A 56729-nucleotide genomic window follows, 5' to 3' on the forward strand; every position below is an offset into this window, starting at 1 on the left:
TGGAAAAACGAAAAAGTAAAAGATCGAGAAATCGAAAAACGAAAAGCCGAGAAATCGAAAGATTTAAATATCGAAACAACAAAAATTTTAAAATCCAAACCTCAAATATTTTAAAATCGAAAAATTCGAAAAACCGAGAAATTAAAATATTGAAAAAATGAAAAATTCCTAAAATTGATATTTTGAAAAATTGTGACATTCAAAAGTCGAAAAGATAAAAAATTTTGAAAATCCGATAAATAGAGAAATTGCGAAACAGGAAAAGTCCAAAATTCAAATGACGAAAAATTCGGGCATCGCGGAAATCCGAGAAATCGAAAATCGAAAAATTGAGAAATCGAAGTGGACAAATTCTAAAAATCGAAAAATTAAAGGAAAAATTGAAAAATTCAGAATTAAAAAATTGATAAATTCATGAATCTAAAAATTAAAAAATTGAAAATCCGGAAAGTCGAAAAAACGAGAGATTGAGAAACCGATTCATTAAGAATTTGAAAACTCTAATATTGAAATAATGAAAAATTTAAAAATGCAAGAAAAATTGCAAACCAACAATTGGAAAATCAAAAATCGGGAATATCAAAAAATTGAGAAATCAAAAATCGCAATTTTAAAAAATCGAAAACCGGAAAATTCGAAACATTGGAAAAGTCGAAAAATCGAGAAATGAGAAAATAAAAAAAATCTATTGATCGAGAAATTGAGAAATCGGTGAAAGTTTAGGCGCCAAAAATTGAAAAATTAAAAATTGAAGAGACTAATCACTGAAAAATTTTAAAATCAAGACATCTAATTGGAAAATCCCTACAGTGAAATGTGGAAAGATTGAAAAATACAGAAATTGAAAAATTTTCAAAATTGAAATATTGAAAAATTGGAAAATCGGGAAACAGGAAAGCTAAAAAGCCGAAAATTAAAAATTCGTAAAATGGAGACTTCGAAAAATTCAAAAGATTTTTGGAAAAATTATGAAATTTGATTTTGCGAATTTTATTTTTTAAAAGCGAAAAATTTGAAACATCGGAATGTCAAGAATCTAAACATGAAATATTAAAAACTTGAAAAATCCAGAAATTGAAAAATTGAGAAATCGGACAATTGAAAAAGAAGAAAAATTTTGAAAATCCTAGATGTCAAAGAATCGAAACACCAAGGACTGAAACAACGAAAAAGTGAAAAAGCAAAACATCGAAAAAAAGATCGAGAAATCAAGAAAAAGAAAAGTCGATAAGCCAAAAAGTCGAAAAATTTAAAAATTTTTAAAATGTAAAATTAAAAAAAAATTGATAAATCGAAAAATGGAGAAATTGAAACAACGAAACACCGAAAAATCTAAAACCGAGCAAAAACATTAGGAATCTGAAAAATGTAAAATTTAAAAAGTTTAAAAATTTACAATTTAGAAATTGGAAAAACGAAAAAGTAAAAGATCGAGAAATCGAAAAACGAAAAGCCGAGAAATTGAAAGATTGAAAAAATGAAAAATTCCTAAAATTGATATTTTGAAAAATTGTGATATTCAAAAGTCGAAAAGATAAAAAATTTTGAAAATCCGATAAATAGAGAAATTGCGAAATAGGAAAAGTCCAAAATTCAAATGACGAAAAATTCGGGCATCGCGGAAATCCGAGAAATCGAAAATCGAAAAATTGAGAAATCGAAGTGGACAAATTCTAAAAATCGAAAAATTAAAGGAAAAATTGAAAAATTCAGAATTAAAAAATTGATAAATTCATGAATCTAAAAATTAAAAAATTGAAAATCCGGAAAGTCGAAAAAACGAGAGATTGAGAAACCGATTCATTAAGAATTTGAAAACTCTAATATTGAAATAATGAAAAATTAAAAAATGCAAGAAAAATTGCAAACCAACAATTGGAAAATCAAAAATCGGGAATATCAAAAAATTGAGAAATCAAAAATCGCAATTTTAAAAAATCGAAAACCGGAAAATTCGAAACATTGGAAAAGTCGATAAATCGAGAAATGAGAAAATAAAAAAATTGATTGATCGAGAAATTGAGAAATCGGTGAAAGTTTAGGCGCCAAAAATTGAAAAATTAAAAAATTGAAGAGACTAATGACTGAAAAGTTTTAAAATCAAGACATCTAAAAATTGGGAAATCCCTACAGTGAAATGTGGAAAGATTGAAAAATACAGAAATTGAAAAATTTTCAAAATTGAAATATTGAAAAATTGGAAAATCGGGAAACAGGAAAGCTAAAAAGCCGAAAAATTAAAAATCCGAAAAATCGAGACATTGAAAAATTCAAAAGATTTTTGGAAAAATTATGAAATTTGATTTGCGAATTTTATTTTTTAAAACCGAAAAACTTGAAACATCGAAATGTCAAGAATCTAAAAATGAAATATTAAAAAATAGAAAAATTCAGAAATTGAAAAATTGAGAAATCGGAGAATTGAAAAAGAAGAAAAATTTTGAAAATACTAGTTGTCAAGAAATCGAAACATCAAGAACTAAAACGACGAAAATTCGAAAAATCAAAACATCGAAAAAAAGATCGAGACATCAAGAAATTGAAAAGTCGAGAAGTCAAAAAATCGAAAAATTGAAACAACGAAACACCGAAAAATCTAAATCCGAGCAAAAACATTAGGAATCTGAAAATTGTAAAATTTAAAAAGTTCAAAAATTTACAATGTAGAAATTGAAAAAACGAAAAGCCGAGAAATTGAAAAATTTAAAAATCAAAATATCAAAAATTTTGAAATCCAAAGCACAAGTATTTTAAAATCGAAAAATTCGAAAAACCGAGAAATTAAATATTGAAAAATTTAAAAATTCCTAAAATGGATATGTTGAAATATTGAGACATCGGAAACTTGAAAAATCGTGAAATCTAAAAGTCGAAAAGATAAAAAAATTTGAAAATTCGAGAAATAGAGAAACTGCGAAATTGAAAAATTCCAAATTCAAATGACGAAAAATTGGGACATCGAAAAATCGGAAATCCGAGAAATCGAAAATGGAAAAATTGAGAAATCGAAGTGGACAAATTCTAAAAATCGAAAAATGAAAGAAAAAATTGAAAAATTCAGAATTAAAAAAATCGATAAATTCATGAATCGAAAAATTAAAAAGTCGAAAAACCGGAAAGTCGAAAAAACGAGAGATTGAGAAACCGATTCATTAAGAATTTGAAAAATTTAATATTTAAAAATTGGAAAAATTGAAAAATAAATTACTGAAAACTTGAAAGTTCGAGAAATCGAAAGATCGAAGAATCGAAACCATGAAAAATTAAAAAAATGCTAGAAAAATTGACAAACCAACAACTGAAAAATCCCAAAACGTAAATATCAAAAATTGAGAAATCAAAAATCGCAATTTTAAAAAATCGAAAACTGAAAATTCGAGACATTGGAAAAGTCGAAAAATCGAGAAATGGGAAAATAAAAACAATCGATTCATCGAGAAATTGAGACATCGATGAAAATTTAGGCGCCAAAAATTGAAATATTAAAAAATCGAAGAAACTAATGATTGAAAAACTTTAAAATCAAGACATCTAAAAATTGGAAAATCCCAACAGTGAAATGTGGAAACATTGAAAAATACAGAAATTGAAAAATTTTCAAAATTGAAATATTGAAAAATTGGAAAATCGAGAAACAGGAAAGCTAAAAAGCCGAAAATTAAAAATCCGAAAAATCGAGACATTGAAAAATTCAAGATTTTTGGAAAAATTATGAAATTTGATTTTGCGAATTTTATTTTTTAAAACCGAAAAATTTGAAACATCGAAATGTCAAGAATCTAAAAATGAAATATTAAAAAAATGAAAAATCCAGAAATTGAAAAATTGAGAAATCGGACAATTGAAAAAGAAAAAAAATTTTGAAAATACTAGTTGTCAAGAAATCGAAACATCAAGAAATGAAACGACGAAAATTCGAAAAATCAAAACATCGAAAAAAAGATCGAGAAATCAAGAAATTGAAAAGTCGAGAAGTCAAAAAATCGAAAAATTGAAACAACGAAACACCGAAAAATTCGAAACATTGGAAGTCGAAAAATCGAGAAATGAGAAAATAAAAAAAATTATTGATCAATGAGTCGGAAAGTCGGAAAGTCGAAAAATTGAAAAATCGAAAAATTATGAATTGAAAAATTTGAAATTAAAAAAAATGGCCAAAATGAAGAACAAAAAAATTGAAAATGGAAAAATTTTCAATGAAAGAAAAATTGATAAAACGAAACGGCAGACAAACACAAAAAGTGTATTTGTTTTCAAATCTCCCGCCACGTCGAGGTCCGCTTCCTAGCGACAGTGAACACGATTCTCCAATTCGCAGGCTATTTCATTAGTCTGCTCCAAGTAGTACACACACACTTTAGTTCCACAATGTTATCTCAAGCTCTTTTTGTTGTTGGTTTTTTAACTTTAGTGTACGCAGTAAGTAGCACTTCCGAAAATATTAAACAGGTTTTGATTTGCTTTATCCCGTTAGGGCGAAAACATTACCAGAACTTCCCAAATTCCAGTAAATTGCAGGCACGCTCTACTTAAAGGCTACAAACACGGCATAGTCACAATTCTCCCCGGGTATGCTAATAAACCCTTCCCTGTTTTATGCGACATGAAAACTTTAGGAGGGGGTTGGACTCACATTTTGAGAAGATATAATGGATCAATCCGTTTTGACCGAAACTGGAATGACTACGTTAACGGATTCGGAGGTATCGAAGGAGAGCACTGGTTAGGATTAAAATATATTCACGAATTAACAGGTAAAAGACTTTGAATTATTTTTACATATATGATTCTTTAAACTTTTTTTTTTAATTTTTTAACTTAAACATAGAAATTGTCGCGTGCCAAGGTTACTTTTTCTACTTAATCAAGGCTATAGCAAGAATTAATTATCAAATTTAATTTTGAGGAGTTTATTTTTTTATGATGACCCCTATGAGCTAAAATTAATACTGGAAAAGTACAAGTAAAGAAGCATCGTATGCATATGTTTCTAGTGAGTGACGTTATCTCAAAATGTTGCCGGATAAATTCTTAAATGTACAAAATATGATGATTTTTTGGCTTGCTTGTACAAGCTGACACAAAAAAATGTATTTATTGAATCCTCGATATTTTTTCAGGCTATGAAATTAACGAACTCTTGGTCCAATTCATTTTTTCGAACAAAACCACGATAAGAAGTCTTTACAAAAGCTTCAGCATTGGCGACAGTGATACCGATTTTACTTTAAATCTGGTTGAGGAGGATCCCACGTGGCAATACTTCGTCAAGGAATGCATGATACCGGCGGGTGGTTTGAAATTTTCCACAAAGGACAGGGACAATGACCTGGAGGAAGGGCACAACATCGCCGAGTTTCGCCAAGGGGGCTGGTGGTTCTGGAACAACAACACATGTAGTAGCCCTACCGGACTGTACCCCCGTTCTAAAAAGCCAAGTCGTTGGAACCCGATGTTTTGGGCGGATGAACGCGGCTCACTTAAGACCATCAAAGCAGTGAGGATGATGGTCAGACCGCGAAATCAATCCAGCCCTAGAGTCAAAAATTTGGAAAGCTATTATCATTATTACTAATATGTATGTGTATGTTTTTTTTTTTTGTAATTTATCACTTAGATTTTAAATTTCCTTGTGAGTATACCAATGGTAAATAAACGGTGAATAAAGAAGAATTGGTTTTATCCGTTTTATGACTCGTGAAGTGTTTAAGTGTTAAATTAAAAATGACAAAAGTTAATTTAATTTTTTTAATTAAAGAACTTATAGAAGAAGAAACTGTGTGTACGCAAATGTTTTGAGCCTATGGGCGGATCATTTTTGCCGGTCGTCACCGAAGGAGGCGGTCCAAATCGTCCAAGGGCAGAATTTGTAGGTAGGCTCAAACTACAACGAATTTACGTGTTGACCAAATTCTTACCCTGAATTAGTTTTAATTTTATAAATACTTACTCTGAATTAGTTTTAATTTTATAAATACCCTATCTAAAATGTTCAGAATATGATGAGTCTATACCTGTGATTTATCATTGCAGTAATATTTTTTAGATTTACTTATACAGCCTGTCTCAAAAAAAGGTCACTTCGATTTTCAATTTTTCGTTTTTTCGACCAACAGTTTCATCGAATTAGATTTTTCAGTTTCCATTTTTCTATCAACTTTTCGATTTTATTACTTTCTAACTTTCTGACTTTTCAAATTTGAGGTATTTTGATTTTTCGAGTTTTCAGTTTTTTCGTTTTTCAATTTTTTAATTTTTCTGTTCGTCAGTTTTTACACTTTGCAATTTTTTGCATTTTTCGATTATATTTTACTTTCCGATTTTTTTGATTTTTAAATTCTCGATTTTACGTTTTTAATTCTTCGATTTCCGATTTTTCAATTTTCTCGTTTTTTAATTATTCTATTCTCGATTTTTCGATTTTCCATTAATCATAAAATTTTTCGATTTTTCGGTTTTTATTTTTCGACCTTCGATTTTTCAACTTTTTCCATTTTCTGATTTTACGATTTTTCGATTTGCGATTTTTCGATTTTGTGATTTTTCGATTTTTCTGTTTGTTTCAGTTTTTATAGTTCTGCAATTTGCAGCTTTTAGATTTCAATTTTGTTACTTTCCGATTTTCCACTTTTCGATTTTTTGATTTTTTTTCGATCGTCGTTTTTTCGATTTTCATTTCTTCGATTTTTTGATTTTTCAAATTTTAGGCTTTGCAATTTTTTTACTTTTCGATTTTTCGATTATTTTTTTCCAGTTTTTTGATTTTTGAATTGTCGACTTTTAGAGTTTTCAATATTATGAATTTTCGAATTTTCGGTTTTCCTATTTTTCGATTTTTGATTTTTCCATTTTTCGGTTTTTTGATTTTTCAATTCTCGGTTTTTCAATCTTGCAAATTTTCGATTTTTCAGATTTGTGAATTTCCAGTTTTTCGATCGACCTACGTATTAGATTCATTGAATTTTCGATTTTCGGTTTTTCCATTTTTAGATTTTTGATTTTCCAGTTTTGTATTTTCAGATTTTCTGTTTTTCGCATATCTGATTTATCAAATTTTCGATTTTTCGATATTTGATTTTCGAATTTTCGATTGTTCAGTTTTTCATTTTTCAGCTTTTGGACATCAATTTTTTTACTTTTCGATTTTCCAAATTTTCGAGTTTCAATTTTCAGATTTTTGATTTTTCGATTTTCTTTTTAAATCTTTGAATTTTTCGGTTTTGATTTTTCGAATTTTTGATTTTTAATTTTTCCATTCTTCGGTTTTTAGACTTCAATTTTCTTTCTTTTAAATTTTTCGTAATTCTATTTTCCACTTTTCAGAATTTTCGATTTTCAGTTTTCAGACTTTCGATGATTAGAATTTTGGATTTTTCAGTTTTATGATTTTTCGATTTTTAGAAAATTTGAGTAGTCGAATTTTCGATTTTTCAATTCATCGATTTTTCAATGTTCAATTTTTCAATTTAAATTTTGCGATTTTCAATTTGTCCATTGTCGACTTTTGGAATTTTCGGTTTTTCAATTTTTCCATTCTCAACTGTTAGACTTCAATTTAGTTACTTTCCGATTTTCCACTTTTCGATTTTTTGTTTTTTTCGATCGTCGTTTTTCCGATTTTCATTTTTTCGATTTTTTGATTTTTCAATTTTTAGGCCTTGCAATTTTTTTACTTTTCGCTTTTTCGAGTATTTGATTCATCGAATTTTCGAGTTTTCGACTTCCGATTTTTCGGTTTTTCCATTTTCCGATTTTCGATTTTTCGATTTTCCATGTTTAGATATTTTTTAATTTTTTTTAATTTTTCGATTGTTCTATTCGTCAGTTTTGAGACTTTGCAATTTTTACTTTTCCACTTTTCTATTATTTTAGTTTCGGATTATTCGAGTTTTGAATTTTCTTTTTTTTTCATTTTTCGATTTCCAATTTTTTAATTTTTCGATTTTTCGGTTTTTTAATTTGTCGATTCTCGATATTCCGATTTTACAATTTTTCGATTTTTCTGTTCGTCAGTTTTTAGGCTTTGCAATTTGTTTACTTTTCGATTTTCCGATTATTTTTTTCCACTTTTTTGATTTTTGAATTGTCGACTTTTAGAGTTTTCAATATTATGAATTTTCGAATTTTCGGTTTTCCTATTTTTCGATTTTTGATTTTTCCATTTTTCGGTTTTTTGATTTTTCAATTCTCGGTTTTTCAATCTTGCAAGTTTTCGATTTTTCAGATTTGTAAATTTCCAGTTTTTCGATCGACCTACGTATTAGCATTGTTTAAGTATATTATAGTTGGACAACCTATACGGACAATCACTTTCCCATGTAGAAAAGAATGAATATATATTTTACATCTCACTCGCTTCACTATGAAGTGGCGGTACCTTACGAAAGGGGGTAAAAATAGTCCGTAAGCACGTGATGTCGATAAGGTAGTAAACGGACGTATTAATCAGTACGTTGTACGGGGAGCAGTCACAAAATAAGCAAACGTACGTGTTGAAGACTTTACTGTAATATATGTATATGTAGTGCATACCTGTTTCAAGGTTAAGGTAACAAAAATTTAATATTATCGCGGTATACCTATTATCCATGAACTGCATGGCTAACAAATATGCGTCCCTTCGTCCACTTTAAAGGTATACGAAATTAAACGACCACTACTTTAATTAATAAGTAACAAGTCATCTAATTTGCCTCCAGAATAACATGGATTATCATCAAACTATGAACACCAAATTAATTCAATATGAACATCTTCTTACGTATTTTTTTTATTAACAGTAGTCAAATCATTAAATACATATTATTTTTGAAACTAAAATGCATTTTATCCTAAGATTGTATCACAAAATATTCATCACCATTTAAATATATACGATTTAGACATCAAGAAATAAATTTAGAATTGCAAAAATTATACTAAAACAGCCTTAAATGTGTCTTGTATGTACGTGCTTATCAGTATGTAGGCATTTTAACGCACAGCAATAATCGTTCTTGATGAGTAATGACTGATGACTACTGTAACACAGTAAATCCTCGAAATCGAAAATTTAAAACACTGAAAAATTCAAATATGGGAAAATTGTAAAATCGAGAAATCGAAACATGAAAAAATCAAAAAAATAAAAATTGGAAAATCTAAAATTTAAAAATCGAGAAATTGAACAATCGGTTAATTCAAAAATCGAAACATCGAAAAATTGGAAAATCGAAAAATAAAAAAAAATTGGACAATCGAAAATTTAAAAATTCCGAAAATTGAAAAATTGAAAATAGAGAACTGAAAACTCAAAAAATCGAAAAAAATTAATAATTTCAAAAATTGAAAAGTTAAAATTGAGAAATCGAAAAACTGAAAAATCACAAAATTGAACGAAATATCAAAAAATTAGGAAATTAAAAAATTGAGAAACAAAAAAGTCAAAAAATCAGAGTCTAAAAATCGCAAACTTAAAAAATCGAAAAATTGAAAAATCAAAAACCTGAATAATCGAAAAATTGAAGAACTGAAGAACTGAAAAATCGAAACATTACGAAGTGGAGAAATGGGAATATAAAAAAATAGATTAATTGAGAAATCCAAAAACTAAACATTCAGAAACGTCAAAATTTGAAAAATAAAAAAATATTGAAGAACTAAAAAATCGAAAAATCTAAAATTTAAAACACTGAAAAGTTAAAATATCCTAAAACTGAAAAATGGAGAAATCCAAACATCACAAAATCAAAAATAAAAATAAAAATAAAAATCTAAAATTTAATAATCGAAAAACTGAAAAATCAACGAATCGAGAAGTCGAGAATTTAAAAAATTGGACAATTGAAAAATCGGATAAATCAAAAATCGAAACATTGTAAAATTCAAAAATTGAGACATCGAGAAATCGAAAAATCAAAAGACAAAAAAAGATCGAGGAGTCGAAAAATCGAGAAGTCGAAAAATCAAAAAATTGAGAAACCGAAGTAGACCAAAATCGAAAAATCGAAAACTTAAATATGGAAAAAATTGATAAAGCGAGATTGAATAATCAAAACATCGAAACATCCGAATCTCAATGAATTGAGATCTCAAAAAATTTAAACATTCGTAAATTTAAAAAATTAAAATATAGAACTGGAAACTCGAGAAACTGAAAAATCTAGAAATTTAAAAATTAAAATATGAAAAAGTTGAAAAATTGAGAAATTAAAATAAAAAACAAAAAACTGAAAATCCAAAAATAAAAAATAGAAAAATCTAGAAGTCGAAAAATGAAAGAATCGAAGTATTGAAAAATATCAAAACTGAAATAAATATCCAAAAATTGAGAAATCGACAAACCAATAAAGCGAAGTCGAAAAATCGAAGAATTGAAGAACTGAAAAATCAAAACTTTGAGAAGTGAGAAAATCAAAAATAGATTAATTGAGAAATCAGAAAACTGAAAACTTAACGCAAAAATTTGAAAAATTCAAAAATTTAAATACTGAAGAACTGAAAAGTCAAAAAATCGAGAAATCGAAAAAACTAAAATTTAAAACAATGAATAATTAAAATATCGCAAAATTGAAGAATCGAGAGATCCAATTCAATTTGAAAAATTGAAAAATCGAGGCATTGAAAAATTGGAAAATTCAGAAATTGAAAAGCTCAAAAGAAAAAAATTGAAAAACCGAGAAATCCAAAAATCGAAACATCGAAAAATTCAAAAACTGAGACTTCGAGAAATCGAAAAATCGGAGGATCGAGAAATTGAGGAGTCGGAAGCCGAAAAGGAAAGTTAAAAATTGAAAAATTGAGAAATCGAACAATCAAAACAACGAAACATCTGAATTCGATAAATTGAGAAATTAAAAAATTGAATAATCGAAAAATTTTAAAAAAGAAAAACTGGAAAGTCAAAAATTAAAATTCAAAAAATCGAAAAATGAAAAATTGAAATATAGAAGAACTGAAAACTCGAGATATCGAAAAACCTAGAATTTTAAAAAATGGAATATTAAAACATCGAAAAGTTTAAAAATTGAGAAATCGAAGCATTAAACAGTCCCAGAATTGAAAAATCTAAAGTTTACAATAAATGAAAATCCAAAAAGGAAAAAAGCGAGAAATCAAAAAAAAATCCATCAATTCAAAAATCGAAAAGTCGAAAAATTGAAATATTGAAAAATTTCATAACTGAAAGAAATATTCAAAAAATTGAGAAATTAAAAAGTTGGAAAATTGAGAAATCGAAAATCTAAAAAAGTAAAATTGAAAAATCGTAATCTTAAAAAATCGAAAAATTGAGGAATTGAAGATGTGAAAAATCGAAACTTTAGGAAATCCAGAAATGGACAAATAAAAAAATACTTTAGAAATCGGCAAACTGAAAATTCAGAAACGTGAAAAATTGAAAAAACCGTAAAATTGAAGAGGACAAAAATTGAGAAATCGTATCATTGAAACATCGTAAGATTGAGAAATCGAAAAATAAAAAAAATCGAGAAATAGAAAATTTAAGGAATGGAGGAATCAGAAAAGCCCAAAATTGAAATATTGAAAAATTGAGACATTTAAAGTTGAAAAATCGAGAAATCGACAAGCCGAAAAATCCCAGTAGCGTATTTAGGTATAAATCACAAGATCAGGACTATTCTACTTTTTAAAATTTAAATACATAACATTATAAATTGGAAAATGTTGATTTTTTTTTTCAAAAAATCTTGACGTCTAAGGTGAAAACTCGACACGGATGCATAAACCGTAAACGGGGCCAAACTACAATTTTACTATTGTAAAATTTGGAGATTGCGTCATTTCATTGTTCGTGACAAATTTTGGAGAGTGTAATTTGATAATACAATTTGAAATGTAAATTTTGTCATTCGGGAACATTATGTATTAAATCGTTAAGATGTTCAAGAACTTTGTTCACTTATTCGTTGTAAAGTCCAATGGTCGAAATGGGTTAGTTCTTCGTAGTGGATGTATTGTATCACATCAACTCTAACGAATATCGGTTTATAGATAAATCGCTTAAAGCCGATATTGGCCTGAGTGAGCTTTGGTCTGTAGATCAAACAAGTTCTCAGGCGACGAAAAATTGCATGTGGAGGGAGACTTCGGATTACAAATCGTGCCAAGAAAGACATATTTGGGAGAGATGGATTTTCAGGTGCTTGACTAACGGTAATTTTAAATTGTTTGCTGTCGTTCGCGAAGTGAAGAACACAATTTCATTCAAATGATAATTATAAAATTATCATAATCACTATTGGTATTAACACAATATGGCGCGCAAGTTATCAGTTGATTTCGTTAATAAATTCATAGAAACCTATAAGGGATTTTTTCATGCCTTAGAAAATTAAAAAGTAAAAAATACAATAACAAAAATTTTAAAATGCGGTTTACGAAAAATTAGTTGACCTGTGTAAAGAAGAAAATTTTGGAAACGCTGACAAATATGACATCTTAAAAAAATAACACTTGAAGAAGTGCTTTCGGCGTAATGTTTTTGATGCTCGCGTGAACAAAATACTCTATGTCAGTCTGCAGTGCGCAAAGAGTTAACTGTGCAGATCTAGCCGAAAATCCGAAAACCAAATCGCTGTGTGTAGGGCCAGCATAACGGAAGTAATAAATCATCCCATCGGTTGAAGAACGTTGGGTCGGTGCACTGATGTCGGTGTTATGTCCCGAGAGGTGCCCAATACACCCAATAAAATGGAACAGACAAAATAAAGCTTCAAACATGATTATTTTTATACTAAAATTCTGAAGTTTATAAACTGCACATTTTATTTATTTATTTATTTATTTATTTTATCTTGTTTTCGAACTATAATAAAAATTTCAAACAATGTCTGTAACTTATTTTAATGTAAATTATACTCATGTGGTTAACAAAATCAGATGTAATATTAGTGTGATTTTGACCTTATTCTAGATTTTATTACAGCAGAACGGCGTATCCTTTTTAAATTTTAGAAGTTACGGAAACTAGTTCAAGAAACAATTAGTTATCTTGGATTTTTGGAACAAAATCTACCAAAATGTCCGATAACAGCAATTGTTTTTCATAGAAACAAACAGTCTTCAAAGCAGCCTTTAACAACTCGATATTACAAACATGCCGCTTAAGTTGTTTATGCGTTTTTTTCTCTCTTGTAATTATTTGTAATGTTAACGCCGAAAGTTTATGTCATTCTGTTATTTACTTCGAACATATATTTTCATTTTGTGTTAATATTTTTGTAACACCACGAATCTAAATTTTACTTAAAATCTTATTTTACTTTAATCTTGTAAAACTAAACAATTATACCAGTTTAAAAACCCTTGGAAAGTTTCTGTCAGTCTTCAGATATAGTCAAATAAAAATATGCGTCAAATTCAATTAAATTCAATTCTTTCTTATCACGTTACAACGCGTTGCTTCATATTTTTTATGTCAAGTATATTTTCATATTTTGTACATATATGTTTATATACATTACTGTTTACGGAACAATGTTAATTATGGATTTATGGATAACTCCTCGTATAAGAGTAGAGTAAAGGGTGTTTGCCTTTGCTAATGTTTGATGGCGCCATCTGATTTAGAGTAAAATAAACCTAATACGTTGGCTCACTGTAGTGAAAATGCGCGTTGACGAAAAATTTGTCCCACGCCCCCTGGATTCCTTGTCCTAAAGCTCACTATTTAGGCGAAGTAAAATTTGTATTAGGTTGTCCAACTATAATATACTTAAACAATGGTATTAGATTCATTGAATTTTCGATTTTCGGTTTTTCCATTTTTAGATTTTTGATTTTCCAGTTTTGTATTTTCAGATTTTCTGTTTTTCGCATATCTGATTTATCAAATTTTCGATTTTTCGGCTTTTCGATTTTTCGATATTTGATTTTCGAATTTTCGATTGTTCAGTTTTTCATTTTTCAGCTTTTGGACATCAATTTTTTTACTTTTCGATTTTCCAAATTTTCGAGTTTCAATTTTCAGATTTTTGATTTTTCGATTTTCTTTTTAAATCTTCGAATTTTTCGGTTTTGATTTTTCGAATTTTTGATTTTTAATTTTTCCATTCTTCGGTTTTTAGACTTCAATTTTCTTTCTTTTAAATTTTTCGATATTCTATTTTCCGCTTTTCATAATTTTCGATTTTCAGTTTTCAGACTTTCGATGATTAGAATTTTGGATTTTTCAGTTTTATGATTTTTCGATTTTTAGAAAATTTGAGTAGTCGAATTTTCGATTTTTCAATTCATCGATTTTTCTATGTTCAATTTTTCAATTTAAATTTTGCAATTTTCAATTTGTCCATTGTCGATTTTTAGAATTTTCGGTTTTTCAATTTTTCCATTCTCAACTGTTAGATTTCAATTTTGTTACTTTCCGATTTTTTGGTTTTCGATTTTCCAATTTTCAGAATTTCCAAGTTTCTTTATTATTCAGATTTTCCATTTTCCACTTTTTCGATATTAGATTTTTTGAATTTTTGTTTTTCCAATTTTTTGCTTTTTCGATTTTTCTGTTCGTTTCAGTTTTTAGGCTTTGCAATTTTTTTTACTTTATATATTTTGATTATTTTAATTTCCCATTATTTTTTATTTTTGTTTTTGATTTTTTTAATTTTCAATATTACAAATTTTTGACTTTTCGATTTTTTGGTTTTCCCTTTTTTCAATTTTCGATTTTTCGATTTTTGAGATTTGTGAATTTCCACTTTTCGATCGACCTAGGTATTTGATTCATTGAATTTTCGATTTTTTGATTAGTCATTTTTAGATTTTTGATTTTTACGATTTGTATTTTTCGATTTTCTGTTTTTTGACGAAAAATTGGGACATTGAAAAATCGAAAATTAAATCAGAGATATCGAAAATGGAAAAATTGAGAAACCGAAATGGCCAAAATGAAAAGTAAAAAAAAATTCAAAACTGAAATTTCGTAAAAACTCGGTAAATCATCAAAATTTCAGAAGTCGAAAAATCGAAAAATTGAGAAAGCGAAATGAACAAATTCGAAAAGTGGAAAAATTAATCGAAAACTTGATAAATTCAGAATTAAAAAAATCGATAATACATGAATCAAAAAATTTAAAATTTAAAAATTGGAAAAATTGAAAAATAAATTACTGAAAAATCGAAAAATCAAAAATTGAGAAATCAAAAATCGCAATTTTAAAAAATCGAACACTTGAAGAATCGAAGACCAAAAAATTCGAAACATTAGAAAGTCGAAAAATCGAGAAATGGGAAAATAAAAAAAATAGATTGATCCGGAAGTTGAGAGATCGATGCAAATTTAGACGCCAAAAATCGGAAATTAAAAAATTGAAGAGACTAAGGATTGAAAAACTTTAAAATTAAGACATCTAAAAATTGGGAAATCCCAACAGAAAAATATGGAAATATTGGAAAATTCTCAAAACTGAAATGTTGAAAAATTGATAAATCGGAAACCCGAAAAATCGAGAAATCCAAGAGTCGCAAACACGAAAAGTTTTGAAAACCTAAGATGTCAAGAAATGGAAATATCAAAAGCTCGTATTATCGAAAAATCGAAAAATTGAAAATCGAAAAGTCGAAAATCCAACATTCAAAAATTAGTAAAAACTGAAAAATCGAATAATAATCGAAAAACTGATGAAAAACCGAGAAATTGAAAAGTTGCAAAATTGAAATGTCGAAAAATTGGAAAATCGACAAACTGAAAAGCTAAAAAGCAGAAAAATCGAAAATCTGAAAAATCGAAAAATCGAAACATTGAAAAATTCCCAAAATTGATCTGTTGAAAAATTGAGACATCTGAAAATCGAAAATCCGATAAATCGAAATATTTTGAATTTGAAAAATCGGTAAATCAAAATTCCAGCAGTCGAAAAATGGAGAAATCGAAATATTAATCGAAAAATTGAAAAATTCAGAATTAAAAAAATCGACAAATTCATGAATCGAAAAATTAAAAAATCGAAAAACCGGAAAGTTGAAGAAACGAAAAATTAAAAAACAAATTACTGAAAAAATGAAAAATCGAGAAACCGAAACATCAAAAAATTGAGAAATTAAAAACCACAATTTTAAAAAATCGAACAAATGAAGAATCGAAAACCTCAAAATTCGGAACATTAGAAAGTCGAAAAATCGAGAAATGGGAAAATAAAAACATCGATTTACGGAAAAATTGAGAAATCCATGAAAATTTAGGCGCCAAAAATTGGAAAATTATAGAATTGAAGAGACTAATGATTGAAAAACTTTATAATCAATACATCTAAAGATTGGGAAATCCGAACAGTGAAATATGGAAAAATTGAAAAATACAAAAATTGAAAAATTCTCAAAATTGAAATATTGAAAAATTGAGAAATCGGAAACTCGTAAAATCGAGAAATCCAAAAGTCGCAAAGACAAAAATTTTGAAAACCTGTGATGTCAAGAAATCGAAACATCAATAGCTCGTAATAAATAAATAAATAAATAAATAAATAATTGGTTTATTGATCATCCAACGGGCAAATCGCCCACATAGGACATAATAATAACTAATAGTAAACTTACCCAAAAATTTTTTAATATAATGCTAATTTAACGCCAGCAATAAATTCATTTGGAGAATATCAAAAAATCGAAAAAGTCGAAAATCCCACATTCAAAAATTAGCTAAAACTGAAAAATCGGAAAATAGGATAATCGAAAAACTGATGAAAAATTGAGAAATTGAAAAATTCCCAAAACTGATCTGTTGAAAAATTGAGACATCGGAAAATCGAAAATCCGATAATCGGAAATGGAAAAATTGAGAAATCGAAATGGCCAAAATGAAAAGTAAACAAATTTCAAAATTGAAAAATTTTGAATTTGAAAACTGGGTAAATCAAAATTCTAGAAGTCGGAAAGTCGAAAAATTGAGAAATCGAGATGGACAAATTCGAAAAATCGAAAAATTGAGAAATTCAGAATTAAGAAAATCGATAATTCATGAATCAAAAAAATAAAAAATCGAAAAACCGGAAATCACAATTTTATTGAAATGTCGAAAAATTGGAAAATTCGAAAAATCGAGACATTGAAAAATTCAAAAATCGAAACATTAAAAGATCCGGAAATCGAAAAATCGCAAAGTCGAAAATTCGAAAAATTGGTAAATCGAAATGGCCAAAATCGAACAATCGTAAAGATAAGTGAAAAATTGAAAAATTCAAAATAAAAAATCGATAAATCGACGAATCGAAAAATTGAAAAATTGAAACACTGAAAGATCTGAAACCGAAACATTAAAAATTTGAAAAATTTTAAATTTAAAAATTCGAAAAATTGAAAATGGATAAATAAAAATATTGAAAAATCCCCAAAATTGAGAAATTGAGAAATGCATTTTGAAAAATTTTAAAATCGAAATATTTAAAAACCGTAAAACCGAAAAATCAAAAATTTTAAAAGCTGAAATTATAGAATACTGAAAAAATTCCAAAAATCGAAAAGGTCGACAAACCGAAAAATTGAGACTTGAAAATTGCAACAATAAAAAAATTCATCTACAGTTTAGATGTTTTCCAAAAATCTCGATGTAGAGAATAAAAATTCAACACGTATTCATAAACCACAAGTACAGGATTATGTTGCTCATTAGAGAAAATTTTGAGATGACATCATTAATTACCAGTCATGGAAAACCGAACCATGAAACTGTTAAGTTTCAAGCAAACGAGGCAAAATTCTACAAATCCTCTTATGTTTAACACCAGGATTCAGTTTGTAAAATCTGAGTTGAAGAAAAACAGAAATTTTTTCTAGCTCGTTTTCAGTGTGACTATCAAAAGACGAACGATTTCACTTCAGTAATCGTTAATTTTTGTCTGTATTTAGAATTTTTTGCCGTCACTGTTCGTCGTACCTCCCTAAATATGGTGCGGCTGTAACGTGTTGTACGTCGGTGTTCCGCTGCCTAACAGCAATGACAACGACTAGATTCCACTTCGAATCTATCATTAGTCTGTTCAAAGTAGTACCAGTGCCCAGACGCACACGTGTTTCACAATGTTATCTCTAGTTCTTTTTGTTGTTTGTTTTTTAAGTTTGGCACATGCTGTAAGTACCATTTTCCTAAAATATGAAACACTGTGTGACTTGATTTATCACTTAAGCAAACACCTGGTCGCTATCCAAAAAGCTGCTATGAGGCCAAATCCTGGAATCGCACAAATAGCAGTCATGTCATAATTAGACCCGAGCTTGCTCCTGAACCCTTCGTAGTTTTGTGCGACATGGACATTGATGAAGGAGGCTGGACTTACATTTTGAATAGATACGACGGATCACAAAATTTTTCCAAAAACTGGGACAGCTACAAAGCCGGATTTGGCCATATCGCAGGAGAGTTCTGGTTAGGATTGGAAAAAATTTACCAATTAGTAGGTAAAATACCCACAATTTCAATTCAATTTCCATTTTTTTACATTCGTTTGACTTATACAAAAAACTGTAGATGTTCCAAGGTTACTTCTTCCGCTTTGTCAAGGCTACAACTGGAATTAATTTAACCTACTTATTTAAGTTATTTTTTAACTTTTATCTCTCAAAAATTTAATCCAAAATATCGAAATGGCTCTGTTAATGGGACTCGCTAGACGAGGTATAACATTTTTTTGGTTTTTTGTATGAAAAAATGATATTAATATAGATGTATCATACATCAAACTGCAGCTTTTTTCATATTCTAGAGCGCAGAGACCAGTTCAATCAAATACAAAAATATGGCTGAGAAATATCGTAAAAAAAGCACCATTGTATGTTTTCTTTCAAGTTTTTTGAGTCATAACCATCATAGAATCGTTTGAAAATTCGCACATGGGCGGATCGTTTTTGCCTGCCCTCACCGAAGAAGGAGGTCCAAATCCTTCAAGGGCAGAATTTGTAGGTAGGCTCAAACTACAACGAAATTTACATTTGGTAAGAAATATAAAAAATTTCATCACTCTTTCAAATAAAATACTCTTAAAAAAAACGGTATTGTCGTTGAGTGACATGTAACTGGCATAATAATAAAAACGTGCCATTTTTGTTAACTGATATTTTTTTCATAAATGTCGCAAATTTATTAAATTTGTCTAATCATCCCCACCAATAATCTGACGACGTCAATTCAAATTTATACATAGGAAATGGGTTTTAAATTGTATACAGTAACATAGTCCTACACATGTAGTTTATGACTCCGTGTTGAGTTTTTATTATATTTGGGAAAAAAAATCAAAATTATGAAACAATATTTTGCAATTTAATTTTGAATTTACAAAATCGAATAATTTGAAATCTTGCTGATGTTTTAAAGTCATGATAAACATGATTTAATTAAAATATATTTGCTTATCCCCTCTAAAAAATGTATGACGTCACCTCAAAATTTTGCAGAATAAATCCTATCTTAAATGTATAAAATATGATGAGTTTTATACTTGTGCTTTATCACTGCATTAATATTTTTTAGATTTGGTTATACAGGGTGTCTCAAAAAAGTTAATGACTGAGTCAATTTATTTTATTGAAGAAATCAAGAATAGCAAAACTGAATACTTTGAAATATTGTAGATGTTTTGAAGTTTTTGTAAGCATGGTAACTTTTTCGAAAATTTGATTAATCAAATATGCGCAAAATCAAAAATCGGAAAAACTGAAATTCACTAATGCAAAAAACAGAAAATCGAAAAATACAAATCGTAAAAATCGAAAATCTAAAAATGGCTAATCAAAAAATCGAAAATTCAATGAATCAAATACCTGGGCCGATCGAAAAGTGGAAATTCACAAACCTCAAAAATCGAAAAATCGAAAATTGAAAAACGGGAAAACCAAAAAATCGAAAAGTCAAAAATTTGTAGTATTGAAAATTAAAAAAATCAAAAACAAAAATAAAAAAAATCGGAAATTAAAATAATCAAAATATGTAAAGTAGAAAAAAATTGCAAAGCCTAAAAACTGAAACGAACAGAAAATCTAAAAAGCAAAAAATTGGAAAACCAAAAATTCGAAAAATCTAAAATCGAAAAAGTGGAAAATCGAAAATCTGAATAAAGAAACTTGGAAATTCTCAAAATTGGAAAATCGAAAACCACAAATCGGGAAGTAACAAAATTGAAGTCTAACAGTTGAGAATAGAAAAACTGAAAAACCGAAAATTCTAAAAATCGACAATGGACAAATTGAAAATCGCAAAATTTAAATTGAAAAATTGAACATTAAAAAATCGATGAATTGAAAAATCGAAAATTTGACTACTCAAATTTTCTAAAAATCGAAAAATCATAAAACTGAAAAATCCAAAATTCTAATCATCGAAAGTCTGAAAACTGAAAATCGGAAATTCTGAAAAGGGGAAAACAGAATAACGAAAAATTTAAAAGAAAGAAAATTGAAGTCTAAAAACCGAAGAATGGAAAAATTAAAAATCAAAAATTCGAAAAATCAAAACCGAAAAATTCAAAGATTTAAAAAGAAAATCGAAAAATCAAAAATCTGAAAATTGAAACTCGAAAATTTGGAAAATCGAAAAGTAAAAAAATTGAAGTCTAAAAGCTGAAAAATGGAAAAATCGAAAATTCGAAAATCAAATATCGAAAAATCGAAAAGCCGAAAAATCGAAAATTTGATAAATCAGATATGCGAAAAACAGAAAATCTGAAAATACAAAACTGGAAAATCAAAAATCTAAAAATGGAAAAACCGAAAATCGAAAATTCAATGAATCTAATACGTAGGTCGATCGAAAAACTGGAAATTCACAAATCTGAAAAATCGAAAATTTGCAAGATTGAAAAACCGAGAATTGAAAAATCAAAAAACCGAAAAATGGAAAAATCAAAAATCGAAAAATAGGAAAACCGAAAATTCGAAAATTCATAATATTGAAAACTCTAAAAGTCGACAATTCAAAAATCAAAAAACTGAAAAAAAATAATCGAAAAATCGAAAAGTACACAAATTGCAGAGCCTAAAACCTGACGAACAGAAAAATCAAAAATCGTAAAATCAAAAAGTGGCATAATCAATTTTTAGTCAAAATATATTTGCTTATTCCCTCCAAAAGTTTGCCGTATAATCCTATTTAAAATTTACAAAATATGATGAGTCTATACTTGTAATTTATCAATCCATTCCTATTTTTTGGATTCTGATATACAGGGTGACTCAAAAAAATTAATGAATGCGCAAATTTATTTTATTGATTTAATCAGGAACTACAAAACCGAATGCTTCGAAATCAAATGTTAAAAAAAACATAATAGGCACGTGTCCGATAGCGAGGGAAGTACTGTCTAAACTCTTTAGACCAATTTTTTTGATTTTCCCATTTTTCCATTTCTCAATTTTTTTGGGATTTTTTCACTGTTTCGATTCTTTAATTTTCATTCCATTTTTAGGTTTTTCAATATTTCAGCTTTGGAATTTTGCGATATTTCGTTTCTTCAATTTTTCAAATTTTTGATATTGTGTTTTCTCGGTTTTTAAATTTTTCGGTATTTTAATTTTTCAGTTTTTAAAGTTTTAGGTTTCTAGATTTCTCACTATCTCTAATTTTAGATTTTTTGTTCTCGATCATTCAATTTTCTGAGTTTTCAGGCTTAGATTTTTTTTGTTGTTCAATTGTTGGATTTTTAAAATTTTTGTTTTTTAAATTTTCCTATTTAATAATAATAATAATAATAATAATGGTAGTTTATTTTCCCACAGACATTTAACGACCTTATGGGAACAAAAATACAAATACATGCGAACTTAGTAATAATAGTAATAATAAAGGAAAAAAAATAAATAAAAAGGTATGCTGTTACAATTAGAACAGAAAAATTCGATTTTTCGTTTTTTCGACCAACAGTTTCATGGAATTCGATTTTTCAGTTTCCATTTTTCTATCAACTTTTCGATTTTATTACTTTCTCTTTTCTGATTTTTCAAATTTGCGGTATTTTGATTTTTCGAGTTTTCAGTTTTTTCGTTTTTCGATTTTTTAATTTTTCGTTTTTTTGATTTTTCGATGTTTCGATTTTTTAATTTGCCATTCTATCAATTTTCGATTTTTCGTCTTTCCATTTTTAGATTTTTTGATTTTTCTGTTCGTCAGTTTTTGGACTTTGCAATTTTTTTTGCATTTTTCGATTATATTTTACTTTTCGATTTTTTTGATTTTTGAATTCTCGATTTTACGTTTTTAATTCTTCGATTTCCGATTTTTCAATTTTCCGGTTTTTTAATTATTCTATTCTCGATTTTTCGATTTTCCATTAATCATAACATTTTTCGATTTTTCGGTTGTTTTATTTTTCGACCTTCGATTTTTCAACTTTCGATTATTCGATTTTTCATTTTCTGATTTTACGATTTTTCGATTTGCTATTTTTCGATTTTCGTTTTTCCGTTTTTGTGGTTTTTCGACTTTTCTGTTTGTTTCAGTTTTTATGGTTCTGCAATTTGCAGCTTTTAGATTTCAATTTTGTTACTTTCCGATTTTCCACTTTTCGATTTTTTGTTTTTTTTCGATCGTCGTTTTTTCGATTTTCATTTTTTCGATTTTTTGATTTTTCAATTCTTAGGCCCTGCAATTTTTTTACTTTTCGCTTTTACGAGTATTTGTTTCATCGAATTTTCGGGTTTTCGATATTCGATTTTTCGGTTTTTCCATTTTCCGATTTTCGATTTTTCGATTTTCCATGTTTAGATATTTTTGAATTTTTTTTTATTTTTCGATTGTTCTGTTCGTCAGTTTTGAGACTTTGCAATTTTTACTTTTCCACTTTTCTCTTATTTTAGTTTCGGATTATTCGATTTTTGAATTTTCGTTTTTTTTTAATTTTTCGTTTTCCGATTTTTTAATTTTTCGATTTTTCGGTTTTTTAATTTGTGGATTCTCGATATTCCGATTTTCGATTTTTCGATTTTCCAGTCTTCGATTTTTCAATTTCCAGTTTTCGATTTTCCACTTTTTGATTTTACGATTTTTCGATTTTTCTGTTCGTCAGGTTTTAGGCTTTGCAATTTGTTTACTTTTCGATTTTTCGATTATTTTTTTCCAGTTTTTTGATTTTTGAATTGTCGACTTTTAGAGTTTTCAATATTATGAATTTTCGAATTTTCGGTTTTCCCATTTTTCGATTTTTGATTTTTCCATTTTTCGGTTTTCTGATTTTTCAATTCTCGGTTTTTCAATCTTGCAAATTTTCGATTTTTCAGATTTGTGAATTTCCAGTTTTTCGATCGACCTACGTATTAGATTCATTGAATTTTCGATTTTCGGTTTTTCCATTTTTAGATTTTTGATTTTCCAGTTTTGTATTTTCAGATTTTCTGTTTTTCGCATATCTGATTTATCAAATTTTCGATTTTTCCATTTCTCAGCTTTTAGACTTCAATTTTTTTACTTTTCGATTTTCCAAATTTTCGAGTTTCAATTTTCAGATTTTTGATTTTTCGATTTTCTTTTTAAATCTTTGAATTTTTCGGTTTTGATTTTTCAAATTTTTTATTTTTAATTTTTCCATTCTTCGGTTTTTAGACTTCAATTTTCTTTCTTTTAAATTTTTCGTTATTCTATTTTCCGCTTTTCAGAATTTTCGATTTTCAGTTTTCAGACTTTCGATGATTAGAATTTTGGATTTTTCAGTTTTATGATTTTTCGATTTTTAGAAAATTTGAGTAGTCGAATTTTCGATTTTTCAATTCATCGATTTTTCAGTGTTCAATTTTTCAATTTAAATTTTGCGATTTTCAATTTGTCCATTGTCGACTTTTGGAATTTTCGGTTTTTCAATTTTTCCATTCTCAACTGTTAGACCTCAATTTTGTTACTTTCCGATTTTTTGGTTTTCGATTTTCCAATTTTCAGAATTTCCAAGTTTCTTTATTCAGATTTTCGATTTTCCACTTTTTCGATTTTAGATTTTTCGAATTTTTGTTTTTCCAATTTTTTGCTTATTCGATTTTTCTGTTCGTTTCAGTTTGCAATTTTTTTACTTTATATATTTTGATTATTTTAATTTCCGATTTTATAATTTTTGTTTTTGATTTTTTTTATTTTCAATATTACAAATTTTTTACTTTTCGATTTTTTGGTTTTCCCGTTTTTCAATTTTCGATTTTTCGATTTTTGAGGTTTGTGAATTTCCACTTTTCGATCGACCTAGGTATTTGATTCATTGAATTTTCGATTTTTTGATTAGCCATTTTTAGATTTTCGATTTTTACGATCTGTATTTTTCGATTTTCTGTTTTTTGCATTAGTGAATTTCAGTTTTTCCGATTTTTGATTTTGCGCATATTTGATTAATCAAATTTTCGAAAAAGTTACCATGCTTACAAAAACTTCAAAACATCTACAATATTACAAATTATTCAGTTTTGCCATTCTTGATTTCTTCAATAAAATAAATTGAGTCAGTCATTAACTTTTTTGAGACACCCTGTATAACCAAATCTAAAAAATATTAATGCAGTGATAAATCACAAGTATAAAACTCATCGTATTTTATACATTTAAGATAGGATTTATTCTGCAAAATTTTGAGGTGACGTCATAAATTTTTTAGAGGGGATAAGCAAATATATTTTAATTAAAAATGTATCATGTTTATCATGATTTTAAAACATCTGCAAGATTTCAAAGTATTCGATTTAGCAAATTCAAAATTAAATTGCAAAATATAGTTTTATAAATTTAATTTTTTTTCCAAAAATCTGGACGTTTCGGATAAAAACTCAACACGGAGTCATAAACTACATGTGTAGGACTATGTTACTGTATACAATTTAAAACCCATTTACTATGTATAAATTTGCAGTGATGTCATCACATTATTGGTGGGGATGATTAGACAAATTTAATAATTTTGCGACATTTATGAAAAAAATATCAGTTAACAAAAATGGCACGTTTTTATTATTATGTCAGTTACATGTCACTCAACGACAATATCGTTTTCTTTTTAAGAGTATTTTATTTGAAAAAGTGATGACATTTTTTACACGGAACGACTGGTTGAAATTCGAGAGAACTGGTGTGAGTCATAAATATTTCTTACCAAATGTATATATAACTACTGTCCGTCCCGTTATTGTCAATAAAATTTTATAGGGTAAAATGTGAATTTCGTTGTAGTTTGAGCCTACCTACAAATTCTGCCCTTGAAGGATTTGGACCGCCTTCTTCGGTGAGGGCAAGCAAAAACGATCCGCCCATAGGGTCAAAACATTTGCGTGCGATTGTACATGAGTATGTATCTTTCACGGCAATTAGTACACCTCCACCTCTAGTTGGCCTATCACTGCGAAATACTTGATAACCAGGAGAAAATAGCAGTAATAAAACTAGTTAAGTATTGTAAACGAAGTGAACGATTTTAACCCTTAGAGATGAGTGGCAGCTGTCATAACGAGGTAGCATGGGTGTTTTACAAGTTGCATATCTTTTAAAATAGAAATTTTCTTGAGGTGTGGTAGAGCCTTAATATAGGGTCCATTTTTTCAGCCTTAGAAATTAACGAGCTCCGTGTCGAACTTACTTTTGAGGGCGAGGACCAGCGCAGAGACCTTTACACCTCCTTCGGCATCGGCGACGAGAAGAGCGGTTATGTTTTACATCTGCTAGACCCCGTCATTTTTGATGCCACAGACTGCATGAGCCTTGCGGGTGGAATGAAATTTAGCACCATAGACAAGGACCAAGACCTGAACAGTACGCACAACTGCGCCGAAATTTTCGAGGCGGGCTGGTGGTTCCGGAACTGCACACCATGTGGCCTCCCTACCGGAGTGTACCTCCAAGAGTCAATAGGCAACGATGATGCTCACAGAAGAAACATCCGACTCAAGGAGGCGAGCATAATGATCAGAACGGCAGCACAGGAACTTAAATTACCAAAGTATTATAAGCAGCCAATGCCCGAGCGAAAGGAACCTTAAGGCTAGTATGGATTTATTCTTAGATTTTAAATTTGCTATGTTATTTATGTTGTACCTATATCAGTAGTCAATACACGATGTTTACGTGGACTAGTTTTATTTGTTTTATGAATGAATCGTGACGAACTCAAAACTTATTCGTTTATCCCCTCCAAAAAATTGATGACGTCGTTTCAAAATTTTGCCTAATAAATCCTCTCTGAAATATGCAAAACATAAAGACTATAATAATCTAAACAGTAATGTCTATGACTCTTTATTTATAATTTTTCAAAAAATCTTAATTTATTTACCTTCGATCAATTTTTCGTCATTTTTCAATGTTTCGGTTTCCAATTTTTTGTTTTTTCAACTTTAATTTCATCAAGTTTTTTTAGTTTTCAATTTTCTGATTTGCAATTTTTCCATCTCACAATCTTTCATTTTTCTATTTTTCAGGTTCTCAGTTATTAATCTTTCGTTCTTTAATTGTCTTTCATTTTTCAATGTTTCGGTTTAACGATTTTTCGTTTCTTCAACACAGACTTTTTCCATTTTCAAGTTTTTATTTTTGATTTTTGTATTTTACAATTTCGCAGCTTTCTCATTTTTTTTCGATAAGTGAAAAATCCAAAAATTGAAGAATTTCGCAGTGAAAAATGAAAAATTTTAAAATCAGAATACTGAAAAACCGAAAAATTGGAAAAAAGAATATTAAAAACCAAAATGAAAAATTACAAATCGAAAAATTGAAGACACGAAAATTTAAAAAATTAATATTTGAAAACTCGTGAAACTGCAAATTGGAAAACTGCTAAATAAAAATTGAAACATCTAAAAGTTCTAAAATCAAAAAACTGGAAAATTAAAAATAGATAACTTGTGAAATTGCAAACTAAAAAATTGCAAAAACCAAAAATTGAAACATTCAAAAGTTGGAAAATCGAAAAACTAAAAAATTTGAGAATATTGAAAAATCGAAAATGTGAAAAAAAACGAAAAATTGAAAAGCGAAAAATTGTAAAATCGAAAAAATATAGAAAAATTGAATAACTGTAGACACCGAAAAATCGAGAAACTGAAAAAATTGAAAATCGAAAAACTGGAAAATTTTAAAAACTCAAAGAGTTGCAATATTGTCAGATTGAAGAAACAGAAATAAATGAAAAATTGAAAAATAGCAAATCGAAAAATTGGAGAACCGAAAAACTGAAAAAAGGAAAAATTATAAAATGACAACATTGAAAATCGGAAAATTGTAAAAATGAAAAAAATTAAAAACCGAAACGGAAAGTCGAAAACCAAAAATTGACAACTAAAAATCTAAAATTGAAAATACAAAGTATTAAAAAATCTAAGAATTGAAAAATCCAAAAATTGAAGAATTTCGCAGTGAAAAATGAAACATTAAAATCAGAATATTGAAAAACTGAAAAATTGGAAAAAAAGAAAATTAAAAACCAAAATGAAAAATGTCAAATCGAAAAACTGAAGACAGGAACAATTAAAAAATTAAAATTTGAAAACTCCTGAAACTGCAAATTGGAAAACTGCAAAATTAAAATTAAAACATCTAAAAGTTCTAAAATCGAACAACTGGAAAATTTAAAAATGATAACTCGTGAAAATGCAAGCTGAAAATTGCAGAATCTAAAAATTTAAACATTCAAAAGTTGGAAAATCGAAAAACTAAAAAATTGGAGAATATTGAAAAATCGAAAATGTGAAAAAAAAAACGAAAAACTGAAAATAGAAAAATTGTAAAATCGAAAAAACATACAAAAATCGAATAACTGTAAACACTGAAAAATAGAGAAATTGAAAAAATTGGAAATCGAAAAATTGCAAAAATAAAGAAAATAGACAGAAACGAACAACTGCAAATCCAAAAATTGAAGAAACGAAACTTTAAAAATTGAAAAATTAAAATTTAAAATTGAAAACTCGTGAAAATGCAAATGAACAATTGCAAACCATACAAATTGAAGCTTTAAAAAAAGTTGGAAAATCCAGAAACTGGAAAATTTCAAAATGAAAACTCGGACAGTTTCATGTCCTAAAATTGAATAATTAAAAAAAACGAAAAATTGAAAAAAGGAAAAATTACAAAATCGGAACATTGGCAAATCGAAGAATTGTTTAAAAATTAATAAAAAACCGATGCTAAAAATTGAAAAAACGAAAAATTGAAAACTAAACTTACTAAACTAAACTAAAAATCATGAAACTGAAATTCTAAAATTGAAAATATAAAAAATTAAAAAATCGAAGAGTTAAAAATTCGAAAATTTGCAAATTGTCTTTCATTTCTCAATGTTTCGGTTTTATTTTTGATTTTTGTATTTTACAATTTCGCAGCTTTCTCATTTTTTATTCGATAAGTGATAAGTGGAGTAATCAAAAAATAGAAAACCCAAAAAATGTAAATCGGAAAATTACAAAATTAAAAATTGAAGAAATAAGGAAAATAAAAATTGAAAAAAAATATAGAATCTAAACATTGAAAAATCGGATAATTGAGAAAAATAACGAAAATGAAAATCTGAAACGGAAAATCTCAGTTAAATTGTTGTATGGAAATATTGATTTTGCAGTTACGCCCCGCCTCTAAGTCTGACAACGAATGAAAAACTCATCGCAATTGAAATCAGGGCGGATGGGCGGGGCTAATATTTTAACTAATTTTCTTAATATGCGTAGTGTTGTTATTCGAAAAGTAGAAAAATCGAAAAATTAAACATCGGAAATTTGAAAAAATGAGACATTTTGAAAATTACCATTACGATAAATTAAAAAATCTAATAGTTGGAAAATAGAAAAATAGAAAAATTTAAAAACGAAAACTCGGAAAACTGCATATCGAAAAAAAGAAAAATTGTAAATAGAAAAATCGAAAAATTGTAAAATAAAAAAAATCGGTCTGACAACGAATGAAAATCATCACGAGTGAGATCAGGGCGGGTGGGCGGGGCTCACATTTAACCTTTTTTTCGTTATCCTGTCACCGTCTTGAGTGTGAGGTAACTACTTAGATCTTTTTTTAATTTTTCAATGAAGCGGAGAATTTTTTTGGTTTCACTAGTTATCGTAGGGGAACGAGGGGCTTGTTGTAACAGTTTTTAGGAAAACGAATATAATTTGGTATCTATTAGCTGTTTGACCATTATAAAAGTATCTATCGGTAGTCTAACTATTCCCCTATTGGACTGAACAGACAAAAGGTCAAAATTTTTCATCTTCACTTCACACCAGGCATTTTCTTAAAAAAAGTGCAGTGTTACAACTTGCCCCGTGGTTGGGGCTAGTTGTAACAGCCATGAGACAGGTAGTACCAGTAAAAATAAAGCTGATGTTGATACATATTTAGACTTTATTTTTCAAAAATCAACACAACACTTCATTATATACAATTTTTTTTCAGTAAAACTGAACTAAACTGTTAGAAGAAGAGTCAACATTAAAGATTTGAGTTTTGTCTTCCTTTTTCTTAATATATCTGGAAAGCAATATATGGCATAGGTCAAAATTTTGGCTCGCTTTTCGTATGCTAGGTAAGAAATTTGTAGAAGTGAATTTGGGATAAGTTGTAACATGTTACAACTTGCCCCAAGCGTATTGTTACAACATGCCCCGTAGTACAATTTTCTACATTTAATTACATTTCGACAAAATTATGTGGCTTAGCGTCAAAATGTGTAAGGAATATTAAAGTTGAGTAATTTTTGAGCTACATGCAAAACTAAACGTTTTAAATTAATTAATAACTGATACGAAAAACCAAATTTTACTAAAGCAATATTTTACATTACTTGGCCAAAACGAAGCACGTGCACACATCCACTCACTGCGTTGGTTGAAGGAACAGTGGTTGTGATGACATGATGTCTTATGGTGCAAAAATTAAATTCAGTAAAAAACCTGACGTTAAAGAGTGTAAATTCTGGGAAAAAATTTAGTGTTACAACTTACCCCTGTTACAACAAGCCCCTCGTTCCCCTACTACTAGATGTGGTGCGGCGGTAACGTGTACGTCGTTGTTCCGCTTCATATCAACAATGAACAGCGACTAGTCTCCAATCCAGGTACTATTTTATTAGTCTCCTCCAGGTAGTGCACAGAAACGCTTGCTGCCGCGTTCAACAATGTTATCCCGAGTTCTTTTTGTTGTTGGTTTTTTAGCTTCCTTTCAATGTTTTTCGTTAAACGGTGACGATGTTAAAATGCTTGATAGAAGCTATCCACAACACTGCACAGACGTTAACAAGACACACCATAGGGACTCCTTTTACGTAATACAACCCGAATTTGCTGATCGACCCTTCCAAGTTAAATGCGACTTGGAACATGATGGAGGGGGTTGGACTGTCATTATGAACAGAGATCCGAAAGGCTCAAGTTTTGCCAGAGATTGGGACAGCTTCGAGTTCGGTTTTGGCGATCTGAGAAAGGAGTTTTGGTTAGGATTAGAAAATATTTACCAGTTAGCAGGTAAAAGACCAGCAATTTCCACTTTGCATTTATTTTTTAAAAGATATTTTTTTTATTTTTTGACTTGGGTAAAGAAATTGGAGATGTTCCAAGGTTGCTTTTTTCTTTATCAAAGTACTAACAATGAATTTAACCTAAATGGTTATAATTATCACTTTGCACGTAATTGTTCCTTCCGATTTTCAAAAATTGCGCAAAAATTCGCATGATATTTCTCTATTAGTACCTACAGTATCCATATTTTTTTAGGCTATAGTATGAACGAGCTCCACATCGAACTCGTCGACCAGGGGCACGTCACGAAATACATCCGTTACCAGAACTTCATGATCGGCAATAGAGCGAGCTATTATGATTTACATATGTTAACTGGGTACAATGAGGGTGATGGTAACCCTTCGGACCCCATGAAATTTTATATTGGAATGAAATTTGGCACGGAGGATAAACACGAACTCGAATGCGAAGATTATGTTGAAAAATGGGGATGGTGGGGCCCAGGCTGCGGTCCCGACAGCCTTACGGGGAACTGCATAGGTTTGTCGACTAGCACGGTAACCTGCTCCCTGGCGGTGACGATGAAGATCAGACCGTCCCCATCTAAGGAATCTTAAAAAACAATAACGTACTTTTAAAAAATACAAAGAACGGTGGTGCGTATCAATACGGTATATTGTATCTGGAAAAAAAACTTCAACAAGTTCGCGCCGTCTACCTTCATCTTGGTAGAGAAAACACGTTTATATGTCGGACGCATTAAACGTTTGTTTTGCCTACGTCGCATACATTTACATTCGGTTGTCCAGATACATTTACTTTTGGAGTTGATTCTCAGGGTATTATACACGTTTATTTTTTTGTATTTGATACATAGATACGTTTAAAGTAATTTTATTTGTTTTTATTGTTAAACTTTCATATGTAGCGAATTGTTGTTTGTGGTGTATAGTAGTTAAAGTTTTCTTATGGTTTTTGTAATGCTTTTATGATATGATTGCGTTTGTAGAAGCTGTTAATTGTAAATAAAGTATAATTGTCAGAAAACGTGTCTGCTTCTGAGTTTTTTAAAGATCTTCGACCTCTCGATATTCTTGTTATATTTGTCAATTCGACTTTTTGATTTCCCTGTTTCTATTTTTCCATTTTTCGAATTTTCGATTTTTCGACATTTGAATTTCGATTTTTTAAATTTAACTTTTTCGATTTTTCGATTTATCACCAGTTCGATATTTTGATTGTTCAATTATGTGATTTTTCGATTTCTGGGTTTTCCGGTTTTTCGATTTTTAAATTTTTGCATTTTCCAATTTTCAGATTTTTGGAATTTTTCAATTTTTCGAATTCTCGCTTTCTCGCTTAATGGATTTTTAGACTTCTCGATTTTTCGATGTTTCAGTTTTGGAGTGTTTTGAATTTTAGACTTATTCGTTTTTCCATTTATTAATTTTTTGAGATCTGGGTTTATCAAATTTTTGATTCTTCAATTTATTAATTTTTCTGTTCCTCAATTTTTCCAATTTTTGAATTTTCGACTTTCGGTTTTAGATTTTTAGATTTTTTATTTTTCGACTTTTCAATTTCTGTTTTTTTCAGTTTTTCGGTTCCTAAAGTTTTCGACGTTTAAGTTTCGGGATTTTCGATTTTTATGTTTCTCGATTTTTCAGTTTTTCAATTGTTCGATGTTATATTTGTCAATTCGACTTTTTGTTTTTCCTATTTCAATTTTTCCATTTTTCGAATTTTCGATTTTTCCACAATTGAATTTCGATTTTTTAAATTTAACTTTTTTGATTTTTCGATTTATCACCACTTCGATATTTTGATTGTTCCATTATGTGTTTTTCGATTTCTGGGTTTTCCAACTTTTCGATTTTTAAATTTTTGTATTTTCCAATTTTCAGATTTTGGAATTTTTCAATTTTTTATTCTTCAATTTTTCCATTTTTCGAATTCTCGCTTTCTCGGTTAATGGATTTTTAGACTACGCGATTTTTCGAAGTTTCAGTTTTGGAGTATTTTGATTTTTAGAGTTTTTCGTTTCTCCATTTATTAATTTTTTGATTTCCGAGTTTATCAAATTTTTTATTCTTCAATTTATTGATATTTCTGTCCCTCGATTTTTCCAATTTTTGAATTTTCGACTTTCGGTTTTAGATTTTTCGAATTTTTGTTTTTCGACTTTTCAATTCCTATTTTTTCAGTTTTTCGGTTCCTAAAGTTTTCGACGATTTAGTTTCGGGATTTTCGATTTTTCCGTTTCTCGATTTTTCAGTTTTTCAATTGTTCGATGTTATATTTGTCAATTCGACTTTTTGTTTTTCCTATTTCAATTTATCCAATTTTCGAATTTTCGATTTTTCGAAATTTGAATTTTGATTTTTTAAATTTAACTTTTTCGATTTTTCGATTATCACCAGTTCGATATTTTGATTGTTCAATTATGTGATTTTTCGATTTCTGGGTTTTCCGGATATTCGATTTTTAAATTTTTGTATTTTCCAATTTTCAGATTTTTGGTATTTTTCAATTTTTTATTCTTCAATTTTTCCATTTTTTGAATTCTTGCTTTCTCGGTTAATGGATTTTTAGACTTCTCGATTTTTCGAAGTTTCAGTTTTGGAGTGTTTTGGTTTTTAGACTTTTTTGTTTCTCCATTTATTAATTTTTTGATTTCTGGGTTTATCAAATTTTTGATTCTCCAATTTATTGATATTTCTGTCTATCAAGTTTTCTTTTTTCCAATTATTTGCATTTTTGAATATTCGACTTTCGGTTTTAGATTATTCGATTTTTTATTTTTCGACTTTTCAATGTCTGGTTTTTTCAGTTTTTCAGTTTCTAAAGTTTTCGACGTTTTAGTTTCGGGATTTTCGATTTTTCTGTTTCTCGATTTTTCAGGTTTTCAATTGTTCGATGTTATATTTGTCAATTCGACTTTTTGATTTTCCTATTTCAATTTTTCCATTTTTCGAATTTTCGATTTTTCGACATTGAATTTCGATTTTTTAAATTTAACTTCTTCGATTTTTCGATTTATCACCACCTCGATATTTCGATTGTTCAATTATGTGATTTTTCGATTTCTGGGTTTTCCGGATTTTCGATTTTTAAATTTTTGCATTTTCCAATTTTCGGATTTTTGGAATTTTTCAATTTTTTGTTCTTCAATTTTTCCATTTTTCGAATTCTCGCTTTCATGGTTAATGGATTTTTAGACTTCTCGATTTTTCGATGCTTCAGTTTTGGAGTATTTTGGTTTTTAGAATTTTTCGTTTCTCCATTTATTAATTTTTTCATTTCTGGGTTTATCAAATTTTTGATTCTTCAATTTATTGATATTTTTGTCCCTCAATTTTGTCAATTTTTGAATTTTCAACTTTCGATCTTATATTTTTCGACTTTTCAATTTCTGGTTTTTTCAGTTTTTCAGTTCCTATCGTTTTCGACGTTTTAATTTCGGGATTTTCGATTTTTCAGTTTTTCAGTTGTTCGATGTTATATTTGTCAATTCGACTTTTTGATTTCCTTTTTTCAATTTTTCCATTTTTCAAATTTACGATTTTTCGACAATTGAATTTCGATTTTTTAAATTTAACTTTTTCGATTTTTCGATTTATCACCAGATCGATATTTTGATTGTTCAATTATGTGATTTTTCGATTTCTGGGTTTTCCGGTTTTTCGATTTTTAAATTTTTGCATTTTCCAATTTTCAAATTTTTGGAATTTTTCAATTTTTTATTCTTCAATTTTCCCATTTTTCGAGTTCTCGCTTTCTCGATTAATGGATTTTTAGACTTCTCGATTTTTCGATGCTTCAGTTTTGGAGTGTTTTGATTTTTAGACTATTTCGTTTCTGCATTTATTAATTTTTTGATTTCTGGGTTTATCAAATTTTTGATTCTTCAATTTATTGGTATTTCTGTCCCTCAATTTTTCTTGTTTTCAATTTTTAGAATTTTTGAAATTTCGACCTTCGGATTTAGACTTATCGATTTTTTATTTTTTGACTTTTCAGTGTCTGTTTTCTCAGTTTTTCGGTTCCTAAAGTTTTCGACGTTTTAGTTTCGGGATTTTCAATTTTTCTGTTTCTCGATTTTTCAGTTTTTCATTTGTTTGATGTTATATTTGTCAATTCGACTTTTTGATTTCCTTTTTTCAATTTTTCCATTTTTCAAATTTACGATTTTTCGACAATTGAATTTCGATTTTTTAAATTTAACTTTTTCGATTTTTCGATTTATCACCAGTTCGATATTTCGATTGTTCAATTATGTGATTTTTCGAATTCTGGGTTTTCCGGTTTTTCAATTTTTAAATTTTTGCATTTTCCAATTTTCAGATTTTTGTAATTTTTCAATCTTTTATTCTTCAAATTTAGCATTTTTCGAATTCTCGCTTTCTAAGTTAATCGATTTTTAGACTCCTCGATTTTTCGAAGTTCCGGTTTTGGAGTATTTTGGTTTTTAGACTTTTTCGTTTCTCCATTATTAATTTTTTGATTTCTGGATTTTTCAAATTTTTGATTCTTCAATTTATTAATATTTCCGTCCCTAAATTTTTCTTTTTTTTCAGTTTTTCGAATTTTTGAATTTTCGACTTTCGGTTTTAGATTTTTAGATTTTTTATTTTTCGACTTTTCAATTTCTGTTTTTTTCAGTTTTTCGGTTCCTAAAGTTTTCGACGTTTAAGTTTCGCGATTTTCGAATTTTCTGTTTCTCGATTTTTCAGGTTTTCAATTGTTCGATGTTATATTTGTCCACTCGACTTTTCGATTTTCCTATTTCAATTTTTCCATTTTTCGAATTTTCGATTTTTCGACATTGAATTTCGATTTATTAAATTTAACTTTTTTGATTTTTCACCATTTCGATATTTCGATTGTTCAATTATGTGATTTTTCGATTTCTGGGTTTTTCGGTTTTTCGATTTCTAAATTTTTGCATTTTCCAGAATTTTGGTATTTTTCAATTTTTTATTCTCCAATTTTTCCATTTTTCGAATTCTCGCTTCCTCGGTTAATTGATTTTTAGACTTCTCGATTTTTCCATATTTCAGTAATGAGTATTTTGATTTTTAGACTTTTTCGTTTCTCCATTTATTAAATTTTTGATTTCAGGGTTTATCAAATTTTTGATTCTTCAATTTATTGATATTTCTGCCCCACAATTTTTCCAATTTTTGAATTTTTGACTTTCGGTTTTATATTTTCGATTTTTTATTTTTTGACTATTCAATTTCTGTTTTTTTCAGTTTTTCGGTTCCTAAAGTTTTCGACGTTTTAGTTTCGGGATTTTCGATTTTTCTGTTCTCGATTTTTCAGTTTTTCAATTGTTCGATGTTATATTTGTCAATTCGACTTTTTGTTTTTCCTATTTCAATTTAACCAATTTACGAATTTTCGATTTTTCGACATTTGAATTTTGATTTTTTAAATTTAACTTTTTCGATTTTTCGATTTATCACCAGATCGATATTTTGATTGTTCAATTATGTGATTTTTCGATTTCTGGGTTTTCCGGTTTTTCGATTTGTAAATTTTTGCATTTTTTAATTTTCAGATTTTTGGTATTTTTAAATTTTTTATTCTTCAATTTTTCCATTTTTCGAATTCTCGCTTTCTCGGTTAATGGATTTTTAGGCTTCTCGATTTTTCGATGTTTCAGTTTTGGAGTATTTTGGTTTTTAGAATTTTTCGTTTCTCCATTTATTAATTTTTTGATTTCTGGGTTTATCAAATTTTTGATTCTTCAATTTTTTGATATTTCTGTCCCTCAATTTTTCCAATTTTTGAATTTTCTACTTTCGGTTTAAGATTTTTCGAATTTTTGTTTTTCGACTTATCAATTTTTTTTTCAATTTTTCGGTTCCTAAAGTTTTCGACGTTTTAGTTTCCGGATTTTCGATTTTTCTGTTGATTTTTCAGTTTTTCATTTGTTTGATGATATATTTGTCAATTCGACTTTTTGATTTTCCTATTTCAATTTTTCCATTTTTTGAATTTTCGATTTTTCGACATTTCAATTTCGATTTTTTAAATTTAACTTTTTCGATTTTTCGATTTATCACCAGATCGATATTTCGATTGTTCAATTATGTGATTTTTCGATTTCTGGGTTTCCCGGCTTTTCGATTTTTATATTTTTGCATTTTCCGTTTTTCAGATTTTTGGAATTTTTCAATTATTTATTCTTCAATTTTTCCGTTTTTCGAATTCTTGCTTTCTCGGTTAATGGATTTTTAGACTTCTCGATTTTTCGATGTTTCAGTTTTGGAGTATTTTGAATTTTAAAATTTTTCGTTTCTCCATTTATTAATTTTTTGATTTCCGAGTTTATCAAATTTTTTATTCTTCAATTTATTGATATTTCTGTCCCACAATTTTTCCAATTTTTGAATTTTTGACTCTCGGTTTTATATTTTTCGATTTTTTATTTTTGGACTATTCAATTTCTGTTTTTTCAGTTTTTCGGTTCCTAAAGTTTTCGACGTTTTACTTTCGGAAATTTCGAATTTTATGTTTCTGGATTTTACATTTTTCAATTGTTTGATGTTATATTTGTCAATTCGACTTTTTGATTTCCCCATTTTAATTCTTCCATTTTGCGAATTTTCGATTTTTCGACATTTGAATGTCAATTTTTTAAATTTAACTTTTTGATTTTTCGATTTATCACTATTTCGATATTTTGATTGTTCAATTATGTGATTTTTCGATTTCTGGGTTTTCCGGATTTTCGATTTTTAAATTTTTGCATTTTCCAATTTTCATATTTTTGGTATTTTGCAATTTTTTATTCTTCAATTTTTCCATTTTTCGAATTCTAGCTTTCTCGGTTAATGGATTTTTAGACTTTTCGATTTTTCGATGTTTCACTTTTGGAGTATTTTGATTTTTAGACTTTTTCGTTTCTCCATTTATTAATTTTTTCATTTCTGGGTCTACCAAATTTTTGTTTCTTCAATTTATTGATATTTCCGTCCCTCAATTTGTCTTTTTTTAGTTTTTCGAATTGTTGAATTTTCGACTTTCGGTTTTAGATTTTTCCATTTTTTTATTTTTCGACTTTTCAGTTTCTGTTTTTTTCAGTTTTTCGGTTCCTAAAATTTTCGACGTCTTAGTTTCGGAATTTTCGATTTTTCTGTTTCCTGATTTTACATTTTTCAATTGTTTGATGTTATATTTGTCAATTCGACCTTTTGATTTCCTTATTTCAATTTTTCCATTTTTCGAATTTTCGATTTTTCGATATTGAATTTCGATTTTTTAAATTTAACTTTTTCGATTTTTCGATTTATCACCACTTCGATATTTCGATTGTTCAATTATGTGATTTTTCGATTACTGGGTTTTCCGGCTTTTCGATTTTTAAATTTTGGCATTTTCCAATTTTCGGATTTTTGGTATTTTAAAATTTTTCGATATTTCAGTTTTGGAGTAGTTTGATTTTTTGACTATTCCATTTTTCCCTTTATCAATTTTCTGATTTCTGGGTTTATCAATTTTTTGATTCCTCAATTTCTGGATATTTTAATTTCTCGATTTTTCTGATGTCCATTTATAAATCTCGTTTAAGTCATGCTTAATCCGTTCTTAAGCATGTAATATTTCACAGGGAGGGAAACTTAAAAATAATAATTGAATATCGTCGGCGTATAGATGAATTTTACAAAACTTTAGCATGTAAATGATGTCAGTTTTAAAAACTGAAAAATGTAGGGGGCTCAATTTGGAGCCTTGAGGTATCAGTAAGAAGGTGGTTGATATGAAAGCTAGAAGTTTTATTGTGCTTTAAGCCCAAATGTTGATTTTGGAATTTCATCGGTTTTGGGTCGTTATAACTTCGAAAATAGACATAACATCGATAACTTTTCTTCAGTGCTCCAGCGAAAAAATGTGTCAAATTCACCACCTGTAAAAACCTTCGTCTACGTCTATAAAAAGAGTAGTGAAAACACACACAAATCGTTCGGCGCTGCTTTTTCACTGATAAACGTGTCTAAAACACCGATAAACGTGATAAGGTCATTGATATTTTGAATATTTCCACCGATAAATATACTATTTAAGAAGTCGAAATCAGCGTTAAAAATCAAAATCTTTTATAACGGGGAAAAAACTTCGTCCTTATCCCTGCGTAGGTACTATGGAAAAGCGACATTTCTATTACTTATTCTCGATCTTTATTCTCGATTTCTATTACTTATTCTTATAATCGATCCAGAAATTACTTTAAATGTTGAAAATTATTTGCGTTGTTATTATTGTGGATAATTAAACGTTCTACAATCGGATACTGATAAAATCCTTAACCGCGACTCATGGCCTCAGGGAGGTTTTTCCCTCCGAAAAGACATTCAGACGTCGTAACAGAAAATCATGCTTCGGGATCCAAACAAAAGTCGAAAAATCTAAAATTTCAAAAGTCGAAAAATTGAAAAATCGAAAATCGAAAGTCAAAAATTCAAAAATTCAAAAAATTAAAAAAGAGATAATTCGAAGCACAGAAACATGGAAAAATTAAAATATCGAGAAATTGATGAATCAACAAATTGATTAAGCCAGAAATCGAAAAATTGAAAAATCGAGTAATAGAAAAATCGAAAATTTGAAAATACCGAAACTCAAACGAAAAATTAATTTTAAAAGTCAAAAAATTAAAATATCGAGAAATCGAACAATCGATAGATTTATTAACCCAGAAATCGAAAAACTGAAAAATCAAGAAATAGAAAAACCGAAAATTTGAAAATTCCAAAAGTGAAATAAAAAACTGAAAAAAAAAATCGTAAAGTCGAAAAATCCAAAATTTGAAAAGTCAAAAAATTGAAAAATCGAAAATCGAAAGTCGACAGAAAAATCGAGAAATTAAAATATCGAGAAATTGAGGAATCAAAAAATTGATAAACACAGAAATCAGAAAATTGATAAAGGGAAAAATGGAAAAGTCGAAAAATCAAAACTACTCCAAAAGAGAGAAGTCTAAAAATCCATTAACCGAGAAAGCGAGAATCCGAAAAATGGGAAAATTGAAGAATAAAAAATTGAAAAATACCAAAAATCTGAAAATTGGAAAATGCAAAAACTTAAAAATCCAAAAGCCGGAAAACCCAGAATTCGAAAAATCACATTATTGAAAAATCGAAATATCGAAATGGTGATAAATCGAAAAATCGAAAAATTTAAATTTAAAAAATCAAAATTCAAATGTCGAAAATTGGAAAAATTGAAATAGGGAAATCGAAAAGTCCAATTGACAAATATAACATCAAACAATTAAAAACTGAAAATCGAGAATCAGAAAAATCGAAAATCCCGAAACTAAACGTCGAAAACTTTAGGAACCGAAAAACTGAAAAAAACAGAAATTATAAAGTCGAAACATAAAAATTCGAAAAATTTAAAACCGAAAGTCGAAAATTCAAAAATTCGAAAAATTGAAAAACAGAAAAATTGAGGGACGAAAGCATCAATAAATTGAAGAATCAAAAATTTGATAAACCCAGAAATCAAAAAATTAATAAATGGAGAAACAAAAAAATTCAAAAATTGAAAAATAGAAAAATCGAAATACAGAAACATCAAAAAATTAAAATATCGAGAAATCGAAGAATCGAAAGATTGATTAACTCAGAAATCGAAAAATTGAAAAATCATGAAACAGTAAAATTGAAGAAAGAGAAATCGTAAAGTTGAAAAATCTAAAATTTGAAAAGTTATAAAACAGAAAAGTCGACGGACAGAAAAATCGAGGAATTAAAATATCGAGAGATTAAAGAATCAAAAAATTGATAAACCCACAAATCAGAAAATTGATTAAAAAAAATGGAAAAGTCAAAAAATCAAACTACTCCAAAACTGAAACATCGAAAAATTGAAAAATCGAGAAATCGAAAGTCGAAAAGCAGAAAAATCAATGCATCAGAAATTTTAAAAAACTTCAGAATTGAAAAACTGAAAAATCGAGAAATATGAAAACCAGAAAATCGAGAAAGCGTGAATTCGAAAAATTAAAGAATTAAAAAATCGAAAAATCTCATTACTGAAATATCGAAAAATTTAGTAAACGGAAAATTGAAAATAGGGAAATTGAAAAACCGTAAAATAGAAAAGCCGAAAATCTAAAAATTGAAAAAAAAAATCGGAGAATGGAGAGCTCGAAATCGACCAAAATTGAAAAATAGAATAGTTAAAAATTGAAAAATTTAAAATAAAAAAAGGATAAATCGAAAAATCGAAAAACTGAAAACTCGAAAAAAAGAAAAATTAAAAACGGGAGAAAACTTGAAAAGAAGAATTGAAAAATTGAAAAATCCCAAAACGGAAAATTTGAAAATTTTATAAACTGAAAAATCGAAACATTGAGAATTCGAGAAATTGAGAAATGGGAAAATTAAAAATCGATTAATCGAGAAATTAAGACAAAAATTTAGAAACGTCAAAAACTGAAGAACTGAAAACATCATTATTGAAGTTTTGATTTATCGACTTTTAGATTTCCCAGTTTTTCAGTTTTTCCATTTTTCAATTTTTCCACGTTTCAATTTTGGAATTTTCCTTCAAACTACTCAAAAACCAGACACAAGGGATCCCTCAAATCATCCTAAACCAATTTTTCGATTCTAAAATTTTAGACTCTTCAATATTTCGATTTTTTACTTTTCTAATGTTTGGCATTTCTAAATTTTCGGTTTTTCGAATTTTCAATTTCTCGATTAAACGATTTTCGACTTTTCGATTTCTCGATTTTTCTATTTTTCCGTTTGCAATATTTTTATTTTTCGATTTTTCTATTTTTCAATTTTTCGAATTTTTAAATTTTAGGTTTTTCAATTTTTTAATGTGTTGATTTTCAGGTGTGTTGGTTTTTGCGATTTCTCGGTTTTATGTTTTTCGGTATTTCAATTTTCCGTTTGACTTTTCGGTTTTTCAAATTTTTTGATTTTTAAATTCTTTGTTCTTCAGTTTTACAATTTTTCGATTTCTCAGTTTATCGAGACTTCGACGTTTCGATTATTTGATGGTTCAATTTCCCAATTTTTCAGTTTTTCCGTTTAACGATTTTTTTTTTATTTTATTATTTTCCACCGTGTTTCTTCAATTTCCTGATTTCTCTATCTATTCATCTTTTCATTTCTTAATGTTTTAAGTTTTCAATTTTTAGATTCTTCAATTTTCGGTTCTTCAATGTTTCGATTGTTTACTGTTCCAATTTTTGGCATTTCGAATTTTCAATTTCTCGATTAATCAATTTTTGGATTTTTCGATTAATTTTCTCGATTTCCCGACTATCGATTTTTCAGTTTTTCTATTCTTCAATTTTTCGATTTTTCAGGTTATTGATTTTTCAGGTTTTTGATTTTTCAATTTTTCGATTTTTTGGATTTTCAATTTTTCGATTTTTCAGGTTATTGATTTTTCGGGTTTTTGATGTTGTCATTTTTTCGATTTTTTGAGTTTTCAATTTTTCGATTTTTCGGTTTTTCTATTTTTGAATAGTTTGATGTTACAGCTTTGGGATTTTTCAATTTTTCGATTCTTCAATTTTGAGTTTTAATTTTTCAAAAAATTCTAGAATCTAAAATTTGAAGAATTCAGATCCTGAAGAAAATAGAGAAATAAAAAAACAGAAACATCAAAAGATTGAGAAATCGAGTGATCGAAAGTCGAGAAATTGAAAAATTAAGAAATCGAAATCGGCTAAAATTGTGGAATAAAAAAATCTAAACATTGAAATATTGAAAAATTGAGAAATTTTAAAACTGAAAAATTGAAAAACCGAAAACTTAAAAATTCGAAAAATTGGAAAATAGAAATATCGAAGAACAGAATAATCGAAAAACCTAAAAATTATAAAAATTGAAGAATTGAAATATCGAAAAATTTAAAAATAGGGGAACTGAGACATCAAAAAATCGAAAAATTTACAAATCTAAAATTCAAAAATCGAAAAATTGAAGATTCGAGATACTGAAAAATCCCTAAACTGGAAATGGAAAAATTGAAAAATAGAAGAAAAATTAAAGGATTAAAAAATCGAAAAATCCCAATACTGAAATATCGAAAATTGAGTAAACGGAAAATTGAAAATAGGGAAATTGAAAAACTGTAAAACAGAAAAGCCGAAAAACCCAGAATTCGAAAATTCACATAATTGAACAATCGAAATATCGAAATGGTGAAAAATCGAATATTCGAAAAATGGAAAAATTGAAACAGGGAAATCGAAAAGTCGAATTGACAAATATAACATCAAACAATTGAAAAACTGAAAAAACGAGAAACAGAAAAATCGAAAATCCGGAAACTAAAACGTCGAAAACTTCAGGAACCGAAAAACTGTAAAAAACAGAAATTGAAAAGTCGAAAAACAAAAAATCGAAAAATCTAAAACCGAATTTCGAAAATTCAAAATTTCGAATAATTGGAAAAAGAAAACTTGAGAGACAGAAATATCAATAAACTGAAGAATCAAAAATTTGATAAACCCAGAAATCAAAAAATTAATAAATGGAGAAACGAAAAAGTCTAAAAATCAAAATACTCCAAAACTGAAACATCGAAAAATCGAGAAGTCTAAAACTCCATTAACCGAGAAAGCGAGAATTCGAAAAATGGAAAAATTGAAGAATAAAAAATTGAAATATACCAAAAATCTGAAAATTGGAAAATGAAAAAATTTAAAAAACCAAAAGCCGGAAAACCCAGAAATCGAAAAATCACATAATTGAAAAATCGAAATATCGAAATGGTGATAAATCGAAAATTCAAAAAAGTTAAATTTAAAAAATCGAAATTCAAATGTCGAAAAAACGAAAATTCGAAAAATGGAAAAATTGAAATAGGGAAATCGAAAAGTCGAATTGACAAATATAACATCGAACAATTGAAAAACTGAAAAATCGTGAAACAGAAAAATCGAAAACCCCCAAACTCAAACGTCGAAAACTTTAGAAACCGAAAACTGAAGAAACAGAAATTGAAATTGAAAAATAAAAAACCAAAAAATCTAAAACCGAAAGTCGAATATCCAAAAATTAGAAAAATTGAAAAATGAAAAATTGAGGGACAGAAATATCAATAAACTGAAGAATCAAAAATTTGATAAACCCAGAAATCAAAAAATTAATAAATGGAGAAACATAAAAAATTCAAAAATTGAAAAATACGAAAATCAAAGGACAGAAACATCAAAAAATTAAAATATCGAGAAATCGAAGAATCGAAAAATTGATTAACTCAGAAATTGAAAAATTGAAAAATCATGAAACAGAAAAATTGAAGAAAGAGAAATCGTAAAGTTGAAAAATCTAAAATTTGAAAAGACCCAGAAATCAAAAAATTAATAAATGGACAAACAAAAAAATTCAAAAATTGAAAAATAGAAAAATCGAAGTACAGAAACATCAAAAAATTAAAATATCGAGAAATCGAAGAATCGAAAGATTGATTAACTCAGAAATCGAAAAATTGAAAAATCATGGAACAGAAAAATTGAAGAAAGAGAAATCGTAAAGTTGAAAAATCTAAAATTCGAAAAGTTATAAAACAGAAAAGTCGACGGACAGAAAAATCGAGAAATTAAAATATCGAGAAATTAAAGAATCAAAAAATTGATAAACCCAGAAATCAGAAAATTGATAAAAAAAAATGGAAAAATCAAAAAATCAAACTACTCCAAAACTGAAACATCGAAAAATTGAAAAATCGAGAAATCGAAAATCGAAAAGCAGAAAAATCAATGCATCAGAAATTCTAAAAACTGAGGAATTGAAAAACTGAAAAATCGAGAAATATGAAAACCAGAAAATCGAGAAAGCGTGAATTCGAACAATCGAAAAACCGAAAACTTAGAAACTCTAAAAATGGAATAATTCAAGAATAAAAAATTGAAAAATACCAAAAATTTGAAAACTGGAAAATGCAAAAATTTTAAAATCTAAAAGCCGGAAAACCCAGAATCGAAAAATCACATAATTGAATAATCGAAATATCGAAATGGTGATAAATCGAAAAATCGAAAAATTTAAATTTAAAAAATCGAAATTTTAATGTCGAAAAATCGAAAATTCGAAAAATGGAAAAATTGAAATAGGGAAATCAAAAAGTCGAATTGACAAATATAACATCGAACAACTGAAAAATCAAGAAACAGAAAAGCCGAAAATCCCGAAACTAAAACGTTGAAAATTTTAGGAACCGAACAACTAAAAAAAATAAACTGGAAAGTCGAAAAATAAAATATCGAAAAATCTAAAACCGAAAGTCGGAAATTCAAAAATTCGAAAAATTGAAAAAAAGACCAATTGAGGGACAGAAATATCAATAAATTGAAGAATCAAAAATTTGATAAACCCAGAAATCAAAAAATTAATTAATCGAGAAACGAAAAAGTCTAAAAATCAAAATACTCCAAAACTGAAATTTCGAAAAATCGAGAAGTCTTAAAATTCATTAACCGAGAAAGCGAGAATTCGAAAAATGGAGAAATTGAAGAATAAAAAATTGAAAAATTCCAAAAATCTGAAAATTGGAAAATGCAAAAATGGTGATAAATCGAAAAATTGAATAAGTTAAATTTAAAAAATCGAAATTCTTGTCGAAAAATCGAAAATCCTGAAACTAAAACGTCGAAAACTTCAGGAACCGAAAAACTGTAAAAAACAGAAATTGAAAAGTCGAAAAATAAAAAATCGAAAAATCTAAAACCGAAATTCGAAAATTCAAAAATTCGAATAATTGGAAAAAAGAAAACTTGAGAGACAGAAATATCAATAAATTGAAGAATCAAAAATTTGAAAATGTCTAAAAATCAGGATACTCCAGAACTGAAACATTTTCGTACCTCACTATATGTGGTGCGGCGGTAACGTGTACGTCGGTGCTCCGCTGCATAACAACAATGAACCGCCACTAGACTCCCATCTTGGGCTTCTACCTACTATTTTGTTAGTCGCCTCAAGATAGTCCACAGACACACTTGCTGCTGCGTTCCACAATGTTATCTCCAGTTCTTTTTGTTGTGTTTTTTTTAACTTTGTTTAAATTTTCATCGTTGAACGTACCTGTAACAGAACTCAAGAGACCTTACCCAAGAGATTGCTCAGACATTAAAGAGCGATACTTTAGCAAATTTCACACAATAAAACCCGAATATGCTGAAGAACCCTTCGCAGTTTTATGCGACTTTAAGAATCCAAAGACTCACTGGACTTATATTTTGAACAGATTTACGGGAAACCAAAGTTTTTTCAGAGACTGGGACAGCTACGTGAACGGATTTGGCCATCTTGCAGGAGATTTCTGGTTAGGATTGGAAAAGATTTACCAGTTAACAGGTAATGGACCTGCAGTTCCTCCTTCGTTCCATATTTTGTAAAGATTTATTTTTTATTTTTTTGACTTAAAGAAATTGGAGACGTCCCAAGGTTACTTTTTCTTCTTTAACTAAGACAAAGACTGACAAAACAAAATATTGAATCCATTTTTTTTCAGGCCACGAAATTAACGAACTCTCCGTCGAACTTGTTGATTGGCGGAACAGGGTGGCAACCGTGACTTACGCAGGCTTCATGATTGCCGGTAAAGACACCGATTATACTATAAAACTGCTAACAGGAGCGCATGGTGACGCCGGCGACAGTCTTTATGACCAGTCTGGATTGAAATTTAGCACTATAGATAGAGACAACGACATGTATAATGGCAACTGCGCCGATGAGATCAACGCGGGATGGTGGTTCAGGAACTGTACAAGAGGTCTTCCTACTGGGACGTACTACCCAAGGGATGCGCCATTCGGAAAGCGTTACAAGTGCATCTACTGGAGAACTTGGCATAGAAAACAATGCCTCCAGAAGGTGAGCATGAAGGTGAGACCGCGACCACCGTATCGTTCTCTCTACAAACGTCCTTATTTCAAAAAATTAGTTAGTTTCCCTAAAACAACACCCAGAAATTAAACCTAAATCTGAATGTGTATGTTTGTGATAAAAAGTTAGTACCTAGATTTTAAATTTGTTTATGTAGTGTATCAGTGGTCAATAAACGATTTGTGCATGTACTGGTTTTATCTGTTTTGTGATTGAATCATTTAAATTCCAAAAATTGTGTAATCTCAGTATGTGATTCTGGAAAAACGGTTGGAGTTATCAGGTTATCGTACATACTTCTGAACCATGACCAAGTTCAACTTTTCTATTTTTCAATTTTGGTCGATTTCGAGCTGTCCATTGTCCGATTTTTTGATGTCAGTATTTTTCGGCTTTTCTATTTTTCAGTTTTTTATTTTCCCTATTTTCAATTTTCGATATTTCAGTAATGGGATTTTTCGATTTTTTAATTCTTTAATTTTTCTATTTTTCAATTTTTCGATTTTCAGTTTAGGGATTTTTCAATATCTCGAATCTTCAATTTTTCGATTTTTTGATGTCTCAGTTCCCCTATTTATAATTTTTCGATATTTCAATTCTTCAATTTTTATAATTTTTAGATTTTTCGATTATTCTGTTCTTCGATATTTCTATTTTTCAATTTTTCGAATTTTTAAGTTTTCGGTTTATCGATTTTTCAGTTTTAAAATTTCTCAATTTTTCAATATTTCAATGTTTAGATTTTTTTATTGCACAATTTTTGGATTTTTCGCGTTTTTAATTTTTCGATTTTTCAATTCTAGCCGATTTCGATTTCTTAATTTTCCAATTTCTCGACTTTCGATCACTCGATTTCGAACTGAAGAAACAGTAAATTGACTAATCGAATAATTGTAGAATTACAAAATCAAAAAGAAATTCGAAAAACGGAAAAATTGACAAATTGGGAAATTTAACAATGGAATAATCGAAACATCAAAAAAGCAACTCATCAAAAATTTGAAACACATAAAATTTTAAAAGTCGAAAAATCGAAAAATAAACATATTGAAAAATGGTAGAAACGAAAAATTAGCAAATCGAGAAATGGATATATCAAAAAATGGAAAAATTTATACACTTAAAATTGAAAAATTAAAACTTAAAATTGAAAAATTAAAGAATCGAACAATTGAAAATTCCCAAAGCTGAAACATCAAGCCATTCAAAAATAGAAAAACCGAAAAATCGAAAAATTGAAAAATGGAACAACTGAAAAAATGGGAAATCTAAAAGTCATAAGTCGAAAACTTCAAAAATGATGTTTTCAGTTCATGAGTTTTTGACGTTTCTAAATTTTTGTCTTAATTTCTCGATTAATCGATTTTTAATTTTCCCATTTCTCGATTTCTCGACTTCTCGATGTTTCGATTTTTCAATTTATAAAATTTTCAAATTTTCCGTTTTGGGATTTTTCAATTTTTCAATTATTCTTTTCAAGTTTTCTCCCATTTTTAATTTTTCTGTTTTTCGAGTTTTCAGTTTTTCGATTTCTCGATTCATCCTTTTTTAATTTTAAATTTTTCAATTTTTTACTATTCTATTTTTCAATTTTGGTCGATTTCGAGCTTTCCATTATCCGATTTTTTGATGTTCGAATTTTTTTAATTATCTTTTTTTAAATTTTTAAATTTTTCGGCTTTTCTATTTTTCAGTTTTTCAATTTTCCTATTTTCAATTTTCCGTTTAGTCAATTTTTCGATATTTCAGTATTGGGATTTTTCGATTTTGCAATTCTTTAATTTTTCTCCTATTTTTCAATTTTTCGATTTTCAGTTTAGGGATTTTTCAACATCTCGAATTTTCAATTTTTCGATTTTTTGATTTTTGAATTCTTCGATTTTTGAATTTTAGATTTGTAAATTTTTCGATTTTTTGATGTCTCAGTTCCCCTATTTTTTAATTTTTCGATGTTTCAATTCTTCAATTTTTATAATTTTTAAATTTTTAGATTATTCTGTTTTTCGATATTTCTATTTTCCAATTTTTCGAATTTTTAAGTTTTCGGTTTATCGATTTTTCAGTTTTAAAATTTCTCAATTTTTCAATATTTCAATGTTTAAATTTTTTTATTGCACAATTTTTGGATTTTTCGAGTTTCGAATTTTTAATTTTTCGATTTTTCAATTCTAGCCGATTTCGATTACTTAATTTTTCAATTTCTCGACTTTCGATCACTCGATATCTCAATCTTTTGATGTTTCTATTTTTTTAATTTTTCTTTTTTCTTCAGTATCTGAATTCTTCAAATTTTCGATTTCTAGAATTTTTCAGTTTGTTGACTAAATTTTTTGATTCCTCAATTTCTGAATTAATCGATTTTTTGATTTTGCTATTTCTCGATTTCTCGACTTTTCAATGTTTAAATTTTTCAGTTTTTCAATTCTTCAATTATTGAATTTAACAATTTTTCAGGTCTTTGATTTTTCAATTTTTCGATGTTGTAAATTTTCAATCTTTCTATTTTGGGGTTTTCAGTTTTTCGATTCTTCAAGTTGTCTATTAACCGATTTTTTGACTTTGCTATTTCTCGATTTCTCGACTTTTCAATATTTCGAGTTAAAACCTAAAGATTGAAGAATTGAAAAACCGGAAAATCGAAAAGTCGAAATTTCGAAACTGAAAAAACCTTGAGAAATCGAAAAATTGAAAGCTCTAAAAATTGAAAAATTAAAACATCGAGAAATCGAAAGATGAAAAGATCGAGAAATCGAGAAATTGAAGAAAATGTGGAAAATAACAAAATCAAAAAAAAAATCGTTAAACGGAAAAATTGAAAAATTGGGAAATTGAACCATCAAATAATCGAAACGTCGAAGTCTCGATAAACTGAGAAATCGAAAAATTGTAAAACTGAAGAACAAAGAATTTAAAAACCAAAAAATTTGAAAAACCGAAAAGTCAAACGGAAAATTGAAATACCGAAAAACATAAAACCGAGAAATCGCAAAAACCAACACACCTGAAAATCAACACATTAAAAAATTGAAAAACCTAAAATTTAAAATTCGAAAAATTGAAAAATAGAAAAATCGAAAAATAAAAATATTGCAAACGGAAAAATAGAAAAATCGAGAAATTGAAAATTCGAAAAACCGAAAATTTAGAAATGCCAAACATTAGTAAAGTAAAAAATCGAAATATTGAAGAATCTAAAATTTAAGAATCGAAAAATTGGTTTAGGATGATTTGAGGGATCTCTTGTGTCTGGTTTTTGAGTAGTTTGAAGGAAATGTCCAAAATTGAAACGACGAAAAATTGAAAAATGGAAAAACTGAAAAACTGGGAAATCTAAAAGTCGATAAATCGAAAACTTCAATAATGATGGTTTCAGTTCTTCGGTTTTTGACGTTTCTAAATTTTTGTCTTAATTTCTCGATTAATCGATTTTTAATTTTCCCATTTCTCGATTTCTCGAATTCTCAATGTTTCGATTTTTCAGTTTATAAAATTTTCAAATTTTCCGTTTTGGGATTTTTCGATTTTTCAATTCTTCTTTTCAAGTTTTCTCCCGTTTTTAATTTTTCTATTTTTCGAGTTTTCAGTTTTTCGATTTTTCGATTTATCCTTTTTTTATTTTAAATTTTTCAATTTTTTACTATTCTATTTTTCAATTTTGGTCGATTTCGAGCTCTCCATTCTCCGATTTTTTTTTTTCAATTTTTAGATTTTCGGCTTTTCTATTTTACACTTTTTCAATTTCCCTATTTTCAATTTTCCGTTTACTAAATTTTTCGATATTTCAGTAAAGGGATTTTTCGATTTTTTAATTCTTTAATTTTTCTCCTATTTTTCAATTTTTCGATTTTCAGTTTAGGGATTTTTCAATATCTCGAATCTTCAATTTTTCGATTTTTGATTTTTGAATTCTTAGATTTTTGAATTTTAGATTTGTAAATTTTTCGATTTTTTGATGTCTCAGTTCCCCTATTTTTTAATTTTTCGATATTTCAATTCTTCAATTTTTATAATTTTCAGATTTTTCGATTATTCTATTCTTCGATATTTCTATTTTTCAATTTTTCGAATTTTTAAGTTTTTGGGTTTTTCAATTTTTCAGTTTTAAAATTTCTCAATTTTTCAATATTTCAATGTTTAGATTTTTTATTGCACAATTTTTGGATTTTTCGAGTTTTTAATTTTTCGATTTTTCAATTCTAGCCGATTCCGATTTCTTAATTTTTCAATTTCTCGACTTTCGATCACTCGATTTCTAAATCTTTAGATGTTTCTATTTTTTTATTTCTCTTTTTTCTTCAGTATCTAAATTCTTCAAATTTTCGATTTCTAGAATTCTTCAGTTTTTTGAGTAAATTTTTTGATTCCCCAATTTCTGAATTAATCGATTTTTTGATTTTGCTATTTCTCGATTTCTCGACTTTTCAATGTTTCGATTTAAAACCTAAAGATTGAAGAATTGAAAAACCGGAAAATCGAAAAATCGAAATATCGAAACTGAAAAAACCTTGAGAAATCGAAAAATTGAAAGCTGAAAAAATTGAAAAATTAAAACATCGAGAAATCGAAAGATGAAAAGATCGAGAAATCGAGAAATTGAAGAAAATGTGGAAAATAACAAAATAAAAAAAAATCGTTAAACGGAAAAATTGAAAAATTGGGAAATTGAACCATCAAATAATCGAAACGTCGAAGTCTCGATAAACTGAGAAATCGAAAAATTGTAAAACTGAAGAACGAAGAATTTAAAAACCAAAAAAATTGTAAAACCGAAAAGTCAAACGGAAAATTGAAATAGCGAAAAACATAAAACCGAGAAATCGCAAAAACCAACACATCTGAAAATCAACACATTAAAAAATTGAAAAACCTAAAATTTAAAAATTCGAAAAATTGAAAAATAGAAAAATCGAAAAATAAAAATATTGCAAACGGAAAAATAGAAAAATCGAGAAATTGAAAATTCGAAAAACCGAAAATTTAGAAATGCCAAACATTAGAAAAGTAAAAAATCGAAATATTGAAGAATCTAAAATTTAAGAATCGAAAAATTGGTTTAGGATGATTTGAGGGATCTCTTGTGTCTGGTTTTTGAGTTGTTTGAAGGAAAATTCCAAAATTGAAACGACAAAAATTGAAAAATGGAAAAACTGAAAAACTGGGAAATCTAAAAGTCGATAAATCGAAAACTTCAATAATGATGTTTTCAGTTCTTCAGTTTTTGACGTTTCTAAATTTTTGTCTTAATTTCAGTCTAGATTAATCGATTTTTAATTTTCCCATTTCTCGATTTCTCGACTTCTCAATGTTTCGATTTTTCAAGTTTTCAGTTTTTCGATTTTTCGATTTATCCTTTTTTTTATTTTAAATTTTTCAATTTTTAACTATTCTATTTTTCAATTTTGGTCGATTTCGAGCTCTCCATTGTCCGACTTTTGATGGTCGTATTTCTTGATTTTTCTTTTTTCAATTTTTTGATTTTCGGCTTTTCTGTTTTACAGTTTTTCAATTTCCCTATTTTCAATTTTCCGGTTGCTCAATTTTTCGATATTTCAGTATTGGGATTTTTCGATTTTGCAATTCTTTAATTTTTCTCCTATTTTTCAATTTTTCGATTTTCAGTTTAGGGATTTTTCAATATCTCGAATCTTCAATTTTTCGATTTTTTGATTTTTGAATTCTTCGATTTTTGAATTTTAGATTTGTAAATTTTTCGATTTTTTGATGTCTCAGTTCCCCTATTTTTTAATTTTTCGATATTTCAATTCTTCAATTTTTATAATTTTTAGATTTTTCTATTATTCTGTTCTTCGATGTTTCTATTTTTCAATTTTTCGAATTTTTAAGTTTTCGGTTTCAGTTTTAAAATTTTTCAATTTTTCAATATTTCGATGTTTAGATTTTGTTATTGCACAATTTTTCGATTTTTTGAGTTTTTAATTTTTCGATTTTTCAATTCTAGCCGATTTCTATGCCTTAATTTTTCAATTTCTCGACTTTCGATCACTCGATTTCTCAATCTTTTGATGTTTCTATTTTTTTTTTCTTTTTTCTTCAGTATCTGAATTCTTCAAATTTTCGATTTCTAGAATTTTTCAGTTTTTTGACTAAATTTTTTGATTCCTCAATTTCTGAATTAACCGATTTTTTGATTTTGCTATTTCTCGATTTCTCGACTTTTCAATGTTTCGATTTAAAACCTAAAGATTGAAGAATTGAAAAACCGGAAAATCGAAAAGTCGAAATATTGAAACTGAAAAAACCTTGAGAAATCAATTGAAAGCTCAAAAAATTGAAAAATTAAAACATCGAGAAGTCGAAAGATGAAAAGATCGGGAAATCGAGAAATTGAAGAAAATGTGGAAAATAACAAAATAAAAAAAAAATCGTTAAACGGAAAAATTGAAAAATTGGGAAATTGAACCATCAAATAATCGAAACGTCGAAGTCTCGATAAACTGAGAAATCGAAAAATTGTAAAACTGAAGAAAAAAGAATTTAAAAACCAAAAAATTTGAAAAACCAAAAAGTCAAACGGAAAATTGAAATACCGAAAAACATAAAACCGAGAAATCACAAAAACCAACACACCTGAAAATCAACACATTAAAAAATTGAAAAACCTAAAATTTAAAAATTCGAAAAATTGAAAAATAGAAAAATCGAAAAATAAAAATATTGCAAACGGAAAAATAGAAAAATCGAGAAATCGAAAAGTCGAAAGACCCGTTTAATCGAGAAATTGAAAGTTCGAAAAACCGAAAATTTAGAAATGCCAAACTTTAGAAAAGTAAAAAATCGAAATATTGAAGAATCTAAAATTTAAGAATCGAAAAATTGGTTTAGGATGATTTGAGGGATCCCTTGTGTCTGGTTTTTGAGTAGTTTGAAGGAAAATTCCAAAATTGAAACGTGGAAAAATTGAAAAATGGAAAAACTGAAAAACTGGGAAATCTAAAAGTCGATAAATCAAAACTTCAATAATGTTGTTTTCAGTTCTTCAGTTTTTGACGTTTCTAAATTTTTGTCTTAATTTCTCGATTAATCGATTTTTAATTTTCCCATTTCTCGATTTCTCGAATTCTCAATGTTTCGATTTTTCAGTTTATAAAATTTTCAAATTTTCCGTTTTGGGATTTTTCAATTTTTCAATTCTTCTTATCAAGTTTTCTCCCGTTTTTAATTTTTCTATTTTTCGAGTTTTCAGTTTTTCGATTTTCCGATTTATCCTTTTTTTATTTTAAATTTTTCAGTTTCTAACTATTCTATTTTTCAATTTTGGTCGATTTCGAGCTCTCCATTCTCCGATTTTTTTTTTTCAATTTTTAGATTTTCGGCTTTTCTATTTTACAGTTTTTCAATTTCCCTATTTTCAATTTTCCGTTTGCTAAATTTTTCGATATTTCAGTAATGGGATTTTTCGATTTTTTAATTCTTTAATTTTTCTCCTATTTTTCAATTTTTCGATTTTCAGTTTAGGGATTTTTCAATATCTCGAATCTTCAATTTTTCGATTTTTTGATTTTTGAATTTTTCGATTTTTGAATTTTAGATTTGTCAATTTTTAGATTTTTTGATGTCTCAGTTCCCCTATTTTTTAATTTTTCGATGTTTCAATTCTTCAATTTTTATAATTTTTAGATTTTTCGATTATTCTGTTTTTCGATATTTCTATTTTTCAATTTTTCGAATTTTTAAGTTTCCGGTTTATCGATTTTTCAGTTTTAAAATTTCTCAATTTTTCAATATTTCAATGTTTAGATTTTTTTATTGCACAATTTTTGGATTTTTCGAGTTTTTAATTTTTCGATTTTTCAATTCTAGCCGATTTCGATTTCTTAATTTTTCAATTTCTCGACTTTCGATCACTCGATTTCTCAATCTTTTGATGTTTCTGTTTTTTTATTTCTCTTTTTTCTTCAGTATCTGAATTCTTCAAATTTTCGATTTCTAGAATTTTTCAGTTTTTTGACTCAATTTTTTGATTCCTCAATTTCTGAATTAATCGATTTTTTGATTTTGCTATTTCTCGATTTCTCGACTTTTCAATATTTCGACTTAAAACCTAAAGATTGAAGAATTGAAAAACCGGAAAATCGAAAAGTCGAATAATTGAAAAATTAAAACATCAAGAAATCGAAACATGAAAAAATCGAAAAATCGAGGAACTGAAGAAACAGTAAATTGACTAATCGAATAATTGTAGAATTACAAAATCAAAAAGAAATTCGAAAAACGGAAAAATTGACAAATTGGGAAATTTAACAATGGAATAATCGAAACATCAAAAAAGCAACTCATTAAAAATTTGAAATACATAAAATTTTAAAAGTCGAAAAATCGAAAAATAAACATATTGAAAAATGGTAGAAACGAAAAATTAGCAAATCGAGAAATGGATATATCAAAAAATCGAAAAATTTATACACTTAAAATTGAAAAATTAAAACTTAAAATTGAAAAATTAAAGAATCGAAAAATTAAAAATTTCCAAAGCTGAAACATCAAGCTATTCAAAAATAGAAAAACCGAAAAATCGAAAAATTGAAAAATGGAACAACTGAAAAAATGGGAAATCTAAAAGTCATAAGTCGAAAACTTCAAAAATGATGTTTCCAGTTCATGAGTTTTTGACGTTTCTAAACTTTTGTCTTAATTTCTCGATTAATCGATTTTTAATTTTCCCATTTCTCGATTTCTCGACTTCTCGATGTTTCGATTTTTCAATTTATAAAATTTTCAAATTTTCCGTTTTGGGATTTTTCAATTTTTCAATTATTCTTTTCAAGTTTTCTCCCATTTTTAATTTTTCTGTTTTTCGAGTTTTCAGTTTTTCGATTTCTCGATTCATCCTTTTTTAATTTTAAATTTTTCAATTTTTTACTATTCTATTTTTCAATTTTGGTCGATTTCGAGCTCTCCATTATCCGATTTTTTGATGTTCGAATTTTTTTAATTATCTTTTTTTAAATTTTTAAATTTTTCGGCTTTTCTATTTTTCAGTTTTTCAATTTTCCTATTTTCAATTTTCCGTTTAATCAATTTTTCGATATTTCAGTATTGGGATTTTTCGATTTTGCAATTCTTTAATTTTTCTCCTATTTTTCAATTTTTCGATTTTCAGTTTAGAGATTTTTCAATATCTCGAATCTTCAATTTTTCGATTTTTTCATTTTTGAATTCTTCGATTTTTGAATTTTAGATTTGTAAATTTTTCGATTTTTTGATGTCTCAGTTCCCCTATTTTTTAATTTTTCGATGTCTCAATTCTTCAATTTTTATAATTTTTAGATTTTTCGATTATTCTGTTTTTCGATATTTCTATTTTTCAATTTTTCGAATTTTTAAGTTTTCGGTTTATCGATTTTTCAGTTTTAAAATTTCTCAATTTTTCAATATTTCAATGTTTAGATTTTTTTATTGCACAATTTTTGGATTTTTCGAGTTTCTAATTTTTCGATTTTTCAATTCTAGCCGATTTCGATTTCTTAATTTTTCAATTTCTCGACTTTCGATCACTCGATTTCTCAATCTTTTGATGTTTCTGTTTTTTTATTTCTCTTTTTTCTTCAGTATCTGAATTCTTCAAATTTTCGATTTCGTGAATTTTTCAGTTTTTTGACTCAATTTTTTGATTCCTCAATTTCTGAATTAATCGATTTTTTGATTTTGCTATTTCTCGATTTCTCGACTTTTCAATGTTTCGAGTTAAAACCTAAAGATTGAAGAATTGAAAAACCGGAAAATCGAAAAGTCGAATAATTGAAAAATTAAAACATCAAGAAATCGAAACATGAAAAACTCGAAAAATCGAGGAACTGAAGAAACAGTAAATTGACTAATCGAATAATTGTAGAATTACAAAATCAAAAAGAAATTCGAAAAACGGAAAAATTGACAAATTGGGAAATTTAACAATGGAATAATCGAAACATCAAAAAAGCAACTCATTAAAAATTTGAAATACATAAAATTTTAAAAGTCGAAAAATCGAAAAATAAACATATTGAAAAATGGTAGAAACGAAAAATTAGCAAATCGAGAAATGGATATATCAAAAAATTGAAAAATTTATACACTTAAAATTGAAAAATTAAAACTTAAAATTGAAAAATTAAAGAATCGAACAATTGAAAATTCCCAAAGCTGAAACATCAAGCCATTCAAAAATAGAAAAACCGAAAAATCGAAAAATTGAAAAATGGAACAACTGAAAAAATGGGAAATCTAAAAGTCATAAGTCGAAAACTTCAAAAATGATGTTTCCAGTTCATGAGTTTTTGACGTTTCTAAATTTTTGTCTTAATTTCTCGATTAATCGATTTTTAATTTTCCCATTTCTCGATTTCTCGACTTCTCGATGTTTCGATTTTTCAATTTATAAAATTTTCAAATTTTCCGTTTTGGGATTTTTCAATTTTTCAATTATTCTTTTCAAGTTTTCTCCCATTTTTAATTTTTCTGTTTTTCGAG

At 27.6% G+C, this 56729-nt stretch overlaps 3 protein-coding genes across 3 annotated transcripts; all 3 read left to right on the forward strand.

Moving 5' to 3' along the window:
• The first annotated feature begins 5324 nt into the window (after positions 1–5324).
• Positions 5325–25920, forward strand: LOC135131466 (ficolin-2-like). Its single transcript, XM_064059238.1, has 4 exons — positions 5325–5497; positions 18048–18060; positions 18117–18387; positions 25487–25920. Exons 1-4 carry the CDS (start codon positions 5325–5327, stop codon positions 25918–25920), a joined length of 891 nt encoding a protein of 296 aa, XP_063915308.1.
• Positions 25921–30018: 4098 nt separating this feature from the next.
• LOC135131518 (angiopoietin-related protein 2-like) lies at positions 30019–31344 on the forward strand. The gene is made up of 2 exons (XM_064059298.1): positions 30019–30387; positions 30637–31344. The coding sequence occupies exons 1-2, from the start codon at positions 30042–30044 to the stop codon at positions 30999–31001; spliced, it is 711 nt and encodes a 236-aa protein (XP_063915368.1). The 5' UTR covers positions 30019–30041; the 3' UTR covers positions 31002–31344.
• A 14035-nt stretch (positions 31345–45379) lies between these two features.
• Positions 45380–46389, forward strand: LOC135131546 (angiopoietin-related protein 2-like). Its single transcript, XM_064059343.1, has 2 exons — positions 45380–45725; positions 45883–46389. Exons 1-2 carry the CDS (start codon positions 45386–45388, stop codon positions 46347–46349), a joined length of 807 nt encoding a protein of 268 aa, XP_063915413.1. The 5' UTR covers positions 45380–45385; the 3' UTR covers positions 46350–46389.
• Positions 46390–56729: the final 10340 nt, after the last annotated feature.

Source organism: Zophobas morio, unplaced genomic scaffold (genome assembly GCF_036711695.1).
Source record: "Zophobas morio isolate AGI-343-1 ecotype UQ-CSIRO unplaced genomic scaffold, CSIRO_AGI_Zmor_V1 ptg000020l, whole genome shotgun sequence".
Lineage (NCBI taxonomy): Eukaryota > Metazoa > Arthropoda > Insecta > Coleoptera > Tenebrionidae > Zophobas > Zophobas morio.

Bases quoted from the DNA above. Each gene is read 5' to 3' on its own strand.
- LOC135131466 (XM_064059238.1), top strand. From the start codon at position 5,325: ATGACCTGGAGGAAGGGCACAACATCGCCGAGTTTCGCCAAGGGGGCT. The intron at 18,388-25,486 runs GTAAAATACCCA...CCATTTTTTCAG, and splicing joins AAAAATTTACCAATTAGTAG to CCTTAGAAATTAACGAGCTC.
- LOC135131518 (XM_064059298.1), top strand. From the start codon at position 30,042: ATGTTATCCCGAGTTCTTTTTGTTGTTGGTTTTTTAGCTTCCTTTCAA. The intron at 30,388-30,636 runs GTAAAAGACCAG...ATATTTTTTTAG, and splicing joins AAATATTTACCAGTTAGCAG to GCTATAGTATGAACGAGCTC.
- LOC135131546 (XM_064059343.1), top strand. From the start codon at position 45,386: ATGTTATCTCCAGTTCTTTTTGTTGTGTTTTTTTTAACTTTGTTTAAA. The intron at 45,726-45,882 runs GTAATGGACCTG...ATTTTTTTTCAG, and splicing joins AAAGATTTACCAGTTAACAG to GCCACGAAATTAACGAACTC.